The sequence below is a fragment of the Rhinatrema bivittatum genome, chromosome 8 (genome assembly GCF_901001135.1).
Source record: "Rhinatrema bivittatum chromosome 8, aRhiBiv1.1, whole genome shotgun sequence".
Taxonomy (NCBI): Eukaryota; Metazoa; Chordata; class Amphibia; order Gymnophiona; family Rhinatrematidae; genus Rhinatrema; species Rhinatrema bivittatum.
The window spans coordinates 262,607,647-262,678,906 of NC_042622.1; the positions used below are offsets into that span (position 1 = coordinate 262,607,647).

The 71,260-nt window shown below is 47.2% G+C and overlaps 4 protein-coding genes across 4 annotated transcripts; all 4 read right to left on the reverse strand.

Moving 5' to 3' along the window:
* Window positions 1-14,837: 14,837 nt before the first annotated feature.
* SVBP (small vasohibin binding protein) lies at window positions 14,838-15,636 on the reverse strand. The gene has a single exon (XM_029614808.1). The coding sequence runs from the start codon at window positions 15,509-15,511 to the stop codon at window positions 15,311-15,313; it is 201 nt and encodes a 66-aa protein (XP_029470668.1). The 5' UTR covers window positions 15,512-15,636; the 3' UTR covers window positions 14,838-15,310.
* A 153-nt stretch (window positions 15,637-15,789) lies between these two features.
* On the reverse strand, window positions 15,790-16,784 carry EEF1E1 (eukaryotic translation elongation factor 1 epsilon 1). The gene has a single exon (XM_029614807.1). It carries the CDS (start codon window positions 16,698-16,700, stop codon window positions 16,167-16,169), a length of 534 nt encoding a protein of 177 aa, XP_029470667.1. The 5' UTR covers window positions 16,701-16,784; the 3' UTR covers window positions 15,790-16,166.
* A 13,120-nt stretch (window positions 16,785-29,904) lies between these two features.
* AUH (AU RNA binding methylglutaconyl-CoA hydratase) lies at window positions 29,905-31,548 on the reverse strand. The gene has a single exon (XM_029614813.1). The coding sequence runs from the start codon at window positions 31,313-31,315 to the stop codon at window positions 30,386-30,388; it is 930 nt and encodes a 309-aa protein (XP_029470673.1). The 5' UTR covers window positions 31,316-31,548; the 3' UTR covers window positions 29,905-30,385.
* Window positions 31,549-48,298: 16,750 nt separating this feature from the next.
* Window positions 48,299-50,814, reverse strand: CHST14 (carbohydrate sulfotransferase 14). Its single transcript, XM_029614814.1, has one exon. The coding sequence runs from the start codon at window positions 50,392-50,394 to the stop codon at window positions 49,300-49,302; it is 1,095 nt and encodes a 364-aa protein (XP_029470674.1). The 5' UTR covers window positions 50,395-50,814; the 3' UTR covers window positions 48,299-49,299.
* Between the last annotated feature and the right edge of the window lie 20,446 nt (window positions 50,815-71,260).

The following is a 71,260-nucleotide window of genomic DNA, read 5'->3' on the forward strand; positions in this document are numbered from 1 at the left end:
ACATTTGCTATCCTCCAGTCTTCAGGTATACCATGTATACCATCCGGTCCGGGTGATTTACTACTCTTCAGTTTGTCAATCAGGCCTACCACATCTTCTAGGTTCACCGTGATTTGATTCAGTCCATCTGAATCATTACCCATGAAAACCTTCTCCATTACGGGTACCTCCCCAACATCCTCTTCAGTAAACACCGAAGCAAAGAAATCATTTAATCTTTCCGCGATGGCCTTATCTTCTCTAAGTGCCCCTTTAACCCCTCGATCATCTAACGGTCCAACTGACTCCCTCACAGGCTTTCTGCTTCGGATATATTTTAAAAAGTTTTTACTGTGAGTAAACTGAACAGCCCTAACTTCTTTAGCCTTTCCTCATTGGGCAGCCGTTCCATGCCCCTTACCATTTTGGTCACCCTTCACTGCACTTTCTCCAGTGCAGCTATATCCTTTTGGAGATGCGGTGACCAGAACTGCACACAATATTCAAGGTGCGGGCTCACCATGGAGCAATACAGAGGCATTATGACATCCTCTGTTTTATTTTCCATTCCCTTCCTAATAATTCCTAACATTCTTTTGCTTTTTTGATGACCACAGCACACTGAGCCAACGATTTCAATGTATTATCCACAATGAATCCTAGAACTCTTTCCTGGGTTGTAACTCCTAAGATAGAACCTAATATTGTAAAACTACAGCAAGGGTTATTTTTCCCTACATGCATCACTTTGCAATTGTCCACGTTAAATTTAATCTGCCATTTGGAAGCCCAATCTAACAGTTTCACAAGGTCCTCCTGCAATTCAATACAATCTGCTTGAGCCAAGGCCTATCATTTGGAGAACCAAGGGCTGTCCCTTTTGCCTTCAGCTGTCTAGAATTAAAATGGAGCTGATCCATCTAAGGGAACAATTGGCCAGGATTCAATTAACCTCCCCTTCCTTGAAACATCCGTCTGTCACCCATCTCCCACAGCAGTTACGGAATCACAGGAAAAAATGTTTTACAGTGGGCTCAGGTAGAACTAGACATGTGACACCACCTTCCCCAAGTTTACAGCAACCTGTACCTCAACCCCCACTCCCATAGAGTTATCAGACATCCAGGATTCAAAAATCTAGAATCAATTGGATAGCAATAGGTTCTGGCAGAATAAGACCGATGACGGACATGTGAAGTGAAAATAACATAATCAGTCAGCTCAAAAAAACAGAAAAGGTTCCTAAGAAGTGCAACATAGCAAGGGAGAAAAACTGGAAAGCTATGACTACAAATGCTCGCAGTTTGGGCAATAAAATCCCAGACCTGCAGGCCTTAATGGTGGAGGCAGACTTGGACATTGTTGCTGTCACGGAGACGTGGTTCACGAATTCTAATGACTGGGATACGGCCATATCAGGCTATAACTTGTTAAGGAATGACAGAAAGGACAAAAAAGGAGGAGAAGTAGCATTTTATGTCAAAAATAATATCCAAGCAACTGAACTGCAAGGAAAGTGGGGTAGAGAAGAAGCAGTATGGGCCATCCTAAACAAAGATGATGGAACATCCATTTTTACTGGAGTGGTGTTCAGGCCTCAGACTCAAACGGAAGAACTAGACAGAGATCTGATCAAAGACTTTATAAAGGAGGGAAAGAAGGGGGAAGTGTTGATTGTTGGTGATTTTAATCTGCCAGATGTGGACTGGAGAATCCCTTCTGCGTAATCTAACAGAAGTAGAGAGATAGTGGATGTCCTGCAAGGGACTCTGTTCAAACAAATGGTAATGGAACCCACGAGGGAGGGAGCTAAACTTGACCTAGTGCTCACTAACGGGGATAATGTCTCTAATGTCCAGGTGGGTGCCCACCTCAGCACCAGTGATCATCAAACAGCCTGGTTTGATATTGCAAATAGGATCTGGAGAAGTGTCACAATGACCCAAGTTTTGAACTTAAAAAAATCAGACTTTGTTGAAATGGGGAAATATCTGGAGGCAGAACTTGAAGACTGGGAGAAAATGGGAGAGGTGTCGAGCAACAGTGGGCCAAAATAAAGGAACAATTAGGAAAGCAACAAATTTGTATGTTAGAAAAGTAAACAAAAATAAGAGAAATAAGAATCCAGTCTGGTTCACTGTTATGAATGAGCGGTGTTTGGGTGGATCCTTGGGTACTGTGGCAGATGACCACACCCATGTGGAGGAGCCACCTGAGGAGCCACAGTACTAGGCTAGACTCAGAACGCACAAACACAGTTAGTTCTGTATTAAACAGCTTTGAAGGGTACCACCAGAGGTGGCAGTAGTGAGGCAGTCTGGTAGTTGCAGTTTCAGGGACCTTGGCAGAGGGAGCCCTTCTCACCTTGTTGGTATTGGGAGGTTCCGAAGCAGGTTTCCCAGCAAGGAAGTAATGTGGATGAGATAGACTGAGAGTGTTTGCTGTAGATAGGCGATTCCACCTGGTTTGTAGAAGTAAGTGCAGGCACCGAGGCAGGGAGAGCAGGCCCTCGAGGAGCGAGTACCTGTTCCCTGTAAGGCACCTGAAATAAAGCAGAGGGCCCCCGAGGAGCGGGTACCCAGGTTAGCAGTTACCCCGAAGGGCAGAGAGAGAGCATCCAGCGGCAGCATGGAAGCGGCAGAGTAGCGTAGACAGGAACGGAACGTATCCGGAATCAAGTCCTTGCTAACTCAACGAGCTAGCAAAATAGTAGATGTTATATACCCGGATGGCGTGATGTCAGTAAGGGGGAATGCCCCCGAGGTTCGTGCCAAAGGTTGTATAAAGATATGGATGGCGCGCGTGCACCCTAGTAGGTACCTGGGAGGAGCATGGCGGGAGGCAGCACCATAGCTGTTCCGGGGACACCGGAGAGGTCGGCTTGTAGACGTGATGGTAGCCATCTTTCCAAGGTAAGCGGGAGCAGCCATGAATAAGGTGAGGCAAACAGGGTGAAGCCGTCTAGCACCGACGGACGCAACATTCACAAAGGAGGAGGCTGATGTAATAAAAGCAAAAAACTCGTTCAAGACCTCTCATGAACTTAAAGACGTCTATCATATCCCCCCTCAGCCGGCTCTTCTCCAAGCTGAACAGCCCTAACCTCTTCAGCCTTTCCTCATAGGGGAGCTGTTCCATCCCCTTTATAAGAACATAAGAAATTGCCATGCTGGGTCAGACCAAGGGTCCATCAAGCCCAGCATTCTGTTTCCAACAGAGGCCAAAACCAGGCCACAAGAACCTGGCAATTACCCAAACACTAAGAAGAACCCATGCTACTGATGCAATTAATAGCAGTGGCTATTCCCTAAGTATAATTGATTAATAGCCATTAATGGACTTCTCCTCCAAGAACTTATCCAAACCTTTTTTGAACCCAGCTACACTAACTGCAATAACCACCTCCTCTGGCAACAAATTCCAGAGCTTTATTGTGCGTTGAGTGAAAAAGAATTTTCTCCGATGAGTCTTAAATGTGTTACTTGCTAACTTCATGGAATGCCCCCTAGTCCTTCTATTATTCAAAAGTGTAAATAACCGAGTCACATCTACTCGTTCAAGACCTCTCATGATCTTAAAGACCTCTATCATATCCCCCCTCAGCCGTCTCTTCTCCAAGCTGAACAGCCCTAACCTCTTCAGCCTTTCCTCATAGGGGAGCTGTTCCATCCCCTTTATCATTTTGGTTGCCCTTCTCTGTACCTTCTCCATCGCAACTATATCTTTTTTGAGATGCGGCGACCAGAATTGTACACAGTATTCAAGGCGCGGTCTCACCATGGAGTGATACAGAGGCATTATGACATTTTCCGTTTTATTCACCATTCCTTTTCTAATAATTCCTAACTTCTGTTTGCTTTTTTGACTGCTGCAGCACACTGAACCAACGATTTCAATGTGTTATCCACTATGATGCCTAGATCTTTTTCCTGGGTGGTAGCTCCTAATATGGAACCTAATATCGTGTAACTACAGCAAGGGTTATTTTTCCCTATATGCAACACCTTGCACTTGTCCACATTAAATTTCATCTGCCATTTGGATGCCCAATCTTCCAGTCTTGCAAGGTCCTCCTGTAATGTATCACAGTCTGCTTGTGATTTAACTACTCTGAATAATTTTGTATCATCCGCAAATTTGATAACCTCACTCATCGTATTCCTTTCCAGATCATTTATATATATATATATCATTTTGGTTGCCCTTCTCTGTATCTTCTCCATTGCAATTATATCTTTTTTGAGATGCAGCGACCAGAATTGTACACAGTATTCAAGGTGTGGTCTCACCATGGAGCGATTTACCCAAGGGGAGTCTTGCCTCACAAATCTCCTACATTTTTTTGAACAGGTGAATAAACATGTGGACAAACATGAACCGGTAGATGTGGTGTATTTGGATTTTCAGAAGGTGTTTGACAAAGTCCCGCATGAGAGGCTTCTAAGAAAACTAAACAGTCATGGGATAGGAGGTGTCCTTTTGTGGATTGCTAGTTGGTTAAAAGACAGGAAACAGAGAGTAGGATTAAATGGTCAGTTTTCACACTGGAAAAAGGTAAAAACAGTGGAGTGCCTCAGGGATCTGTACTTGGACCGGTGCTTTTTAATAATTTTATTAATGATCTGGAAAGGGGTACAATGAGTGAGGAGATCAAATTTGTGGATGACACAAAATTATATAGTAACATAGTAATGATGCAGAAAAAGACCAAAAGACTAGGTCCATCTAGTTTGCCCAGCAAGCTTCCCATAGTAGTAACTGCCGCTCCATGCAGGTTACCCCCCATGTTTCTCTTAAGAGTAGTAACCATAACATTATCAGACCCTCCAAATCCCCAGCTGGTGCAGGATTATTTTTTGTGGGGAAAAAAAAGATGACACCTTACATCTCTGCATCGACTATAGGGGTCTGAATGGAATTACCATCAAGGACTGGTATCCCCTGCCCTTAATTTCCCAACTATTTGATAAGCTCCAGGGAGCCAAGATATTTTCTAAACTGGACCTCAAAGGAGCTTACAACTTGATGCGCATTCGTGAAGGTGACAAATGAAAGACGGCCTTTAACACCCACGATGGACACACTTCGGACCAAGTAACGCACCTGCAGTCTTTCAAAATATGATGAACGACATCTTATGGGACTTACTATATCAAAGTGTAGTAGTATATCTTGATGACATCCTGATCTTCTCCCAGGATCTACAAACAAAGCAAGAGGATGTCAAAAAGGTTTTAAGACGCCTATGGGAGTACCACCTATACGCGAAACTCGAGAATTGTGAGTTCCACAAGGAATCTGTACCCTTCCTGGGATACATTGTTTCAAAAAACGGGGTTCAGATGGACCCCAAGAAATTAGAAAGCATCCGAGATTGGCCCTAACCTACAGGCCTGAAGGCACTGTGCCGTTTCTTGGGCTTCACGAACTATTACCGTATGTTCTGAACAACTGCGACTGCGGGCTCGCAAGTGAACATAAGAACATAAGAACATGCCATACTGGGTCAGACCAAGGGTCCATCAAGCCCAGCATCCTGTTTCCAACAGTGGCCAATCCAGGCCATAAGAACCTGGTAGCTGATCCCGGAACAAAGAGTATTCAACTTGAACCAACTTAAAACTGGGTGTGCATGTAAAATACATGCACACGTCCGTAGTGTTAAGCAGTATGCACTTTCAATGATACTATATTCACTAAAATATGTACAGGATCTGGAATTTATTGCCAGAGGATGTGGTTAGTGCAGTTAGTGTAGCTGGGTTCAAAAAAGGTTTGGATAAGTTCTTGGAGGAGAAGTCCATTAATGGCTATTAATCAAGTTGACTTAGGGAATAGCCACTGCTATTAATTGCATCAGTAGCATGAGATCTTCTTAGTGTTTGGGTAATTGCCAGGTTCTTATGGCCTGGATTGGCCACTCTTGGAAACAGGATGCTGGGCTTGATGGACCCTTGGTCTGACTCAGCATGGCAATTTCTTATGTTCTTACGTTCTTATCTAATTAAGCCTGAAACATATGTTATCTTAAGTGAAACAATTAAAACAAATATGTAGATTATACAATGGCAAAAAACACAGTACTCTAAAAAAAAATGAAAACATCAGCAATCCTATCTATCTTAAATAAGATACTCTTTGTTCCGGGATCAGCTACCCGTCATTTGGGAGCCCGCAGTTGTTCAGAACATACGGGCATTTTCAAACCACGCCCCCTTTCCTTGAATGACGCCAGCTTTGGCGCGTTTTTTAGCCTTTTAAAACAAGACGCCGGCGTTTTAGAGTCCTTGCGTTTCCGACTGAATAGAGACAAAGTTGCCGCTGCGCACACACGATCTTCCAAGCGCATAGAATAGTGAGCACTGATTTGTTGCTTTTAAGTTATTTTATATAAGTTTCCCGGTGCTTTTTTCAATAGCGGCACATCCTGCGGTTGAAGTTGTTACAGTTAAGATGTGAGATCGAACTGTTTTAGGTAGCACTGCCATGACATGTATGTTAACTTATAGTGCTCTTCCTTATGTTTTTTTGATATGGGAGTCACTTTTTTTTGCAAATTATAGACTTTTTGAGTTATTTTAATTATAATTTTATATGAGTTTCCCGGTGCTTTTTTCAATAGCGGCACATCCTGCGGGCGAAGTTGTCACAGTCAAGATGTGAAATCGAACTGTTTTAGGTAGCGCTGCCGTGACATGTATGTTAACTCATAGTGCTCTAAACTAAGCTTTTTTGATTTGCTTGTCAATCTTTTAGTTTTGCAAATCATAGACATTTTTTTTTAAGCTTTTAAAGATGTATTGTGATACCGGTTCATTTAATTCTAATACTCATTATTTAATTAGAGTGAGTCTTAACTTATCTTGATATACTGTGGAATATTTTTTATGAGGTTTCCTATTTTTTAATAGATGTTACAGCTAAGATATTAGATTGCGTTGTTTAAGGTAGCGTTGCCGAGGCATATATGTTATCCTATAGAGCTCTTATTTACATTTTTTTGACATGCCAGTCAATCATAGGTAGTTTTTTAGTTTTTTAAAGATATTTTGTAACACCAGTTTATTTATTGATTTTCAGCAATTGTAATAGGTTTTTGTGCATTTCGGTGGTTTTTTAAATTTGGTGATCATTTATGTGGGACTTGCACAGTTCTATTTATAATTGATATATATATATATCATTTTTTCATTAAGTACAGCATGGGAAAACATTGTTTAATAGTGCGCCACAAGATGCCCTTTTGAATTTGAGGTACATATAAATTTCTAATTTATATGAATAATTTGCATTCATAACATTATTTATTCATTTGATTTTTCTGAAATTACAGACTATTTGTTGTACAGTCTTATTTAAGACCCGGATATTCACTAACCACATCACGATAAAGCTGAGGTAAAGGCAATAAAAATTGTTATTTGTTCTGACAGTTTGCCACATGCATATTTAATATAAGTTAATTACATTTTGTATTTTATGTTACACCACATACATTCATGTTACCAGTTTATATGTGTGTTTTAGTTATGTTTTTATGATTTTTATTATTATTTATGAGTATGTGTTATTTATGGTATGTTGTAGCCCCTGACGTAGCCCCATTGTAAGAGGGCGAAACTCGGCCAGAGTCGGGCTTGTTCACAAATTTGTGTCTCTGCTCAATAAAGGAATCCAGATTGGACACTTGGCTGCTAATTCTGTTCTGTTGCCCTCACGGCTTTGTTAGACAGCCTTCCTTGCTGTTTCTTCGGACTCTGGAGGCCTTCATGACCGGGTCCACCTCTCCCAGACTTGATTCCTCTCGCGGGATCTTTATGCCCAGCTCCTCCAGGACCGCTGGGATTACGGAATCTAGCTCTTCCCTGTGGAGCAACGGAACCACCTTGGGATCATCCCCTTCTAGTGACGGGCTTTTGTTCAGTGCCTTATCCGGATCCTGGTCAGCAAACCCCAGATCTGAGCCAGGCTTGTCCTGTGCCCACAGATCTCCCCCCTCTGAAGCTTCCCGAGGAGGCATCCGCCACTGCAGAAGATGTTGGGGCACCTGGGACTCGCCGAACCCTCGTAGACGCAGGAGCTTGAAAGTTTCTGGCCCTCTTCGCCAACCTTGAGCGTGAAGAAGCACCATGCCCAGCCTTGGCTCTCCTGGCTTTATAAGCCTTATGCGAGAGGAGCACAAAGTCAGAAGAAAAGGAAGAAGATGAATGAGACTCCTCAGACTCCTGGTCTCCCCTGGAGATCCTAACCACAGGGAACAACAGAGGGGGGGGATCCCCCTCCCCGGCGCGCGAGGCAGAGGAGAAAAGATAAAATGGCCGCCGTTCCTGCCCTGAGGCAGAAGGAATCATCTGCAGGGAACCTCCCAGGCTCGTGGCGCCCAGCTGAAGAGGTTTTAAGCTTACCCGAAGCATTCTCTCCCCTGGAGAGACATCAGGAACATTGGCCCTCGAGAGAGAGAGAGACACGCGCATCTCCACAAACAGAGAGGCACAGCTCGCGCAGCACAGTAATCGTGGCGCCGGGCCACACTAAAGATAAAAGATGATTTCCCGAGGATCGCAAAAAAACAAACAAACCCTGAACCGCCCAACCTAGCAATGAGACGCCAAGAAAGCGAGCGGAGCTGCAGTTACTTCAGAGATTCTACCACAAGTATTTATCTTTTTATGTTTTATAAATCTGTACCAAACAGCGCAAGTAAAGAACAAGAAGCACTTCCCTGAAAAAAAGTAGCAGCAGGCTGTTTTCTTCCTTCAGGGTGAGGGAACTGAAACTTCCAGTTTTCCACCCTGTCCCGCCAGAAGGGACTGAACAAAGGGTCCCCAAACCCCTGCTCGTCCACCTCAGAAACCAGGGGGGGGTGGCCCACCTCCACCATCTGCTGGAGACAAAGAAATACTGGGGGGAGACATGGGCGCCTGGGTTTTGGGTTGGGGTTTTTTAGCAAAATACGCGCAGTGATGTAATCCGGCTTCCCCCACTTCCCTCCCAGTCTGCTCCAATTGAGAGGACTGGAGGGGAACTTTCCTATCCCTAACCCTACCCTTCCTACCTCTTCCCCTCTCCTCCCCAACTCCTAAGCTAACCCTGCCTATCCCTAATTTTTTTTATTTTAATACTTACTGCTCCCCAGGAACATAAGTAATCTCTGCGCGCTGGCTGCCTGCCGGCGCGCGCTTGCTTGCTGGGACAGCGGCTAATGTCCGGACCCATCCCTTTTGCAGGGCCTGGCAATTCAGTGCATAACGGGGGTTACGCATGTGGCCGGGCCCGTTCTAAAATGCCTGCAAGACCCAGCCACGCAAGTAACCCCCGTGTTTTTATGTGCGTGGCCCTTTTAAAATCAGGCTGTAAGGGAAGATAAGGCCATCGCAGAAAGACTAAATGAATTTTTCCTTCAGTTTTTACTGAAAAGGATGATGGGGAGATACCCGTTCCGGAGACGGTTTTCAAGGGTGATGATTCAGATGAACTGAACCAAATCATGATGAACCTGGAAGATGAAATAGGCCAGATTGACAAACTGAAGAGTAGCAAATCACCTGGACTGGATGGTATGCACCCCAGGCTTCTGAAAGAACTAAAAAATGAAATTTCAGACCTATTACAATTAATTTTTAACCTATCATTAAAAATAATCTGTTTACCTGAAGAATGAAAGTGGCCAATGTAAATCCAATTATTTAAAAAGGGCTCCAGGGGTAATTTCGGGAAATTATAGACTGGTGAGCCTGACTTCAATGCCGGGAAAAACTGTTATAAAGAATAAAATCAAAGAACATTTAGATAGACATGGTTTAATGGGTCACAGCCAGCATGGATTTACCCAAGGGAAGTCTTGCCTCACAAATCTCCTACATATTTTTGAAGAGGTGAATAAACACGTGGACAAAGATGAACTAGTAGGTGTGGTGTATTTGGATTTTCAGAAGGTGTTCAACAAAGTCCTGCATGAGAGGCTTCTAAGAAAACTAAATGTTATGGGATAGGAGATTCATTACACTTACCAATTAATATTGTTTACAAACTATGTTACCGATCCTTAATGGCACCTGTGTAACATGATATACTTTAGCATCATTTTTATGTGCCTTAATGTAAACCGTTGTGACGGTATAGAAAAATGTTAAAAAAAAAAAAATTATGACCTTTTGTGGATTACAAACTGGTTAAAAGTTAGGAAACAGAGAGTAGGATTAAATGGTCTGTTTTCACAGTTGAAAAAGGTAAACAGTGGAGTGCCTCAGGGATCTGTACTTGGATTGGTGCTTTTAATATATTTATAAATGATCTAGACAGGGGTACGACGAGTGATGTGATTAAATTTGCAGATGACACAAAATTATGTAGAATAGTTAAATATCAAATAGATTGTGATAAATTACAGAAAGAACTTGTGAGACTGGAAGATTGGGCTTCCAAATGGCAGATGAAATTTAATGTGGACAAGTGCAAGGTGACACATATAGTACTCCTGGGGGAATTCTGCACAAAAAAATTAAAAATTCTGTGCACAAAAACTTAAAATTCTACAAAATTTATATTGGACAAAATAACACAATTTACATGAGTCTTTAAGTAATTACATTTTAAATTAAAACGTTATTACTCAGAGATGAAAAATTTTAAACATTTTGAGCAGAATTTCCCTAGAAATTCACTGTAAGAGTGTCCCTTCCACTCGCTCTCCCTACTCCCCTGACCACTTTGCCCTCCCAGGCCCCAACTCTTCCACCTGCCAGTATCTTTCCCCTCCACCTTTAGGCTCAACTCCTTCCACTCTATTGCCAGTCCCAGAGTTTGACCCCATTCTCAGTACTGCCCCTCACACAGGCTCCCTCTGTCCCTCCCTCTCTCACACACAGGCTCCCTCTCTCTAATACACATACACACACCCTCATACAGGCTCCCTCACTCTCTTGCACACACACATCCCCTCATATAGGCTCCCTCACTCTCTCACACAAACACACATCCTCTCATACAGGCCTTCTTTCTTGCATACCCACCCACACAAGCTCCCTTTCTCTCTCACACACACATCCTCATACAGGCTACCTATGTCTCTCTCTCACACACCCATTCACACAGGCTCTGTCTCACACATACACAATCCCTTCACACAAGTTAGCACCCTCACATACACGAGCTCCCAATCTCTCACACACATACACACTCCTTCACAATCTCCTCATATAGAGACCCGATCGGAAGGCGCCCCCCCCCACCCCCCCCCCCCCCCCCCCCCCCCCGACGTCACTAGAGGCAGCTCCGACCATTGAAAGGCGCCCTGCCACCGGTGCCCTCGAACTGGCAGCCCACCCACCACCTTTGGGCGCCCTGTGGCACTTCTCCATCGCCATGGGAACAGAAGAGAAGAAAAAAATATCACCTGAAACTGAAAAAGGAAAAAAAAAAACAGAACTGCAATGTGAGGGAGAGACCCGATCAGAAGGCCCCCCCCCCCCCCCCCAACGTCACCAGGGGCAGCTCTGACTGTTGAAAGGCGCCCTGCCACCAGCCCCTTAGTGCAACCTGTAGTGCAAATGCCAGTTAATATCTTTGCAATTGAATATCTCTCCTTCGTTTAATATACTTCCTGTTATCCCTTTTTGCTCAATTGTTAAATATCCTGCATTTTGAGCTTTTGTAAACCATTATGATGGCTTTACCGAATGACGGTATATAAAACTCACTAAATAAATAAATACATAAAACATAGTTCCCTCTCTCTGGCACCCACACTCAAGCATCCCCCCCCCCTTCTCTCACACCCATCTCCCTGCTCTCTCACCCTCCCCTCCCTCATACTCCTCTCCCTGCTCTCACCCTCTCCCCTCTCTCATAGCCCTCTCTCTCCTCTCACATACATTCACTCTCACTGGGGCCTTCATTTCGCCGTGAGCAGAGCACACTCTGCTCCCGGCACACGGGGGCCTTCATTTTCGCAACGAATGGCACACCAGGACCTTCATCTTCGCCATGAGCAGAGCACACTCCGTTCACCTCAAACGGGGGCCTTAAACTTCGCTACAAACTGCGCATGTCCCGCGGCCCAAGGGGGCCTTCATTTTTGCCGCGAAGGGCACTCCGGGGCCTTCATCTTCGCAAGCTCCATTTGCAGCACACTGGGGTCTCCTCTGTCATTTTCTGCACAGAATTTGCAATTCTGCACAGGGGGGAATTCTGTGCTCCACAGTAGCACAGAATTCCCCCAGCACTAATATAGGGAACATAACCCTTGCTGTAGTTACACAATGGAGTTACCATCCAGGAAAGAGATCTCGGTGTCATAGTGCATAACACATTGAAATCGTCGGCTCAGTGTGCTGCGGCAGTCAAAAAAGCAAACAGAATGTTGGGAATTATTAGGAGTGAGAGAAGGGGGGGGTGTCTGTGAAAGTGAAGGTAATACCAGGTGTGCGTATGGGATTGAAAGTGCATGCGTGTGTGAGAAAGTGGGAGTGAGCAGGTGTACGTAATTAACGTGTGTAAGAGGACAAAGTTTGAACACAAACCCCCCCTTCTCTGCACCTGCTAATTTACAACAATCTCAGGGAATCTGGAAATTAAAAGCTCCCAGATATGTAAGTTTTTTTTTTTATCATTAGGTTTAATTATTTGGTCTTTGTTGCTGCCTTTCTTAAATATTTTATTGGTGGCTGTAGATTTTTGTATGAAGTTTTAATTATTGGATGTTCTATACATCAACTATTTTGGAATATTTTGCATTAGTCTGGTTTTACTTCTGTTGATTTTATATTCCTTGATTTTTTATGAGGACTGGTGGTGCTTCCATTTTTGCACTGTATGGAGTCTGACTTTTTGCCATGTCGTTTCAGTTTTTGTCTGCACACTTCTATTTATACTTTATGGTCTCTTTATTCTGGTAGGTGAGGGTTTGCCTATGTTTTTTGCATGTGTGTCCGAAGTGAAGTATGCTGCTAACATGTAGGTTGTGGGCAGGTCCTCTAACTGCCTGACTTGTTCTGTTTTGGTAATTGGAAGTATAGTGGTGTTTTAGGGCCTGGTGTAAAATGTGCATGTGCTGTGTTGCCTTTTTATTTGTAGGAGTGAGTGCTAGTGGTATGGGAGGGTTACTATATTGTAATTCCTGTGCATCATTCATATCTTTCAGATATTTAAAGTTTGTATCATATCTCTGCCCTCCTGCAAGATGAAGTGAGGTTCTTCCATCTCATGTGGCTTTTGATGCTGACAGCCTAGAGAAGGAACAAGGGAGCACACCAACAAATCATACATCCTTTCTTTTGATGTTGATCCCACCTCATTGTGATTATTTATTTATTTATTAGTTTTCTGGACTGCTTCCATCCTATATCTTTAATGAGAGTGGTTCTCAACCTTTTTCCACACCGTGACACACCTGGCAGACAATGCTCACATGCATGACACTGCTCATTACAAACCATGGCTAAAATAAAAAAAAACAAAAAAACCCCAAAAACTCCTAAGTATTACTTTTATCTTTCCCTTGTGTCATTCTTAACGAGTACTCTCTCTGAACAGGAAATTACCTACTTTTGTACAAGTGGTTGTAATGTGCCTATGGGTCAGGAAATTCCTGATAACAGGAATGGGTGGGATTAGGCAGAAAACACTGCCAAAAAAACTATTAGGTCTATTGTAACACATGCTGAGTTTGGGCTTAGCCCTCAAAAAGCCATGAATAAATGAAATACAACCAAACCTTTTCCAATGGAAAGAAAGCTGTAGAACTAGGGGTCATGATATGAAACGCCAAGGGCGGAGACTTAAGGCCATGAAGAAATATTCCTTCACACAACTAGTGGTGGATGCATGGAATGCCCTCCTGGACGAGGTGGTGAAGACAAGAATTGTAATGAAAAGAAGAAAAAAAAAAAAAAGGGTGTGGGATAAACAAAGAGGAGCTCCATTGGCTAAACAATAAAAATAAAGAAAATCCCAACATTAACTGGGGTAACCAGCAGGGAGCAGCAGTTACTACCCTTAACGGAAGGCATGAAGATAACCTGCACTGAGTGGCAGTTACCACCCTTTAAAATTTCTCTTTTTATGTCCGTGGAGAAAAAAAAAAAAAAAGTGGTCAGACCACATTGCATCTCCAGAAACAAGGTGCCCAATATTCAAAGCTGGCTGTGTAACGTAACCAGTTAGAACTTCTCCCACTAAGTTATGATGTATAATCAGTGGCACGGCAAAACCGCTGCAAATGCATGTATATATGCACATGACGCTGGATATGTCTACTCTGTTAAGTTTAGACCTGCTCTATGGGGTGTCTAAACTTATGCAGCTAACCCCAAATATTGGTACTTAGGTGTATAAGTTATGTCTAACTTGCTACACCCACTTTTTCTGTGTGTACATTTTAGCCATACAAGGGCTTGTGTGGCTAAGCAGCTGTTGAATACACAGGCATATTCAACAGCTGTTACTTAGCTGGGTAAGTTCTGCTTATCTGGCTAAACAGTGCTGAACCTGCCTTGAATATTGACTTCAAAGTGCTTCACATTCGCCTTTGACCTACCTTTTTTTTGCATTCTTAACATGTGATACTGTTAATGTTATGGTAATTACATAAAATCATTGCCGCCCCCCCCCAATCTTAGGTTAAAGCTCTAAAAAGTCTCTGTAAAAGGTCAAAGGTTTCACACACTGAATAGTATTAGGAAAGAATAAGCAGGAGAAACTCAATAAGCCGCTGATATTCTTCAAAGCCATTCTCTCTCTCCCCGTCCTGCTTGCTGTATACATACACATATATGCCCATACACACATATATATATAGCAGTTGGCAAAGCATTAGGACCCTTTGGGCATTGCTTTAGTGAAAGCTACTGAATGGGACATACGCTAAGAATTGCTTTATTAATTTTCTACATCAATCATAGTCTACACTTGAGAATTTCACATTTCATAATATAGCAGGCCATCAGAAAAGGGGGGCGTGGGGGCGGGAAGTGCATCAGTGAGAGCAGCTGCAGGAGGCTGGAAGAGCCGGAGTCGGGCTAGAGAGGCAGAGATCGGATTTTACAGACCGGGATTAGAGCCCCCCGAGAAACTCCCCCCATTCCCACGATGGCATTAGAGTGCCGGGGCCTCTTTCTGTTGGAGCTGGCTGGCCCCCGGAAGGATCAGGGCCTCTCCCGGCACCGGTCCCTGGCACTTTCCTTCTTCGGGCCCGCAGGACGGTCCAGTCCCTGAAACGTTGTGGGCGCGGAGCCCCCGGTAGCCTTTCAAGGTCCCGGCTGTCCTCCTTTATTCCCTCGGAGGCCGAACAGCTCCTCGGGGCCAGAGGCTTCGCCTCGCCGGTCCCCGGTCTCTACTCTCCGCCGCCTTGCATCTGCTTGCAGAAGGCCTCGAACTGCTGCTGCTCCAGCTCCGTCATGACCCGGTTGAGCGCGTAGATCTCCGCCCGCTGCCGCTGCTTCAGCTCCTGCTGCGCCGACTTCTGCTTGGCCTTCTCCTGCCGGTTCGGCGGCTCCTTGGGCCTGGCCTTCTCCTTGCGCCCGGCCGCGTCCATCCTGGCTGGCTCGCTCGCCGCGCGACCACAGGAAACGGCTGCCGGCGTCGCGCGCCCCTTTCCCGGGCGGCCGGGCTCGCGGACACGCCCTATCTCCTCCGCTCTAAACCCGCCCCCTTCCCTTTACCCAGATAAACCCCCGAGGCCTTAACCCGCCGCGCCGCCCCGGACTCGCTTTAGCCTTAAGCAGTGGCCTAGGTGGGCTCTGGGGCTTTGCATGCGGTTGTACAGCGCTGTGTACGTCCAGTAGTGCGCACAAATAAACGTTCCCAGCCAAGTTGCAGATGAGACTTTATTTTATTTTTTATTATTGGCTTTTAACGCACTCGTGACTGCCTTGCCACAGCTCCGCCGCTCCCTTCATCCGGTTCATGCCGGAGGCGCTCCGGTTCTCTCTCCGTTACGTTGGGTGCTGCAGACGTGCAGGGCCGGTGTGCTCACGGCCCCAGTACACACACACACACACACGCCGGTTCTGCTTTACAGCTTTACCGGCACCGATCGTTCAGCACCCTGAAACCTTCCGGAAGCAGGCGGCGATCCGGCTCGGGGGAAAACGATAATGCGCTGCTCTTTCGGCTTTGCAGCAATATTAAGTCTCGCGCGGACGCGACCTCTTCTAGCGCGGGCAAGGAGCGCGAGATGCCCGCGGCTGCTAAAGGCCCCGCGCGTACAGAGGGTTCTTCAGAAAGACGATGACGGGCAGGTGCTGCCTGACTTCCGGGTACTGCTGCACGTGGCTGAACCAGCGAGAGACGTTCACGTAGCGCTCCTTCTCCCGCACCGGGAGCTCGGCCATCAGGGGGTGCAGGCCGTAGTAGGCCAGGATGTCGGCCAGGGTGAGGCGATTCCCTGCCAGGTAGACCCTGTCCTCCAGGTAGGCGCTGAGCTCCCGCAGGACGGGGCGGGCCTCCTCCGGGCTCGCCCGCCGGTCGATCCGCGTGACCCGGTACTCCAGCCACTGCTGCACCGCCGCCTTCTCCTCGCTGGAAGCCCCCAGCAGCTGCTCCTTGCCGGCCTGCCGGGCGAGGTACGCAGCGATGGTGGCCAGGCCCACCAGCCGGGGCCCCTCGTTGGTCTGGAGCACGGGCACCGGGCGCTCCCCGCTCAGCGCGCCGAACTTGTGCCCTCGCGGCAGCCCCAGAGTCTTCTCCAATGAGCTCAGCTCGGCCAGCAGCGCCGCCGCCATTCCGGCCGCAGCGTCAGCACGTCAGACGCAGCGACGCCGAGCGTCCCGCCTGCTGCGCTTCCTGTAAGGCTCTTGTGCAGCCCCAAGCCCCCGGAGTAGATAGGGGGGCGGACCGTCCGTTTACGTAATAGAAATAGGGCGGCGCCCGAGAGCCCGCAGCTCCTTCCCCTAGCCTCGGATGGGTGATTAGAGGGCCAATGATGGCCCTTATTGCCCGGGGGGCGGGGCCGGATCCCTGTCAGTTCGCCCACGCCTCCTTGCATGTTGCACTGTTAGCTCCTGAAGGTTTTAACCGTGCAAGGGTTCACGTTCCCAGCCTCTGAGGTTCACACCTCTTGGGGTTCTAAGGGTAGGAAATTAGGGAAGCTAAATAATTTGGCAGTGCAGTAATAATGGGAGATTTCAATTGCCCCAGTATTGACAGGGGTAAATGTAACATCAAGGCATGCTACCCTTCAAACTCTTCCCACTCTGTGAAGAATACCTAAAATTTGTGTAATCTAGTCACTGAATATTTTCATATTCTCTGGCTCTCCCCCCTGATCTTTCACTCCTCAAATCATGTACCCCCACTGATTAACTTTGTATTATTGACCACTACATTATTGCCGTATAACTCCTCCCACCCTTTGATGAACCCCTGAAACTCGTGCAACTTATTCACAGAATTGTCGGGCCGATATAGTAAAGTTCGCGGGAGAGCGGAACATAAGAAGAACATAAGAAAATGCCATACTGGGTCAGACCAAGGGTCCATCAAGCCCAGCATCCTGTTTCCAACAGTGGCCAATCCAGGCCATAAGAACCTGGCAAGTACCCAAAAACGAAGTCTATTCCATGTAACCATTGCTAATGGCAGTGGCTATTCTCTAAGTGAACTTAATAGCAGGTAATGGACTTCTCCTCCAAGAACTTATCCAATCCTTTTTTAAACACAGCTATACTAACTGCACTAACCACATTCTCTGGCAACAAATTCCAGTTTAATTGTGCGTTGAGTAAAAAAGAACTTTCTCCGATTAGTTTTAAATGTGCCCCATGCTAACTTCATGGAGTGCCCCCTCGTCTTTCTACTATCCAAAAGAGTAAATAACCGATTCACATCTACCCGTTCTAGACCTCTCATGATTTTAAACACCTCTATCATATCCCCCCTCAGTCGTCTCTTTTCCAAGCTGAAAAGTCCTAACCTCTTTAGTCTTTCCTCATAGGGGAGTTGTTCCATTCCCCTTATCATTTTGGTAGCCCTTCTCTGTACCTTCTCCATCGCAATTATATCTTTTTTGAGATGCGGCGACCAGAATTGTACATAGTATTCAAGGTGCGGTCTCACCATGGAGCGATACAGAGGCATTATGACATTTTCCGTTTTATTCACCATTCCTTTTCTAATAATTCCCAACATTCTGTTTGCTTTTTTGACTGCCGCAGCACACTGAACAGACGATTTCAATGTGTTATCCACTATGACACCTAGATCTCTTTCTTGGGTTGTAGCACCTAATATGGAACCCAACATTGTGTAATTATAGCATGGGTTATTTTTCCCTATATGCATCACCTTGCACTTATCCACATTAAATTTCATCTGCCATTTGGATGCCCAATTTTCCAGTCTCACAAGGTCTTCCTGCAATTTATCACAATCTGCTTGTGATTTAACTACTCTGAACAATTTTGTGTCATCTGCAAATTTGATTATCTCACTCGTCGTATTTCTTTCCAGATCATTTATAAATATATTGAATATATTTTGTACATATGAATATATTCTGTACATATATTCTGTACATATGTTCCTGATTTATGGTTCCCAGTTACATTTAATTGAGTTTATGAAAGTTCTCTTTAATAGTTTTCCTGTATACTTGTGTTAATGTATTCTGCCTTGAGGCGACTGTTTTAATGTATTTCCGCCCTGGAGGCGACTGTTCAGTTCCTTGTAAACCGGTGCGATATGTTTTCTTTACAAGAACATCAGTATATAAAAATAAAAAACATAAAATAAAATATTGAACAGTAAGGGTCCCAATACAGATCCCTGAGGCACTCCACTGTCCACTCCCTTCCACTGAGAAAATTGCCCATTTAATCCTACTCTCTGTTTCCTGTTCCGGACGAACGCCTGCTCTCCCGGCGCACGCACCGGCCCTCTGGCAACAAATTCCAGTTTAATTGTGCGTTGAGTAAAAAAGAACTTTCTCCGATTAGTTTTAAATGTGCCCCATGCTAACTTCATGGAGTGCCCCCTCGGCGGCTGTCAGCGGGTTTGACAGCCGATGCTCAATTTTGCCGGCGTCGGTTCTTGAGCCCGTTGACAGCCACGGGCTCGGAAACTGGATGCCGGCAAAATTGAGCGTTGAATTCGGCCCGACAGCCGCAGGCCGAATTCAAAAATTTTTTTTTTTTTTTTACTTTTTTTAGCGAATGAGCCTTAAAACCCTCTGGAACTGCTCACCTGTGACATATTTATGCTGAAGCAATAGCATCCTTCAACCACCGGGCAATAGTAGCCTTGGAATCTTTATGCACTTTCCTGGGATCGCTTCACAAGACAGAAAGGTGATCTAACAGGCGAAAATCATTAGTGACCTCCAAGTAACGCATCAGCACCCGCCTGACATCCAAGCGCTTCAATTCACGAGCATATGGAGAATTCTGATCCAAATCAGGGAATGCAGGCAACTGAACGGACTGGTTCACGTGAAAAGCCAATACAACCTTAGGCAGAAAGGACTGCATGGTTCTAAGAGAAACCCCAAAATCAGAAAACCTAAGAAAAGGTTCGCGACAAGATAGGGCCTGAATTTCTGAAATTCTCCGAACTGAGCAGATAGCTACCAAAAACACCATTTTGAGTGTAAGGTCCTTCAGAGTGATGCACCTGAGCGGTTCAAAAGGAGGTTCACTCAACGTCCTAAGGACCAAATTCAAACTTCAGGATGGGCAAACAGCTGGACGTGATGGATGCAAATGCTTAGGACCCCGAAGGAAACGAACTACATCCGGAAGAGCCGCTATGGATGCACCATCCACCTTTCCACATAAACATCCTAATGCCGCCACTTGAACTCTGAGAGAACTGAAAGCTAGCCCTTTTGCCAAACCCTCTTGCAAGAAGGCTAGAATGTGGACTATCAAGGCCCGTCTAGGGGAAACATTCGACCTACTACACCAAGAGTCAAAAACCTTCCAGACTCGGACATATGTAAGAGAGGTGGAAGTTTTGCGAGCCCGTAAAAGAGTGGAAATCACCGAATCCGGATACCCCTTCTTTCCCAACTGCCGCCTCTCATAAGCCAAGCCGCTAGATAAAAGTGATCCACCTGATCGAAAAATACTGGACCCTGCTGCAAGAGATTCGGAAGATAATCCAGACGGAGTGGCCGTCCACTGCAAGGTTGAGGAGATCCATGAACCATGGCCTTTGTGGCCATCCAAAAGCCACCATCACCACTGCTCCCGGATGGGCTTCTATCCTTCTCAAGTCCTTGCCTACCAGAAGCCAAGGAGGGAATACATAGAGCAGAATGTCGCGAGGCCATGGGAGGACAAGAGCGTCCACCCCTTCTGCTCTGTGCTCTCTTCTGCGACTGAAGAAGCGCGGCACCTTGGCATTCCCTCGAGTCACTAGTAGATCCAAATGGGGAATCCCTCAGCGATGAGATATCAATGCGAATATCTCGGACAGCTCCCATTCTCCAGGATCCAATCTCCGACGACTCAGAAAATCCGCCTGTATGTTGTCTACCCCAGCAATGTGTGAAGCCGCTATTCTGAGCAGATGAGTTTCTGCCTAGGCCATGAGCTCGTCTGCCGCTATGGGGCGGCTCTTTGTGCCTCCCTGCTGGTTGTTATATGCTACTGTCGTTGTGTTGTCGGAGAGCACTCTCACCGACCGACGATGAACCAGAGGCAAGAACCTCTGCAGGACCAAGTGGACTGCACTGGTCTCGAGACGATTGATGGACCATTGCGCTTCCTGCTGCATCCTGAGATTGGCAAACTGCCCCCCAGCTGGAAAGACTGGCATCTGTTGTCACAATAGTCCACTGAGGGTCCTCTAGATCCATCCTCTGGGACAAGTATTCATGGGTCAGCCACCAAGCTAGGCTGGACCTGGCCGGTTCCTGGAGGGGTAAGGGAACTTGAAAAGCTTCCGACTTGGGGTCCCAATGTGAGAGTAAAGCGCTTTGCAATGGCCTCATATGAGCGAAAGCCCACAGGACCAACTCCAGAGTAGACGCCATGGAACCAAGAACCTGTAAATAGTCCCTCGCCCTGGGAACTGACAGGGACAAGAGACACCGAACTTGCGACATGAGTTTGTCCATCCGATCCTGCATCAAGAAGACTTTCCCAATCCGAGTATTGAATTTCACCCCCAAAAATCCAGGACCTGGGTGGGGGACAACTGGCTCTTGTCCCCAATGATGATCCAACCCAGAGCACGAAGTGTCTACACCACCCTGGCGACCGCCGCCTCGCATAGTTCCTTTACCTTCGCTCAAATGAGCCATTTGTCCAAGAAGGGATGGACCAGGATCCCCTGGCAACGGAGAGCCACCGCCACGACCACCATAACCTTGGTAAATGTGTGTGGAGCGGTCACCAGCTCAAACGGAAGTGCCTGAAATTGGTAATGCTTGCCGAGGACCATAAACTAGAGATACCGCTGATGGTCCTTGCAAATTGCAATGTGTAGGTATGCTTCCGTCAAATCGAGGGACGCTAAAAACTCCCCTGCTCTGACGGAGGCGATTACAGAACATTTATTTTTATTTTAACATGTTTTGTATACCGTATATTCGGTTTTGCCATCGTAACTGTTTACATTAGGAGAATAACATGAGAGTTAAGAATATTAGAACATAAGAAAATGCCATACTGGGTCAGACCAAGGGTCCATCAAGCCCAGCATCCTGTTTCCAACAGTGGCCAATCCAGGCCATAAGAACCTGGCAAGTACCCAAACACTAAGTCTATTCCATGTTACCATTGCTAATGGCAGTGGCTATTCTCTAAGGGGTAGATTTTCAAATAGCGCGCATAGGCGTACTTTTGTTGTCGCTCCAGGCGCCAACAAAAGTACGCTGGATTTTAGTAGATACGCGCGGAGCCGCGCATATCCGCTAAAATCCGGGATCGGCGCGCGCAAGGCTATCGATTTTGTATAGCCGGTGCGCACCGAGCCGCGCAGCCTACCCCCGTTCCCTCGGAGGCCGCTCCGAAATCGGAGCGGCCTCGGAGGGAGTCCTCTAACGCCCTCCCCTCACCTTCCCCTCCCTTCCTCTACCTAACCCACCCACCCGGCCCTGTCTAAGCCCCCCCTTACCTTTGTCGGGGGATTTACGCCTCCCTCCGGGAGGCGTAAATCCCCGCACGCCAGCGGGCCTCTTGCGCGCCGGGACGCGACCTGGGGGCGGGTACGGAGGGCGCGGCCACGCCCCCGGACCGCCCTGGGCCGTAGCCACGCCCCATACCCGCCCCCAAAATGCTGCCGACACGCCCCCTAAACGCTGCGATGACCGGGCCCGCCCCCCGACACGCCCCCTCGGAGAACCCCGGGACTTACGCGAGTCCCGGGGCTCTGCGCGCGCCGGTAGGCCTATGTAAAATAGGCTCACCGGCGCGCAGGGCCCTGCTCGCCTAAATCCGCCCGGTTTTGGGCGGATTTAGGCGAGCAGGGCTCTGAAAATCCGCCCCTAAGTGAACTTAATAGCAGGTAATGGACTTCTCCTCCAAGAACTTATCCAATCCTTTTTTAAACACAGCTACACTAACTGCATAACTGCATAGGGGAGCTGTTTCCTCATAGGGGAGCTGTTCCATCCCCTTTATCATTTTGGTCGCCTTTCTCTGTACCTTCTCCATTGCAACTATATCTTTTTTGAGATGCGGCGACCAGAATTGTACACAGTATTCAAGGTGCAGTCTCACCATGGAGCGATACAGAGGCATTATGACATTTTCCGTTTTATTCACCATTCCCTTTCTAATAATTCCCAACATTCTGTTTGCTTTTTTGACTGCCGCAGCACACTGAGCCGACGATTTCAATGTGTTATCCACTATGACACCTAGATCTCTTTCTCGGGTAGTAGCACCTAATATGAAACCTTTTGTGTAACTATAGCATGGGTTATTTTCCCCTATATGCATAATCTTGCACTTGTCCACATTAAATTTCATCTGCCATTTTGATGCCCAATTTTCCAGCCTCACCAGGTCTTCCTGCAATTTATCACAATCTGCTTGTGGTTTAACTACTCTGAACAATTTAGTATCATCTGCAAATTTGATTACCTCACTTGTCGTATTTCCAGATCATTTATAAATATATTGAAAAGTAAGGGTCCCAATACAGATCCCTGAGGCACTCCACTGCCCACACCCTTCCACTGAGGAAATTGTCCATTTAATCCTACTCTCTGTTTCCTGTCTTTTAGCCAGTTTATAATCCACGAAAGGACATCGCCACCTATCCCATGACTTTTTACTTTTCCTAGAAGCCTCTCATGAGGAACTTTGTCAAACGCCTTTGAAAATCCAAGTATACTATATCTACCGGTTCACCTTTATCCACATGTTTATTAACTCCTTCAAAAATGTGAAGCAGATTTGTGAGGCAAGACTTGCCCTGGGTAAAGCCATGCTGACTTTGTTCCATTAAACCATGTCTTTCTATATGTTCTGTGATTTTAATGTTTAGAATACTTTCCACTATTTTTCCTGGCACTGAAGTCAGGCTAACCGGTCTGTAGTTTCCCGGATCGCCCCTGGAGCCCTTTTTAAATATTGGGGTTACATTTGCTATCCTCCAGTCTTCAGGTACAATGGATGATTTTAATGACAGGTTATAAATTTTTACTAATAGGTCTGAAATTTCATTTTTTAGTCCCTTTAGTACTCTGGGGTGTATACCATCCGGTCCAGGTGATTTACTACTCTTCAGTTTGTCATTCAGGTCTACCACATCTTCTAGGTTCACCGTGATTTGGTTCAGTCCATCTGAATCATTACCCATCAAAACCTTCTCCAGTACAGGTACCTCCCCAACATCCTCTTCAGTAAACACCGAAGAAAAGAAATAATTTAATCTTTCCGGGATGGCCTTATCTTCTCTAAGTGCCCCTTTAACCCCTCGATCATCTAACGGTCCAACTGACTCCCTCACAGGCTTTCTGCTTCGGATATATTTAAAAAAGTTTTTACTGTGAGTTTTTGCCTCTACAGCCAACTTCTTTTCAAATTCTCTCTTAGCCTGTCTTATCAAAGTCTTACATTTAACTTGCCAACGTTTATGCATTATCCTATTTTCTTCTGTTGGATCCTTCTTCCAATTTTTGAATGAAGGTCTTTTGGCTAAAATAGCTTCTTTCACCTCCCCTTTTAAACATGCCAGTAATTGTTTTGCCTTCTTTCCACCTTTCTTAATGTATGGAATACATCTGGACTGTGCTTCCAATGACCACGCCTCTTGCACACTTTTTACTTTTGTAGCTGCTCCTTTCAGTTTTTTTCTAACAATTTTTCTCATTTTATCAAAGTTTCCCTTTTGAAAGTTTAGCACGAGAGCAGTGGATTTGCTTACTGTCCCCCTTCCAGTCATTAAATCAAATTTGATCATATTATGATCACTATTGCCAAGCAACCCCACCACCGTTACCTCTCTCACCAAATCTTGTTCTCCACTGAGAATTAGATCTAAAATTGCTCCCTCTCTCGTCGGTTCCTGAACCAATTGCTCCATAAAGCTATCATTTATTCCATCCAGGAACTTTATCTCTCTAGTGTGTCCCGATGATACATTTATCCAGTCAATATTGGGGTAATTGAAGTCTCCCATTACCGCACTACCAATTTGCAGGTCAATACAGTAAAGTGCGGCTGCGGTTACCCTGCTCCTAACCCGCTTTCTACCCACTTTTTGGCCGTGTTAGTCCAACCCGCGATACACTATCCCCTTTAACCTACTCTTACTGCGTCCTTAAATCACCGGGTAACCCCTTCCGCCTGCGGCATGTATATTACATGTAAACGATCGAATTACCTATTCCCTCCCATACAGTAAAGCGCGCCCCGACTATAGCTTTTTTACCCTGCCGTTTTGCCTCGCGTTTAACCTGCTAACTTACCGCCTACCCTTACCCCTTTGTTAGAGGCAGGGGTAAGGGTAGGAGGCAAACTTTCCCACAGCCCCCGCTCACCTGCCCTGGCCGCGTCCATGGGTGCTGGTCTCCAGGGCAGCCCCAGTCCTCTCCCCTCCTCCCGAAGCAACGAAAGCGGAAAAAATCGAAAAAGCGAAAAAAAAAAAAAAGAAAAAAGAGAAAGAAAAAAAGTTGCAGGGGAGAGAGGACTGGCAGTGTAAAGCAACGAAGCAACTTACTTTTTTTGCAGCCCCCCTCCGGAGACGGACATCGGCGAAAATGACCGCGGCTCCCCTGCCTCCAACTGCCCGCGAAGATGGACGCCTGCACGGATGAAAGCGGCCCCTGTGCGTGCAATTGGGCCGCTCAAGGCATGACGTCACGACGTTTGGCGTCACGGCATGTGACGTCACGTCTTGAGTGGCCCAATTGCACGCACAGGGGCCGCTTTCGCCTGTTCGATGCGTCCATCTTCGTGGGCAGCTGGAGGCAGGGGAGCCGCGGTCGTCTTCGCTGATGTCCGTCTACAGAGGGGGGCTGCAAAAAAAGTAAGTCGCTTCGTTGCTTTACACTGCCAGTCCTCTCTCCCCTCCTCCCGAAGCAAGGCTGCTTTTCGCGCCTTGCTTCGGGAGGAGGGGAGAGAGGACTGGCAATCCCGAGCGTAGGATTGCCCGTCCTCTCTCCCCTGCAACTTTTTTTTTTCTCTTTTTCTCTTTTTTTTTTTTTTTTTCTCTTTTTCGCTTTTTTCCGCTTTCATTTTAAATGACAGACACCAGCGTGTCCGTGAAGCGTTAGGCCAGCGCACCCAGGATACTGTATAGCGCTCTATACAGTAAAATGGGTTGTGCGGGCCTAACGCTTCATGGGCGCTTCTTAGACGCAGCTTGCATTTGCAAGCTATTTACATACAGTATTGAGCGGTAGGTGAGCTGCACTGTGCGTGCGGCAACCGTGGGTGCGCCCGGCACTAACACAGCTCTTCCTACCACTACTTACTGTATCGGCCTGTTGGTTAGCTTCCCTAATTTCTCTTAGCATTTCACTGTCAGTCTCACCATCTTGACCAGGAGGACGGTAGTATACCCCTATCACTATAGTCTTCCCCGCACTCAAGGGATTTCTACCCATAAAGATTCAATTGTGCATTTAGTCTCGTGCAGGATGTTTATCCCATTGGACTCTATGCCATCCCGGACATAAAGCGCCACACCGCCTCCCGGGTGCTCCTCTCTGTCATTGCGATATAATTTGTACCCTGGTATAGCACTGTCCCATTAGTTATCCTCCTTCCACCATGTCTCTGTCATCATTTACTGCTATACATTCTAATTCTCCCATCTTACTTCTTAGACTTCTGGCATTAGCATACAAACATTTCAAAGTTTGTTTTTTGTTTGCATTTTCATTCTGCTTTTTATTTGATAGGGATAAGTTAGAATTTTTTAGCTCAGGTGAGTTTTTAGTTACAGGCACTTGGACTACTTTTCTTATTATTGTAACTTCACTGTCAGGATGCCCTAATTCTAATGCATCATTAGTATCCTTTGAAGATACCTCTCTCCGAACTATGTGCTGCTGAGCGACTGTCGGCTTTCCCCTTTGTTCTAGTTTAAAAGCTGCTCTATCTCCTTTTTAAAGGTTAGCGCCAGCAGTCTGGTTCCACCCTTGTTAAGGTGGAGCCCATCCCTTCGGAAGAGACTCCCCCTTCCCCAAAAGGGTCCCCAGAGCCTAACAAAACTGAATCCCTCCTCCTTGCACCATCGTCTCATCCACGCATTGTTGAGTAGTTTGGTGGGAGGTTTATGTGGGTGGGTATTCTGTTGGGTTCTTTTGGTGGATAACGTCCAACATCTTTTCTGCTTTGTTGCTCCCCCAGGTAGATAGGACCTGTGGACTTTGCACCTGCTTTTTCTGCAGGCAGATTTTTGCAATAGCGTGCATAGATTTGAAAATCCTATCCTCATCCTAAACATGTCCCCAAGAATGCCTCCCCTTAATCTGGCTAAATGCACACGTGCTATGGAAGCTCTCGCACACTTTTAGCTGGATCAAGGGAGGATACGTTTCAAGCAGCCAGTTTACCCAGGGCTTTAAGAAAGGATATGGTTACTTACATAAAAAAAGAAAAAAGATACAATAATGTGAGGGTAGCCTAACTACCAAAAATCCCCATTTTTTAAAATTACTGCACATGCACGACAGTGGTGTTAACCAAAACAATTACTGTTGGCACCACATGGTCAGTAGGAGGGCTCAGGTTTAGAAGCAGAATTCAGTGGAGCTAGAGGATTGGCAGGACCAAATAGCACCACAAGTGATTGTAGGTGGGGTGAGGGAGAGGCAACTCTCCCCTGAGATGGCAGCTTACTTTTGTCACCCTTCCCTCTATTTTGCTCATTCATTCCTGCAGAGAGATGCTGTGAGCTTGCACGAGGAAGATGGAGATTGCAGGATTGGGGCCCATGCATCAGTTGTTCTTATGTAGGGTGGAAGGGACGTAGAGGCAAGAGTGGACGTGTATTGGGCCAGTGGAAGACAGTGCATTTGCCTGGGAAGCAGGCGAGACGTGTCGGCACAGGCTACCATTCTCAGGATACAAGGGGATGTGAGGAATACAATGCATTGCCCTGCCATTGGGGATGGGGGATGATGGCATGGGACAGGACAGCTCAGCAGGAAGGAGGGGAGCCGTGGAGACAGACTGATGGACTTCACCAGGCACCAGTTGACATCCCTCTACTACGGCTGAAGTCGTTGAGCACCATCAGCTGACCTTCAGTGTTCTGGCATTTCCGCTCTGTGAGATGGACTTTGCAGCTCCACTGACATTAGTGAAATCAAATGAAATAAATAAAATGTAAAAGAAAGTGTTCTGTCTTGTCCGGTCAGTGTACCCCAGTTGGATCGTTGGTGGTGGCATTTGGTGGGAACTTAAGCTTGCTACTGAGTTCAGCTCTCCATCCTGCTCAGGTGCACGTGGGGCCTGCAGTTAAAACAGGAAGGGGCACTGGCAGGGCTCAAGTCCCACTCTGTACGGGAGCAGCACAGGCACAGCTTCATCACAGCAGAGCTCCCTTCACCGCATGATGCAGCTGCACCACCAGTACCTCAAAGGTATAAATAACAGGGAGCAAAGAGTTTTCAGAGGAAAGGAGGTTCTAGAACAGGAGGTGATGCTGTGAGGTTCAGACGGGCTAGATTCAGGGAGGCAAAAACAACAGGATTCAAGCAAGGATAGGATAAAGCCAGGGCTTCCCCAAATGGGGTCACACAATCTCTAGCTGGGGTCACAAGTGCCTCAAAGGGCAGCGCTCTTCAGGCACCAGCAGCCGCGTTAGTAGTGGAAATCAGTGAGGGATCTGCGAGTCAGGTTGTGCTCACAGGCCCTGCCCCTGCATGAGTTTCTGAAACCCTGCGTGAGGAGGGGCTGGGACTGTTCAGGGCCTGTAAACTTTGCACTGGCTCAAAGGCTCCACACGGACTTTCAGCACTAACGCCACTGCTGCTTGGAAATCGCCGTCAGGCTTTGGACCATCCACGAGAGGACGGGAAGGCTGACTGTGCACAGGACAGTGATGTGACCACTGCTCTTCTCTCCTAACACTAAACTTACCCAAGAGAAAAACATTGCCCCTGTTATCAGACTGCTCGCCATTTCCACCAGTTGTCATCCCACTGTGACCTGAGGCCCACAGGAAAACGTTGCTGTTGACCTTGGCCAGGGAGGAAGTTTGGAGGAGGAGGAGGAGCTGCTCGAAGGGAGGGATCAGATGCAGAACAGGTTTGAGGGCTGGTTCAGCTAGAGAGGGACCGGCGTTGGGGGGGAGAATGACAGATCAACTGGAGGATGTAAGAATTGGGTTATAAAAATGGCTTGGAACGAGAGAGGATGCGAAAAGGGCTGGAAGGGATGACAGAGAGAGGGGGGATGGCTGCGAAGGTGAGAGCTGAGGGATATAGGAGGGGATCAGCTGGAGGGGGTGGAGGTTGAGAGAGAAAAGCTTTCACTGAAGAGGGCAGAGGTTGAGAGAGGAGATCAGCTAGTATGCGAGGAGGATAAGGCTGATGTGATGGTTGGAGGAAAACCACAGCCCCGTAATCAGTTTTGCTCCTCCTCTGCGGTCATGTGAATTTTCAAGTGCTAAAGTGGGGTTACATTGGCTAAAGGTTTGGGAAGCCCTGGGATAAGCACACAGCAGCCCTAGCTATGAAGAACTGAGGGATGAACCAAGGATCAGCTGGCACTGTAACAGGAAGTAACTTGGGCCCTATTGTCCTGATCTGTCATCAAATTCTCTATTTTTATGCCCTCTCTGGTTTTTCTTGTAGTCTCTGGCTTTTTTTTTTTTAGCATCTGGGAATCTGTCCAGTGTATCTGAGCCTCCAGTACGATCCCTAGAAAAAAAAACCCGTGGAGCATCCCCAGAATATAAAGCATCCATTTGGTAAAAGCTGTACCAAATACTACCAGATTTAAAAAGCTGACCTTCCTCTGCCTCTCCCCCTCCCCGTGCCCTAACACACAGAAACCTGAAGGGGGAGACAGAGAGGAACCTGGGAATGGGCCGATAGAAGGAAGGAGGAGATGGGGAGGAACCTGGGATGATGGGAAAGGAGGAAAGAGATAAAAAGGAATCCAAAGGCAGGGGGAGATGATGCTGCTGGTGGGAAAGGAGGTGGTAGAAAGGAGAAGCTGGAGATAGAAAGGAAGTGCTGGAGAAAATGTGAGATAGAGAAGAATCTCAGGTGGGAGATAAGACTTGGGAGGGAGTAGGTGGGGAGGGAGGAACCTGTGGGGAAAGAGGGTGGATTATTTAATTTAGCCTATTTGTGTCATGGATGAAATCAATTCAAATTACTTTCCTTGTATGGCTAGACTGAAAAACAGGACAATTGTTGTGTCCTGTTCTTGTTTAAAGCAGGACACAGGCCAATTTCTTACAGTGATCCATGTGTGCTGGGTAAACCATGAGCTAGAAAACTACTTCAAAAACTCAATCCACACCTCTGAAAAAAAGGAGAGGAAGTGGATATGAAACAGCCTGACCACTCCATTCTCACTTCATCCATAATCTTTATTTGGAGGAAGACAGGGTTATTTTTTTTTTTTAACAATTCAAATCCAGGCATCTTTTTTGACAGCAAGGTGTAGAAGGGTTAAGGAGCTGGCTCAGGTTGTGGCAGACTGCGAGGAGGGGAGGCAAATGCAGAGAGATCTGTGTAAAAGGCAGCTCTGGGGCAGAAGCATTAAAGTCCCCCTGTTCCTATGAAATCACTATGGTCCTAGAATGTCCTTTTGTTGGCATCTGATATTGGGAGCAGACGTCTGCTCAGCCTTCTTCTGACAGGTTTGTGGTGGCTCCCACTCCTCCTTGCTTCTCTAAGAGTGGTTCACTTTTTCCAAAGATGGATTTTTATTTTTTTTTATTTAAACTTTGGTGGCTATGACTTGTCACGTGGTGAGGCAAAAGTGTAGCTAAGGGGTACCTCATAGCAGCATACTTTCCACTCTGTTTGTCCATGCATCTTTGCTTCCTATTCTCCCTTGTAGCGGGGAGGCCTCTTTTCTTTAAAGGCGAGTAGGCCTTCAAGCCTGTCTTTTGTTGGAATTGTTTGAGCATAACAAGCCTCTTCTATGGCGAGGCCTGTTGCTAAATCGACCTCCATCCCTTGGTTGATTGCCAGCTTTGCCATCCTCACCGCCACTGGGCCCTGAGGAAGGAACTCTCTGGCGAGGGCCAAGGCCTTCCTGAACGCGGCATCCCCCTCTTCGTTCTGTTCGACAACGTGGCTGACCAGGCCCATGGCCTTCGCCTCTTCTCCGTCCACCGTCCGCGCAGAAAAGATGAGCTCCTTGGCCAAGGCTACACCCACGGCGCGGGGCAGCCGCTGAGTGCCTCCCGCCCCGGGGATGATGGCCAGCTTCGTCTCTACCAGCCCCATCTTGGCGGATGATGCCGCCACGATGATATCACAGGACAGCGCCATCTCCAACCCTCCACCCAGCGCGATGCCATCCAGCGCGGCGATGGTTGGCATGGGCAAGTTGGCCATCTCGTTCATCAGTGCCCTGGCCTTGGAGACGAAGGGTGCCACTTCGCTGGGATGCATTTTGGCTCTTTCCTTCAGGTCTGCTCCGGCGCAGAATATCCCAGGGACTTCACTTCGGAGGATTACAGTCCGCGCCTTCTTGTCCACCTTCAGCGCTTCCAGAGCTTTGGCCATCATTTTCGTAAGGTTTTTACTGATGGCATTTCTAGCGTGGGCTCGGTTCAGCCCCAGCACCACCACCCCCTGCTCTTCCCCGTGCAGGTACCGCACGCGCAGCTCCTGCTCGTCGTCTCCTCTGGGCTCCGAGCTGCGGCGCCTCTGGGCTTGGGCAGCCGCGGGGAAGGGGGCGCAGGGCCGCGCGCGCAGCCAGCTCAGGGGCGCGCGGGCCGCAGCGCGCGCCGCGAGCACCGCCATCCTCGGTGCCGAGGCTGCAACCCCGGGCCAGGCCTGCAAGGATCGGCGGCCCCTTTCGCTGCCTAGCGCAGAGCTCGGACCGCGGAGGGCAGTACCCCGGTCCCCCCGTCCCCCCCTGCCTGTAATCAGACTTCACGCTGCTCTTCGCCCCCGGGGCATTACCCGCTTTTCCCCCCAACCATTACGCCACCGTTCTATTTGCCTTCTTGCTCGTCAATCGACTTCTGGTCTTCCTCCTGACGCAGGGCTTCGGATTCCCCAGAATTAGCATGAACCCGCCCACTTCTCTCTGCACTGCAGCTCTTGGAGACTTTAACCCTCTCGTGCCCCGTCTGCTCTCTTTAGATTTATCCAAGCTGCAGGAGGAGGAGGAGAAATCAGTTATAATAAGAGGATGGCTGAAATTTTGTGTATGCAGATGAGCAATTTTTAACCTTCTTTTTTTTTTAATATTTAAGAGCCAGGTTTCACAAGCCCGGCCTCTGAGCGCAATTTATTCCATCCCCCCCCCCCCCCCCCAGTCATGCCACTGCTGCCAAAATCCTCCCCAGCCTCTGAGAAAACGAGATCTCCGCACACCTCGACGACACACTGGTGCCAGGATTTCTGAGCGCAGCAAGATCTGTAGCAGCAGCAGCAGCAGCAGCAGCTCACTAATGCCAGAATTCACAGTCCAGGGGGCATCGTCAACCCACCAAGGTAGATGTTTGGAGGGCACGGAAAGCTTTTCTTAGGAGCTGCACCTTCAATTTAGTCCACACACACCCTAGTCCCATATTGATCTGCTGCTCTTGGACATTAATTTAATGGCGGGGGGGGGGGGGGGGCGGTAGATGTTGGTACTGAATGTTTAGTCTGGTCAGGCCACTATCCTGTATTGGTAAAACTTCAAGAGCTGCGGCCACTAGAACAAATAGATTCTGGAGATTAAATGATACTTCCCCCCCCCCTAAGGGCTGAGTCTATCAGATACAGATATTACCATAAAGTAATATTTTTCGTTAAATGATAACTGGGGATGTTAGTCCTCATATATTGTGGAATGGGATGAAAGCGGTGATTAAGGGTCGGTTTATTCTGTGGGCCTCTAAGAGGAAAAGAGAGAGAGAGAGGAGACGAATTCCCTGCAACAGCAGGTTGGGGATTTGAGTGTGAACACAGATGGTCTGGTTCTAGTGTGACTTTGCCAAGTTGGATAAAATCAGAGGGGAATTAAAGCTATTGCTGGTGAACTTGATTATCAACTCCGACTTAGCAAACAGCGATTTTATGAGCAAGGTAACAAGGGCGCTAGGCTTTTGGCCCATAAATTCAAGCAGAGGGTTTCTCAATCTCAGATTAGGGATCAGGAGTCTATTATATATAAGAACATAAGAACATGCCCTACTGGGTCAGACCAAGGGTCCATCAAGCCCAGCATCCTGTTTCCAACAGTGGCCAATCCAGGCCATAAGAACCTGGCAAGTACCCAAAAACTAAGTCTATGAGCCACATCTTATTGAGGACAAAAACTAAGTCTATGAGCCACATCTTATTGAGGACAGCTTGGACACTAATACAGAGGAGGAGATGGACTCCTATCTTGTTGGTGACCTTGCCTAATATCTTCAAGATCCAGAGAGAATTTTTTAATAAGGAGATTGTAGCTATTAAGGCCTTGAGGCCAGACAAGGCGCCCGGTTTAGATGGCTTCACAGCTCATTTTTATAAACTCTTTGGTCTTGGTGCCTCATTTACAGAAAGCTTTTACTTCACAGCTTGTGGATGGAGATCTCCACCTTTGATGAGAGTGGCGGGGATAACCATACTTTTGAAGGAAGCGAGAGACAAGAACTTTTGTGGCTCTTATTATTGCCTTCTCTATTAAATATAGATGCTAAGCTTCTGGCCAAGATATTAGCTGACAGGTTGGGCAAAGGACTCTGAAGTACCTGGTGGTTGGGATCTTGAGTGATCAGGGAAAGATGAGTATGGTGAACTATGGATATCTGCTCCAGGGTACGGAGAAGGACCTATTACTATAGGTCAATTCTACTCTGCAGTTATTCAAATGGATATATAACCTAGACTACTTTAACTATTCCAAGCTTTACCAACTGAGGTCTGTTACACTAAATTCAGAAAAAAACAAAGTGTTACTTTTTGTATGGCAAAGAGGCCACTGAGGGTTGTCAAGAGTATTCTCAGCAGGCCTCAATATTCAGAGGTTCTTGGACTTCCTATTTTGTTGAGATATTATAAGGTGGCACAATTATGGGCACTGGTTGATTGATTTGCCTCTGTTGCGCTTGGAGGTGGACCCTTGTTCTGGAGCAGTGTAGGGAGGCTCCCTGGTCGGGCCCAGGAAGCACCAGCCTCCAAGTGGCGGAGCACAGGAGGAGACAGAGGCTAGCTGGAGCTTCACCACTGGAAGCCCGCGGTCCCCCCCGGGTGGAGCCCTTGGGGACCCGGGCCGCTTGGACTTAGGTGGGCCTCGCAGGGTCTCTCAGATAGGAAGTATAGAGGTGTGCCCACCAGGATCAAGGGTGCGTGGTCGATGTCTTGACTAGAGGCCTGAGGGATCAAGGAAGGCCAGTACAGTGTCTGCGATGACAAGGCTAGGAGCAGGGCCAGAATCCAGGAGGCGTGGTCAGTAGTAGCAGAAGTCAAGTTCCAAAGATCAGTCTGAGAGTAGTCAGCCAAAGCAGGGGTCAGGTTCCAGAGGTCAAACGTGGTCAAGGAGCAGGCAGAGGTGAGTACCAGAGAGTTAGTCCAAGAGGTACTACCTGGGGAACACAGGAACAGATGGACGCTGGAACAGGAGGACACTGGAACAAGACTGGAACAGGCGATGAGACACGGAGGCAAACTAGTATACACGCGGTGTCGACCCGATTGCCAAGGCAAGGAAGTGCAGGCAGGCACTTCCTCTTGTATTGCATTCAATCAGGGCACACCGCGGAGCTAGGACCCTATAAGGGACCGGGCGGTCCACATGTGCGTGCCTAGGGGCAGGGCCAATGCCATGGAGGACGCCGAGCCCCGCCGTGAGGCCTGGCGCGCAGAGGAAGGCCCGGCGGCCGAGGCCTGGAGGAGCTTGCGGCTGCTGCTGGAGAGGCCGACCTGGGGCCTGCAGAGGAGTTGGAGAGGTGAGCAGGCCCGTGCGCAGGCCAAGCGCAGACAGGGCACGCAACAGCCTCTGACAAACTAAACCTTGGGTTAGGATAGAGCAGCATTATGTAGGGCGATTTGTTAAGTGCCACGCCATTTTTTTATGACGCTTATATATCCAGGGATACAAGAACGCTTAGAATTTTTTTTATAAAGTATAATTTTTTATTGAACAATATAAGTATTCTTGGGAGGTGCTGATGCCATGTCTCTGTCAAACAGACCACCAGCATCTCTTTGTATACAGGAAGTGATTCTTCTTTTATAGATAACATACAATATTCATGGAAGATTCTAGAGTGCGTGACTACCTCGAGGATAATTTGCATAGGCTGTCATGTCAACAGCATGATAAGATCATCCCTAGCTACCCCTGAGTATTTCTCCAAGGTGGGGCCCATTTACCATCACTCTCTAGATAGTCCATTGTTCTGTTAGAATCTTGCTGGTCAGGGTAATTAACACATCTGTGGCTGTGTTTATAGAAATCCCTGAGAAAGGAGTGCTCCATTGTGACAGTATAGCCTAAAGCTCCCTCCACTGGCTTCTGCTTTGTGTGATCTTGGGATATTAGGGGAGATCAGGGAGGTTCTGGAGGGACCCTTGAAAGGACCAGTTCAATAGATCATTGGCAATGGATGTGGGCAGATGTTCCTCTTCATTAACGTGATAACAGAGAAAAGGTTGAAATCTTGCAGGGTGGTTAACCTTACCTTAGTGGTGTTAAATTAAATGGAGACTCTACCAAGGAAAAGTGGTTTGTAGGATCTGAGACAATGTTAGGGTTAGCATAATGCTGGGTGGACATGAACATTAGCAACTTAGTCAATTAGCCATGCTATTAATTGCATCAGTAGCATGGGATCTTCTTAGTGTTTGGGTACTTGCCAGGTCTTGCGGCCTGGTTTGGCCTCTGTTGGAAACAGGATGCTGGGCTTGATGGACCCTTGGTCTGACCCAGCATGGCAATTTCTTATGTTCTTATGTTCTTATCCTATGATTAGGCATCACAGTGGAGCCAGCTTCGACTGCCTGTCCAGAAGTTCTGGGAATTCTGCAAGTCATGCTCAATAAGTCACTTAGAGTTCCTACAGCCAGGACAGGCTAAGCAGAGGATTCTGGGGCATTTGCCTTTCTCCGTGTTGGTTTTCTGTTCAGGCACACTCCTCAGATTCTCCCTTTGTTCTTGGCCGTGAGACTCTTTTAGGGTGGGGGTACAATTATCCAGAGAACATAAATCAAATAAATAAATCCTTTTATTCATTGGCAGCTGTGACTTTGGAGGAGGGTGAGAGAGGGTTTACTTTTTGGGGAGGTCAGATTTCTCTATTGATGACCATCCAATAGTGGGTATGTTCCTCCTAGCAGTACCTTGCCCATATTTAAATATTGGGCTGCTCAGGATATAGTCTTTCTAGGGCAGCTGGGTGAATAGGGTGGGGGTCTTTGCAGTAGAAATATCATTGCGGGATATTGAGATTCATGGTTATTTCGAGGCATTTTTCGGAGAAGCCTGAGGTAAACAGATATGTAGGAGGAGATCCTTTCTTGAGGAACTGCTTGGTAAATGTTACGCTTGCCAGCCGCGGCTTTGCTTACCCGACGCCACGCCACCGCAGCTGGAACAGACCCAGCCTCCCTCATAGTGGTGCAGAGCCGCCGCCAACACTGCTCTTCATCTTTTCGGCCCCGAGTGCTGCCGTCTCCATCAAGCCACTGCTGCTTCCATGCAGCTCTGGATGCTGCCGACGCCACCGCTACTGTTCTTCGCGGCTAGGAACGCTGCCGATGTCCTGCTCCTGCGCCCGACCTCCTAGGCATGAACACACGTCTCTCTGCTGAATTTAAAGGGCCCGTGGAAGGAAAAGCCTCGTGGCCCTCCTTGATGACATCATCGCCCATGGACTATATAAGGCTGGTCCATGCCTTCAACCTTTGCCTTGGCAATAGATCTTCTCTCTCCAGAGCAGTGGCTTGCCATTCCTGAGTTCCTTCCATGTTCCTTGCCTTTCTCTTTCATGCCTTCAGAAAGGACATTGACCTTCGCTTCCTACCTCGACCTTTGCCTGGACCTTGACCTCGAGCTTCATGGCCTGTTCCTGACCTCGGCCTAGTACTGGCTTCATTTCTACACCAGGACTTCCATAGCTGCAGAGGACCCACCTAAGTCCAGCCGGCCCCGGCACCCGAAAAGTTCTACCTAAGGGGAACATGGGCTGGTAGTGGTGAAACTCCAGCTAGGCCTCTGTTTTCCATCAGCCTCGCCTACCGACGGTGGGAACCTGTGGGGTTCCTCCCCACAGGTAGCATCAATTCTTCCTTGGTCTAAGGGTCCACCAGCATAACAGTAAACTGGTCTGTGTGGGAGGTGCTGTATTCAAGCTGTATCTGTTTAAACCCTCTGGCTGAGGGGACATGTAGACATGAATTGGACTGGGAGAGAGATTGTACTTTGGATGTGGATCAATGAGAAGAGAGATTCATGAAAGAGCAGTTAGATCATCTATTTCAGCTAATTTCGCTGAAAAAACTTACAAATTTTATTAATCAGTAGTATCTTACCCCTCAGAGGTTTAAGAAAACGTATAAATCAATTTATCTCATGTGTGCTGGCAAGGGTATAAGGCCCTAGGGCAGTGGTTCTAAACTGGGGTGTCACCAACCTTCCCAGTCCCCCGCTGGCTCACCTGCTCCCCCTGCCCCAGCGAGATGAGAACTCTTCCTCTTCCCAGGGTTGACATGCTGATAGACCGGCGGAATGTGGCAGGAGAGCTGGGAGAAGCACTCGGCGATATTAGCAGCATGCTCTCTTCTTCCTGCCCCCCCCCCCCCCGGCCCGGAAGAGGAAGTGATGTGCAGCGGCCACACGCATGGGAAAAGAAGAGACCATGCTAAGGTACAAGAGCATGCAGCATTTGCCCAAAGAAGAGCAGCTTGACCCAGAGCAACGTCAACCCCCGTGACCAATGGGATTCCTTTCTCAAGGCCATGAAGGTTGTAAGAGGAGGCTGCTGCTGCCGCTAGTTGCTCTTTGATGGGGGGGGGGGAGAGTGAGAAAATTTGAGACCCTGTATGAGTGTGATTGAGAGCCTATATGTGTGTGTGATTGAGTGTGTGTGTGATTGAGAACCTGTTTGAGTGAGAGAGCATGTATTTGTGTGATTGAGATCTTTTGTGTGCGAGACAGCATGTATGTGTGTGTGAGCCTGTGTGTGTGAGCCTGTGTGTGTGATTGAGAGTGTGTGTGTGATTGAGAACCTGTTTGTGTAAGAGAATATGTATGTGTGATTGACAGCCAGTGTGTGATTGAGATCTTTTGTGTGCGAGACAGCATGTATGTGTGTGTGAGCCTGTGTGTGTGATTGACAGCCAGTGTGTGATTGAGATCTTTTGTGTGTGTGAGCCTGTGTGTGTGATTGAGAGTGTGTGTGTGATTGAGAACCTGTTTGTGTAAGAGAATATGTATGTGTGATCGACAGCCAGTGTGTGATTGAGATCTTTTGTGTGAGAGACAGCATGTATGTGTGTGTGAGCCTGTGTGTGTGATGAGAGCCTGTGTGTGTGATTGAGAGCCAGTGTGTGATTGAGATCTTTTGTGTGTGAGACAGCATGTATGTGTGTGTGAGCCTGTGTGTATGTGAGATAAAGCGTGTGTATATGTGTGTGATTGAGAGCCTGTGTGTGTGATTGAGAGTGTGTGTGTGATTGAGAACCTGTTTGAGTGAGAGAGCATGTATTTGTGTGATTGACAGCCAGTGTGTGATTGAGATCTTTTGTGTGCGAGATAGCATGTATGTGTGTGTGAGCCTGTGTGTATAAGTGAGTTAAAGCGTGTGTATATGTGTGTGATTGAGAGTGTGTGTGTGATTGAGAACCTGTTTGTGTAAGAGAGCATGTATGTGTGATTGACAGCCAGTGTGTGATTGAGATCTTTTGTGTGCGAGACAGCATGTATGTGTGTGTGAGCCTGTGTGTATAAGTGAGATAAAGCATGTGTATATGTTTGCGATTGAGAGCTTATGTAAGAAACCTTGTGTGTGACTGAGAGAGGAGAAAGTTTCTAGCAACCCTCCCACCCCTGCTAATTCACAACAATCTCAGGGCACCTGCAAATCCAATGTTCCCAGGCATGGAGAGTAGAGCATTTTTTTTTTATCCTTATTATTTTTAAGTATTGGGTCTTTATGTCTGCATTTTTTAAATATCTTTTTGGTGTCTATAAATTTTTTATATAAGTTTTAAATTATTGGGTATTCTATTCATCAGCTGTTCTGAAATAATCTGTTCTTTTTATTAGTTTGGTTTTACTGCTATTGATTTTATATTTCTTGTTTTATTTTATGAGGACTGGTGATTTCTCTCTTTCCTTTGCTGTACTACATTATAGAGATTCTGGCTTGTTGCGGTTTCCAGTTCAGTTTTGGCCTGCATGTGTCTATTTATGCTTTATGGTCTCTTTATTCTTTGTTAGGTGAGGGTCAGCCCATGTGACTGAGGTGAGGTATTCTGCTGGCGTGTAGTTTCCGTGTAGGGCCCTATAGCAGCCTGGTTTGGTCTGTTTTCCTAATAGGCGGTGTATTGGTGTTTTAAGGCCTAGTGTAATATTTTCAGTGTTGCCTTTTCTTAGGTAAGGTGGTTACTGTTTGAGTGCTGGAAATTGGTGCTGTTCTGGTATGGGAAGTTGACTATGTAATTTCTGTTCAGAGTACTCTTATCTTTCCCTTGTGCCATTCTTAATAATAAAATTAATATGGGGCCTTTTCTTTTTTTTTTTTTAATTTCTGCCACGAATTGTAGTGAGCAGTGTATCACACGTGAGCGTTGTCAGTCAGGTGTGTCACGGTGAGAAAAAGGTTGAGAACCACTGCCCTAGGGCATGGTTGAGTTGCCCTATGTCACTTCCATTTTGAAAATGTTTTCAGAGGCTTATCTCTAACATCACGGGAATACATGTGAAATTAGATTCTATGGTATATTTACTTAATACCTCCATTGAGGAAGTCTTCCCAAAGACGGTCAAATTAATCAACCACATTCTGGTGGCAGCGAGATGTGAGGTGGCTGCTCACCGGAAGACGACAGCAGCAGCAGCGACTGAAGCACATCTGTATAAGCAATTGTGGACTGTCTATCAACTGGAAACACGGACAGCTATCCGGTGGCATAGATACCGGATATTTCTGGGTACTTGAAAGTCCGCTGAAAAATGGAACGCTGGGGGAGGCAAGGATGTTTTATGTGTCTTTTATATTTTGGGCTTGACAATGTCATATTTTCTCTGTTTGGATCTGTTTGTTAAGCCTCCAAAGATGTTAATATTGTTTGCTTGCTATGAAAACTGGAAATTAACATATAATTAAAAAAATGGTATAGGGTAGTGGTAGCAACAGGGTTGAAGGATTGAGTAAATGGCATTGGAGGGCATGGGGGAGCTGGTGTTGGTATTGGTTTAAACATGGGAATTCATATAATAACTACACAAAGCGATAGAAAACGGAGGAGACAGAATCTAGCCTGATCAGGCTGGATGGAACAATTATGTGGTCCATATTCACAGGGCCAAACTTAACATCGGGGGGGGGGGGGGGGGAGGTTCTGTTCTCCTGTCTCAAGATTATCAGAGCCAGAGAGGCAGAACACCCACCACCCAGCTAGATCCTTACCTCTCCTGGTGTCTCATCCTATCGTCAGCAATGCAGGCTGCAACCCCTCAGCACTAACACCAACAAAATTAAGGGCTGGGCCTGCGAGCCCTTGTGCTTGTACAGGCCTTGTGATGGCCCCACCCCTAGAATGGGTTTCCATGTAAGGGGAAGCCTGTGTGAAAGCAATGCAGTACCTTCCAGCATGGGAGGGTTTGCAGGCCCAGCACTGAATTTTGCCAGCCTAGCTGCCGCTGTGGGGAATCAGCGCCAGGGAGGCGATGGGCCCGGTTGACAGCATGGTAACATTGGCTCTCCAGCACATATGAAATTTTGGCACTGGAGGTAGTTGGCTCTGTTGACTATGTCTAAATTTCAGCCTGCAATAGGAAGAGGGGTGTGTTTTATGGTAACAGCTTATTTATCGCAAAGTGCACTATCTTAGCACTTCACATAGGTATTACCACAGAGTGCGATAACTTTTCACACTTTGCGGTAGGTGCCACAATTGCTGTAATCCCTACCTATAACTACTGAGGGGGAGGGGGGGGGGGGGGGGAGAGAGAGAGATAGAGACTGCCTAGCTATAAGGCCCGTCTAGTAGTTAGATATTTATACCTCTATATGAGGCCCACCTAGTTACTTGAGGTGAGGTTTAGGTATTGGTGTAGGGGTTAGGGGCCACTTTGACATTCAAAGTGAGACGTACGAACAGAACAGTGCTCTCTTGATGACCTTAGGAGTGAGGAAACTCACCCAAAGATGAGATTTGTGCAATGTTCTCTCAACCTAGCTTGATGGACTCTCTACCTGGGAAACAGCAAGCTAGGTTGAGAGAACATTGCACAAATCTCATCTTTGGGTGAGTTTCCTCACTCCGAAGGATATCAAATCATCACAAGAGAGCACTGTTCTGTTCGTATGTCTCACTTTGAATGTCAAAGTGGCCCCTAACCCCTAAACTAATACCTAAGAACATAAGAACATAAGAACATAAGAAAATGCCATACTGGGTCAGACCAAGGGTCCATCAAGCCCAGCATCCTGTTTCCAACAGTGGCCAATCCAGGCCATAAGAACCTGGCAAGTACCCAAAAACTAAGTCTATTCCATGTAACCATTGCTAATGGCAGTGGCTATTCTCTAAGTGAACCTAATAGCAGGTAATGGACTTCTCCTCCAAGAACTTATCCAATCCTTTTTTAAACACAGCTATACTACCTGCACGAACCACATTCTCTGGCAACAAATTCCAGAGTTTAATTGTGCGTTGAGTAAAAAAGAACTTTCTCCGATTAGTTTTAAATGTGCCCCATGCTAACTTCATGGAGTGTCCCCTAGTCCTTCTACTATCTGAAAGAGTAAATAACCGATTCACATCTACCCGTTCTAGACCTCTCATGATTTTAAACACCTCTATCATATCCCCCCTCAGTCGTCTCTTCTCCAAGCTGAAAAGTCCTAATCTCTTTAGTCTTTCCTCATAGGGGAGTTGTTCCATTCCCCTTATCATTTTGGTAGCCCTTCTCTGTACCTTCTCCATCGCAATTATATCTTTTTTGAGATGCGGCGACCAGAATTGTACACAGTATTCAAGGTGCGGTCTCACCATGGAGCGATACAGAGGCATTATGACATTTTCCGTTTTATTCATCATTCCTTTTCTAATAATTCCCAACATTCTGTTTGCTTTTTTGACTGCCGCAGCACACTGAACCGACGATTTCAATGTGTTATCCACTATGACACCTAGATCTCTTTCTTGGGTTGTAGCACCTAATATGGAACCCAACATCGTGTAATTATAGCATGGGTTATTTTTCCCTATATGCATCACCTTGCACTTTTCCACATTAAATTTCATCTGCCATTTGGATGCCCAATTTTCCAGTCTCACAAGGTCTTCCTGCAATTTATCACAATCTGCTTGTGATTTAACTACTCTGCACAATTTTGTGTCATCTGCAAATTTGATTATCTCACTCGTCGTATTTCTTTCCAGATCATTTATAAATATATTGAACAGTAAGGGTCCCAATACAGATCCCTGAGGCACTCCACTGTCCACTCCCTTCCACTGAGAAAATTGCCCATTTAATCCTACTCTCTGTTTCCTGTCTTTTAGCCAGTTTGCAATCCACGAAAGGACATCGCCACCTATCCCATGACTTTTTACTTTTCCTAGAAGCCTCTCATGAGGAACTTTGTCAAACGCCTTCTGAAAATCCAAGTATACTATATCTACCGGTTCACCTTTATCCACATGTTTATTAACTCCTTCAAAAAAGTGAAGCAGATTTGTGAGGCAAGACTTGCCCTGGGTAAAGCCATGCTGACTTTGTTCCATTAAACCATGTCTTTCTATATGTTCTGTGATTTTGATGTTTAGAACACTTTCCACTATTTTTCCTGGCACTGAAGTCAGGCTAACCGGTCTGTAGTTTCCCGGATCGCCCCTGGAGCCCTTTTTAAATATTGGGGTTACATTTGCTATCCTCCAGTCTTCAGGTACAATGGATGATTTTAATGATAAGTTACAAATTTTTACTAATAGGTCTGAAATTTCATTTTTTAGTTCCTTCAGAACTCTGGGGTGTATACCATCCGGTCCAGGTGATTTACTACTCTTCAGTTTGTCAATCAGGCCTACCACATCTTCTAGGTTCACCGTGATTTGATTCAGTCCATCTGAATCATTACCCATGAAAACCTTCTCCATTACGGGTACCTCCCCAACATCCTCTTCAGTAAACACCGAAGCAAAGAAATCATTTAATCTTTCCGCGATGGCCTTATCTTCTCTAAGTGCCCCTTTAACCCCTCGATCATCTAAAGGTCCAACTGACTCCCTCACAGGCTTTCTGCTTCGGATATATTTAAAAAAGTTTTTACTGTGAGTTTTTGCCTCTACAGCCAACTTCTTTTCAAATTCTCTCTTAGCCTGTCTTATCAATGTCTTACATTTAACTTGCCAATGTTTATGCTTTATCCTATTTTCTTCTGTTGGATCCTTCTTCCAATTTTTGAATGAAGATCTTTTGGCTAAAATAGCTTCTTTCACCTCCCCTTTTAACCATGCCGGTAATCGTTTTGCCTTCTTTCCACCTTTCTTAATGTGTGGAATACATCTGGACTGTGCTTCTAGAATGGTATTTTTTAACAATGACCACGCCTCTTGGACATTTTTTACTTTTGTAGCTGCTCCTTTCAGTTTTTTTTCTAACAATTTTTCTCATTTTATCAAAGTTTCCCTTTTGAAAGTTTAGCACGAGAGCTTTGGATTTGCACACTGTTCCTTTTCCAGTCATTAAATCAAATCTGATCATATTATGATCACTATTGCCAAGCGGCCCCACCACCGTTACCTCTCTCACCAAGTCCTGTGCTCCACTGAGAATTAGATCTAAAATTGCTCCCTCTCTCGTCGGTTCCTGAACCATTTGCTCCATAAAGCTATCATTTATTCCATCCAGGAACGTTATCTCTCTAGCGTGACCCGATGATACATTTACCCAGTCTATATTGGGGTAATTGAAGTCTCCCATTATTACTGCACTACCAATTTGGTTGGCTTCCCTAATTTCTCTTAGCATTTCACTGTCCATCTCACCATCTTGACCAGGTGGACGGTAGTATACCCCTATCACTGTAGTCTTCCCTGATACACAAGGGATTTCTACCCATAAAGATTCAATTTTGTATTTAGTCTCATGCAGGATGTTTATCCTGTTGGACTCTATGCCATCCCGGACATAAAGCGCCACACCTCCTCCCGACTGCTCCTCTCTGTCATTGCGATATAATTTGTACCCCGGTATAGCACTGTCCCATTGGTTATCCTCTTTCCACCATGTCTCTGAGATGCCAATTAAGTCTATGTCATCATTTACTGCTATACATTCTAATTCTCCCATCTTACTTCTTAGACTTCTGGCATTAGCATACAAACATTTCAAAGTTTGTTTTTTGATTGTATTTTTATTCTGCTTTTTAATTGATAGGGATAAGTTAGAATTTTTTAGCTCAGGTGAGTTTTTAGTTACAGGCATTTGGACTACTTTTCTAATTATTGGAACCTCACTGTCGGGATGCCCTAATTCTAGTGCATCATTAGTATCCTTTAAAGATACATCTCTCCGAACCATGCGCTGCTGAGCGACTGTCGGCTTTCCCCTTTGTTCTAGTTTAAAAGCTGCTCTATCTCCTTTTTAAGGGTTAGCGCCAGCAGTCTGGTTCCATCCTGGTTAAGGTGGAGCCCATCCCTTCGGAAGAGACTCCCCCTTCCCCAAAAGGTTCCCCAGTTCCTAACAAAACTGAATCCCTCTTCCTTGCACCATCGTCTCATCCACGCATTGAGACTCCGGAGCTCTGCCTGCCTCTGGTGACCTGCGCGTGGAACAGGGAGCATTTCAGAGAATGCTACCCTGGAGGTTCTGGATTTAATCTTTCTACCTAAGAGCCTAAATTTGGCTTCCAGAACCTCCCTCCCACATTTTCCTATGTCGTTGGTGCCCACGTGTACCACGACAGCCGGCTCCTCCCCAGCACTGTCTAAAATCCTATCTAGGTGACGCGTGAGGTCCGGCACCTTCGCACCAGGTAGGCATGTTACCAGGCGATCCTCACGCCCACCAGCCACCCAGCTATCTACATTCCTAATAATCGAATCACCAACTATGACGGCCGACCTAACCCTTCCCTCCTGGGCAGTAGGCCTTGGGGAGATATCCTCAGTGCGAAAGGACAATGCATCACCTAGAGAGCAGGTCCTTGCTACAGGATCCTTTCCTGCTACATCTGGTTGGTGCTCTCCCATTATGAGACCTTCTTCCTCCAAGGCAGCACCAGGGCTGCCAGTCTGAAGTTGGGACTGGACTACTATGTCCCTGAAGGTCTCATCTATATACCTCTCTGTCTCCCTCAGCTCCTCCAGGTCTGCCACTCTAGCCTCCAGAGATCGGACTCGTTCTCTGAGAGCCAGGAGCTCTTTGCATCGCGTGCACATGTACAACTTCTCACCGGTGGGTAAAAAATCATACATGTGACACTCGATGCAAAAGACTGGGAAGCCCCCCTCTTGCTGCTGGACTGCTGCCTTCATCTCAATTTTGATCAGTTCCTAGTTAAGTTTTAGGTTGCTATGGGATTAGGAATGTGTCTAAGTTCCTTTAAATGTATTAGTGAATTCACTATATGTCTGGTAGTGGCCTACTGGGGTCTGATCGAATTCTCAATAAAGTTTTTGTTGATGGGGTTTTTTTTTTTTTTTTTTTTTTTTTTTTGGGTATTTTTTTGTGCAAGTGGCACCTGCCTATAAATTAAGGGATGAGCTTGGGGTGGGTGGGCAAGGGGTGGGAGGGTTGGGAATTACAAACAGTCTAACTTTAGTTAGTCAGCCTGAGTGACTCACAGCTCCCTTGATTAACAAATGTTGTTCCCTATTCAAACCTAATCACACTACCTCAACACCTTTCCAAGGTGAGTAACTGAGCTGAAATATTCAACTTTTTTACTTTGGTATATACTGCTCCTAGCTGATTTCTAGCTTCTGGCTACTTTTTTGTTGGGTTTTTTTTTTTTTTTTTTGTGGATTTTTTTTGTTTTTCAATACAATGCACTCAGTTATTTATTAAATAAAACACTTAGCTCTTTAAAAGTCTGGAGGACACTTTAATAGTCAGGCAGACTTTTTAAAAAATAAACACACTACCTACTGCTACCTTATTGACTGACTATTTAAAAATGCAAACAGTCTAACTTGTTTTATTTACTGACTGACTATTAAAGGCACAAACACACAAACACACTAAATAATATTCCCAAATAGTTAACTTTGCCCCAATACTTTTAAAAAAGTCAATGTCAATGTCCCAAGCAAAAACTTACTGATTCCTTTCAGCCACCAGCAAGGTGATCCTCTCCTCTCAGTGTTTCCACTGGAATGTGGGTTACTGAGCTCTTTCCTTCTAATTTATAATGTGCTTCTAAAGTAAATTAGTGCAAAATAATCCCTTAGGAGATGTACACTTCAGTTAGATTTCCTGAGTGACCTTTCAGTTAGATTTCCTGCGTGACCTTTCAGTTAGATTTCCTGAGTGACTCACTGCTGTGCTGATTAACAAAGAATAGCACCTATTCACAAATACACAATAGTACCTATTAACAAAACACACAATCTTCACACTTAGTTAGTCAGCCTGAGTGACTCACAGCTCCCTTGATTAACAAATGTTGTTCCCTATTCAAACCTAATCACACTACCTCAACACCTTTCCAAGGTGAGTAACTGAGCTGAAATATTCAACTTTTTTACTTTGGTATATACTGCTCCTAGCTGATTTCTAGCTTCTGGCTACTTTTTTGTTGGGTTTTTTGTTTTTTTTTTTGTGGATTTTTTTTGTTTTTCAATACAATGCACTCAGTTATTTATTAAATAAAACACTTAGCTCTTTAAAAGTCTGGAGGACACTTTAATAGTCAGGCAGACTTTTTAAAAAATAAACACACTACCTACTGCTACCTTATTGACTGACTATTTAAAAATGCAAACAGTCTAACTTGTTTTATTTACTGACTGACTATTAAAGGCACAAACACACAAACACACTAAATAATATTCCCAAATAGTTAACTTTGCCCCAATACTTTTAAAAAAGTCAATGTCAATGTCCCAAGCAAAAACTTACTGATTCCTTTCAGCCACCAGCAAGGTGATCCTCTCCTCTCAGTGTTTCCACCTCAAGTAACTAGGTGGGCCTCATATAGAGGTATAAATATCTAACTACTAGACGAGCCTTATAGCTAGGTTCTCTCTCTCTCTCTCCCCCCCCCCCTCCCCCCCAATGGTGGCAAGTAGCTTAAAAGACTAACAATGCTATGAGCGAAAACATCGCAAAGTGCTATAAAGCCGTATCGCACAGCTTTACGCAAATGAAAGGTGTAGTTATTAGCCACTTTAAAACTGTGTAATATGGGTTTGCAACTTGCGAAGCCAGTCCACTTGGCCAGAAATCCCACCCTAAACTCCATCCCTTTTCTAAATTACCAACGCACCATGCGTTATGGTTCTTTTCGCACGCGAAAAACGTCTTAATGCACGTGAAAAGCCCATAACGTAGCTTGGAAATAACCCCCTAAGTTAGCTAGTGAGCCAGCTCTACTCCACAACACTCCCATCATTACCCCAGAGCTAACCAGATAACTTTTTATCTAGATAAACAATTATCCAGCTATCTTGAGGCTGGTCAGTGAGGTGGAATTTTCAAACTCCGCCATTTGTCCAACTAAATCCAAATTTAGCTGGACAAACGTCACTGAGAATGGTCCTCAATTTATTTGTTTAACTCATTTGTAAACTGCCTCTCCAGCCCAACAAAGTTGCCTACAGCAGAGCACATTATATAAAACTTTTGTAACATGGTCTCCATAATAAAACAAACACACGCTATCTATCTGTGAACTAACTTCCATCATTTCCTATGTTATAATGATCTGTGCACGCTTGATCGGGAGATGTTTCCTTTACCTCTTCATGTGAAGTTAGGTTGCTTTTAGTTTTACAATACACTTTAAGATGTGATGGACCTTATGATTTACAGGTCATTGTCTTGTACTTTGAAAGGTAATATTATTATTCTGTTCCTTTAGGACAGGCGTGGCCAGTCCAAGAGCCACAAGCAAGCCAGCTTTTCAGCTGCACTGAATATGCATGAGATAGATGTGCATTTAATGGGGGCCAGCACATGGCAAATCTATCTCCCGAATATTCATTGCAGATATCCTGAAAACCAGGCCTGCTTGGGGCTCAAGGACTTTGCCTACCCCCCTGCTTTAGAGGGTGATTTCCAGTCACAAAGGATAAGGGGCTATTTTAGCCCCTGCTCTCTATACTGCACCAGTTCTCAAAGGGAAAGAACCCGAGCTGTTTCCCCCTTGAACATGAGCAGGTGCCAGGTCCCTCAAAGCATCCATGCATTTGGCATCTGCGTACAAGGCAAAATAATGCACGGACATTTGGAAATCCCATGTCCACATGCTCTTTTCTTCCCCCAGGAATGCCTCTGTTTATGTGACAAAGTACATGGCATTGAGGCAGCCCCACTGGCTCTTAAGCCAGGACAATTTCTCTGCTCGCTGTCCAGCTTTCTTTCAAAGCTCGGTGTTCAAATGGGATCCGACACTGACCAGAACAGCCTTTTCTCCACAGTATTTATTTAAAATGTTATATTTCATATCAAAAGACATCATCAAAGAGAGACCATTTCCAAAACATTTTGTTTTTAGGGGCACTTTAAAAGATGTCAAATTGCATCATGGATAAAGAGCCCTTTAACTTTGGCATGGAGTTAGAAAAACTAGTGGGATGGCCGGAGTAATTCTCATGTTAAAGTTGACCCATCCTCCCACCCGTTTCAGGCCTGATCTCTGCGTAACCTGTGGCCAAGCCTGACAGGGGCTAGGCAGCCACTGTGTCCTCTTGGAGAATGAGATGGTTCCTCGCAGAGCTGGAAGCCTGTGATGCTGCATCGGCTCCGACAGCTGGCCTGAAGCGATGCCCGCATGCGCTTCTGTCTGCCCACATTGCTTGAGTGATGTGTCGGCATGGGACAAGGTCTTTGAACCCTGGCTTAGGGCCTTAAGCAAGTTCTGAGTGAAAAGGACAGCTCCTCAAAAGTGCCAATACCTGCAGAGATCCCTTGTATGCATAAGTACCTTCGTGGCTAGGCCACTCTGTGGAAGCTATGCTTCGTGTTCATTATTCACTGGCCTCCAACATGTTTTGCAAGCCCGTAGGCAGGGCACAGATTTTGTAACATTCTTCATCCAGATCAGTTTGTACATAACATCCTACTAGGGTTGACACACGATTCGATGTCATAAGAAACAGGCTCTTCCAGTCCTAGATTTACCCTATTCGTGCATACACTGGAAGTCCAGCTTTCTTAAGGCCATGCAGGCAGTAGAGCAAACCCAGAACTGGATGAGTTCCTTATGACCTAGAAGAGCCAAGTGGCAACCTTGAAGTAATACACTACATAAACTCACTTACAAAAGTTTCTGTCAAGGGAACGTCCAGTGGAGCTGCTCAGGAAAAAAGGTTTTAAGTATAAAACTATACAAATTGTATCAAAATATTAAGGAAAACACAACTCATAAATCCATCCTCCCAACCTCCACAAAAAAAAAAAAATCTTACTGCCGGCAAAATGCAGTAGTAATATTAGGGAGAGAGTAGGCAAATAAAGAGAAATCCAGGATGTATTTGGGCATCAGCTCTTTGACAAGTCCTGGTGGTGTTTTACAAAGAAAATACTGCTGCATCTCCTTTGTGACCGGTTTGTACCAGGCTTGTCTCTCTGGGAACTGGAGAAAGGCTGGCGCCTTGACCTGGTCCAGGACATGATCTGCATCCTCCTTAAGCCTTTCGTAGGATCCGATGAAATCATAAGTGATGGCACATGGCTGACACAGGTTATACACTGGCATCCAGTGTTCATTCATCCTCTCCACGTCCTCATCCAACAGATAACGTAGGAATTCCGAGAACGTTACGTCATCTCCCTTTGTCCTGCCTGGGTTTTTCCGATAGCGTTTAACGATTTCGACCCCATACTTCTGCTGGTATTCTTTCACTTCTCCAAACTTGTTCCTGTAGGCAGACAGAAGTCTATCCATGGGGTTCCGGACAAACAGGAACTTGAAATAATGCTCAAGGCGGTATCTGATCTCGTCTGGCTGGAGGTCTGCAAGAAAAACCAGGCCCTTTTTGTGATCCATCTTGATGTTGACATCCACGTTCTCTAGCTCACCGGTCAGAACTTTGAGAACCCGTTTCCAGTTGGAGCATGCGACCTTTGGGACATAGCAGTAGAGAAATTGGTACTTGTCGTTGACTAGGATATGTTTGAGGACAGTTTTCCTCTGGACCGCCGAGAGGTCCCAGATGCTGTGGGGCATGGACTTTTTCCCACAGATAGCACGCTGGGTCAAATTTTGAATGTTCCGCATAACCTGCCAGTCCACATCGGTGCCCTTGCCCACTTTTGACCTGCTCCGGGGGCTTGCCCTCCAGGCCAGGTCTCCTGGAGGTGGTGGGGTCTTCACTTCTGCCAGGATGCCCTTCTCAATCATCATCAGCAGGGCGCTGGAGGCCACGATCACGCCGAACATCAGCATCAGGGGCAGGATGGCGGTGTGGCGGGGCGCAGCCGCCCCTGCCTGGCGAATGGGGACGATGGCAGAAGGCCCCTTGCTGGCATTTTTGCCGGGTGGGGAGGACAAAAACATCACGTTGCGTCCACGTAGCACCAGACGGTGACCCGGAACAGTCCCGGCGCCCCTAGAGATGCTTGCCTGCCCTGGAAGATCGTGCGAGCAGGAGCCTGCAGGGCCGCTGGACACGTTGCATGCCCACACCAGTCATGGGGATGCCTGCCTTCGGCCACCTTTCGTCCGGGTGACAGATGTGGGCACGCGCCGGGATCGCCCCCAGCCGGCAGCGCGGCAAAGCCCCTTCTAAGCTCCTCCAGCCGTGGCGAGTCGGTCCCGCTTCAGCCTCATCTCTCTACGTAGCGGGGGAAGGAAAAAAAAAAAAACAAAACTTTCCGTCCCTCTGTCGCCAGGAACTTTTCTCTTCCAAGTCGCGGGCGAGGAAGAAAGCAGCAGCAGCAGCAGCAGCGCAAGGCGATCGCCCCGCCCCCTCCGCCAACTGGGTGACCGCTCCCCCCTCCTCGCCAGCCCCGGCGTCGAGGCTGCTGGGAATTAATTAGCATTCAGCACGCGCCCCCCCCCCCCCCCCCCCCCCCCTCTGCGCTGAGCCTGCAGGAAGTGTTAGGCGAGGCCTGACATTCACCTAACTTTATTGGCAAGACAATCTTAACAGGGGTTGCCTAATACAACAGAATGACTGAAATAAAAAGGGGGGGGAGGTAAGATAAATTCAGTCCGAGGGCCTCTCTTAGGTTTATAACCTTGTACAGGGGCTGTCATTTTTTTTGTCGGGTACAGGTTCGAAGTCTGAATGCAAATGGAGTTAAACTGGGTTTTTTTTTTCCCCCCTTTCCTTGATATTTTCAGAGATCTTCTTTTAGTTACATATTTACAAGGAGCCATGACGTACATTTTCCAGCCCTGGAGGGGTGGCAGGCGTCACATACCTGCGATCTCCCACTCCCAGCCCTGGAGGGCGGGCAGGCAGCAGGATCCTTAAAAGACACCTGAGCCAGTGTTCACGTGGCAAAGTCTCTTGAGTATAACAGGATCCGGCTATCTTATCTGGCCGAGTCAGTACAACATGTGGGAGCGCCCACACTCACGACTTCACCTCTCCTGGGCACGCGATTCTCTATTTAAAATCAGGTGTCGCGCTAATAAGGAGGTGCTAGGGACAATAGCGCCTCCTGATTAGCGGAAGCGGGGGCTGTCCGAGGGTCCGACAGCCGACGCTTCATTTTATCGGCGTCGGTTCTCGAACCCGCTGACAGCCACGGGTTCGGAAAACGGACGCTGGCAATATTGGGCGTCCGTTTCCGAACCCGTCAACCGGCGGGCAGATTTTTATTTTTGGTGCCTTTTCTGCTTTTCTGTACACTTTCCCGGAGCTTCCTAAGGTTAACGCCTGCCCTTACAGTACAAGCGGTAATAATAGCGCGTCTAAAATGCACGGCCTAAATGGTGCGCTCAGCCGAGCGCAGTGTTCTGTATCAGCCTGCCATACTGGGTCAGACCAAGGGTCCATCAAGCCCAGCATCCTGTTTCCAACAGTGGCCAATCCAGGCCATAAGAACCTGGCAAGTACCCAAAAACTAAGTCTGTTCCATGTTACCATTGCTAGTGCCCTCATGCCAAGACTGGCATAGTAAGTCTCTTGAGTATTGCATGATCTCTATATATAGATATATATAGATAGATAGATATATAACAAATTTACATTATACACCCCCTGATGAAGCCTCGTTTGGCGAAACAAAAGGCCTTTGTCAGGGTCTTCTTTGAACATCTGCATTTCTGTATATATATAGATATATATATATTCCACATTTCTTATCTTTCACACATGCGTTCTACACACTGCTGAGCAAGCATATCCCGGCTGAGGGGCTACTGACCCCCCTCCTCTCCAGTCTGGAACTTTCGTGAAGCTTCTCCTGTGTTCTGCAGGAGAGGCTGCCGGACTTGCAGTTCTGGAAAGGGAATTTGTGAGTCTTTAGCAATACTGCTCTACTCATATAATACATTCATTGTTCTAATCTAGGTTACAGACTTGGCAGGCAAGCAGTGAAAGCTTATCAGACAATAAGAACAGCGAATGCCAAAAATAAAAACGTAAACGTGCTGACAGAGAGTTTCTCAATAAGAACATAAGAAATTGCCATGCTGGGACAGACCAAGGGTCCATCAAAGCCCAAGCATCCTGTTTCCAACAGAGGCCAAAAACCAGGCCACAAGAACCTGGCAATTACCCAAACACTAAGAAGAACCCATGCTACTGATGCAATTAATAGCCGGGGCTATTCCCTAAGTATAATTCAATTAATAGCCATTAATGGACTTCTGCTCCAAGAACTTATCCAACCTTTTTGAACCCAGCTACACTAACTGCACTAACTACCTTCTCCGGCAACAAATTCCAGAGCTTATTGTGCGTTGAGTGAAAAAGAATTTTCTCCGATTAGTCTTAAATGTGCTACTTGCTATACGTTCATGGATGCTCCCTAGTCATTCTATTATTCGAAAGTGTAAATAACCGAGTCACAATCTACTCTTTTAATAGTTTTCCTGTATACTTGTGTTAATGTATTCTGCCTTGAGGCGACTGTTTTTTAATGTATTTCCGCCCTGAGGCGACTGTTCAGTTCCTTGTAAACCGGTGCGATATGTATTCTTTACAGGAACATCGGTATATAAAAATTAAAAATAAATAAATAAATAAATAAATAAATACTCGTTCAATGTCCTAACTATAGCTTTATTGCAGGGGAGTAGACCCTTTAATGAAGCGGTGGTTCTGGTACTTGAAGTCCAGTTTGGTGGGAGTTTCAGGTTGTCCTCTGTCAGGGTGAAGTCTCCGCCCACTACATTAAACAAGCCTTTACAGGACCATAAGCACTTTTTTCCCCTACAACCAGCAAGAGTTCCTCATCATATCATTCTCCAGGATCTACTTGACTCTGTATCCATTCTCTTGCTGCAGGTCTCACATGACATCTACTGTTTTGCTTTTATGTTTTTGTTTTTATTTATACTGCTCTATGAGATTTGTTAGCCAATTTGTTTACATTACAATGTTTATTTTGATCTAGTTTACCCTTTTCCAAGTTCCACAACCTTGTTCTATGTAATGCCTATTGGCAAAATTATGTTCAGTTTCAATGTAAACCGATGTGATTGTATTTCATACAGGAACACCGGTGTATAAAAATCTAAAAATAAATAAATAAATACATTACCATCTAGAACACAGACAGGCCGATACAGTACAGTGCGCTCCAGTGGAGCAATTGGACGCGCGTTTTCGACGCGCTAGCGTTACCCCTTATTCAGTAAGGGGTCGAAAACGCGTGTCCAACCCCCCCCCCCCCGAACCTAATAGCATCCGCAACATGCAAATGCATGTTGATGGCCCTATTAGGTATTCCTGCGCGATTCAGAAAGGAAAATGTGCAGCCAAGCCGCACATTTTACTTTCAGAAATTAGCGCCTACCCAAAGGCTGGCGCTAATTTCTCCGGGCAACGGGAAAGTGCACAGAAAAGCAGTAAAAACTGCTTTTCTGTGCACTATCATGGCGATATTAAGTCGGAGGTCCCGAAAGTTACAAAAAGTTAAAAAAAAAAATTTGAAGTTGGCCCGAGGCTTGAAAACCGGATGCTCAATTTTGCCGGCATTCGGTTTCCGAACCCGTGGCTGTCAGCGGGCTCCAGAACCAACACTGGCAAAATTGAGCGTCGGCTGTCAAACCCACTGACAGCTGCTGCTCCTGTCCAAAAAGAGGCGCTAGGGATGCGCTAGTGTCCCTAGCATCTCTTTTTACCTCTTTTTACCGCCGGGCCTAATTTGAATACTGAATCGCGCGCACAGGCGAGTGGCCTGTGCGCGCGCCGGGAGAGCGGTCGTTCGCCCGCTCTCCTGTGGACTTTACTGTATCGGCCCGAATATCACTGAAATTTCTAGATTTGTAATATTTTGTCTCCTTCACAGTTTTCATTTATTAGCTGTTAAGATGTAAATTATGATATTTTTGATATTGTCATTTAAGTCAAATTGCCTGCCGTCGTATTTTGCGATTGTAATGTTTGGAAAAATGTTTTTGATTATTTGTGGTTCTTTTTGATATTTCTTTGAATGATCCTCATTCTCACATTAATGCTATTTATGTTGTTTTTTGTATAAAGAGGTTTTATTATTTTGTTCAAAATAAATATTACTTTTAGTGTTTGGATATAAAATAGTTCATTAGTGTTCTTTTTTTGTAATTAGGTATTTGTTTACTTGTAGAACACTTATTTTTTTTGTTTTTGCCTTCTTTTTTTTTCACTAGTGTGTATGTATTTCTCTCTCTAAATATATATATTCACACACTGGTGCCCTCATGCCAGGATTCACATGGTAAGTCTCTACAGTTGTGTTGTGCTTTGAATGTTTTAAATCTGATGTTACATGAAGCTCATTGAAACAAACACAGTGCAGTTCAGTCTTTATACACACCCTAGCAGCTCAGCCCATTCACGCCAGGATTCACATACCGCAGTTTTGGAGTTTATTGTGATCCCTGTGCATCAAGAGAGGATCCTTGCACACGCTCTTCAGCACTCTCGTTACAGGGATGCACATGCCCACCCTCAGAAAGCAATGGGATCCGTGCATAACACATGCGAGCATCTTTTGTGCCAAGATTCATAGATTACGTCTTAGATCCCGGCAATCTAGTTCTAGGATTCACTCATCCAGCCTCTGAGTGCAGTGTAACCCTTGCACCCACTCCAGCACACCGATGCCAGGATTCACACTTCTCTTTGTCAGCTTAGTTGTTAGTACATGTAATTATAGTTTTAAACCAGGAAATAGGGAGTAAAGACCATCTTGCCATGACAAGTCAGCAATGTTCAGAGTTTATGGTTCCATAGTGCAGATTTTTATCCACTGCTTCTTGCTGAGAAGTCACTTTACATCCCTCCCCTCCCCATTGCTGCACTGGGGAATGCCAGATGTGATCCCTGGATCATGGAGACAGGGAGTGGCATCCTGGGTCAACTCAGCGAGTTGGGGGGGGGGGGGGAGTTAAGATTCCCATCTGACTTGTCCCCTCTGCTGCTCTCACTGCCAGTTACAGGGGGCAACATAAGCGCTGAGCCTGTAATCCCAGGATAAAAATGTGCAGCCTGAGAGCTCTCAAAGAATCCGGGGACGGGGAGGCAGGCTCTCTGACAACAGGTTGAGTGAGGGATATCTAGCAACACCGGGCAAGGGACAGGCATCTCTTGGCAGCACATTGAGGGGCTGATACAATTAAGATGTGTGGTATAAAAGCATCCATTTTCCTAACATGTGCACCGCCACCTCTCCTGGTGCCCGATGCTATATTGAAATGAGCTGCTGCGTTAAAAAGGACACGTTAGGGAAAAATTGTGCGTCCCTAGCGCTGAATGCATGGGACGCCCAGGAGACGTGGCTGTGCACCCACAACTGCTTCAGGCGTCCATAATCGCAACGAGCACCGATATGAGCATCTGTTTCTGATGCTTAGATCCAGACCAGTCAACCAGTGGCTGACCAAAGTTCCCCAAGGTCTGACCCAATAGCCCAAGCGGTCTGGGTCAGACCCCGGAGGCCCTCTACCTGAAATGGTGCGTTTGGAGAGTCCATGTCTTAAAACACAATTTGCCAGATCCCAAATCCCCCCTCGGCAGTAAGTGTAGGAGTGAAAAAATTAATATTAAATGTCTAACTGTGCATTGGGTGAGGGACAGGGGACCGCTGAGGGATGAAGGGATATCTAGCAGCGCACTGTGTGATGGTTGGAGATCTCTGGCCGCACACTGAGTGAGATATCTAGCAGTGATTGGGCAAGGCATAGGGGATATCTCACAGTACATTGAGTGAGGTAGCAGCTTAGGGACAGCCAGAGGGAAACAGGAAGGCAGACTCTGGCTGTCCTTAAGTGCAGTTTATTTACAGTGAAAACAAAGGAAAGTGCAGTGCACAGCCAAACAAAAAAGTTTAGGAAGCTCACCTTGGCTTTAGGTATCTCCCAAATAACATAGGCTAGTGCAAAGCAAAACAGTCACTGGTTGGCAGCTCACTTTGACTTCAGGCAAGTCCCAAACTTAAAGCTAGCAGGTCTTAACAATTGTCATTCTTACACCTTAACCATGGCAGATCTTCTCTTACAGTGAGACTCTCTCTTCCCTAGGGTCCCCTTAACCCTGCTAGGCCCTGAGGTCTTATACACTGGTGAAGGGCTCCTCCCTTCACCCAAGATTCCCTGTGGGTCTCAGTCTTAAGGAAGACCAGGTAGGACAACTGTGCCAGGACCTTTAAAGTAGTCTGAGGGAGTTTTCTGTACATTCGCTCACAGAGGGATAGAAGGATATCTAGCAGATGGTTGGGCAAGGATGGGGGTTCTCTAGTAGTATATTGAGTGAGGGATCAAGGGATACACATTGGGCAAGGGATGGGGGATCGCTGGCCTCTCAATCCCTGGGGGAGGATCCTTTTGATGGGGTGAGCTCTCGCTTGTGGCCCAGAGGATCCTATGCTGCTCCCAGTGTGTGTGCATATTGTAGGTGCTTCTTATGAGGTGATAGATTGTAATAAAATAGACAGGACCAAGCTCTGGGTGTTAAGTAGAAGTTTACTGATTGGTCATCATAAATGAAAGTCCATCGACCAGAGGTGTGAATTTACATCCGACTGACGATATACGACTGATTTTCCTCTGTAGGCAGGAGTCCTTTATTCAGACCTCTGGTTGGGCTCATGATGGTATTTAATGCGCAAACTCCCCCAGCAGCTGTCTGGGAATCGTAAGTAGATTGGTCCTCAACTTTACTGCAGAAATCCTACCTTAGTTCATCTTCTTCCTCGGACACCAGCCCGTCCTGGTCCCGTGGTGTGTGGAGGTCCGGCTGGGGTCTCCCGGTCTGGTTCTTCCTCCTTTGTTTATCGATATTTCTGGGGGGACGTCTCTTGGGGAGAAAGTCAGCGAGATCAGGCCTAGTTCTCAGCGCTGCAGTCCCAGTGGGGAAGGGGCTCCAAAAGCCTCCCCACTCTATTCAAGTCCAACAATGACTTCAAAAGTTCAACTGGGAAACATCTCCTGCCCTCATTGTCCCTCGCAGCAGGATCCATGAATTTGTTAGCTGGAGCGGCCCCTGAAGATATAAATTAGTTGTGTGCCCTGAAAGGAGTAATTACTTCCAGAAAAAGGGTTACCCGTCCATGAAGAGGCAGTTACAGAACTCCTACCCTCTGACTATTGCGCTCCCCGGCCGTGGAAGGCCCACAGCTGGGCTCACTCATCCTCGACGCCAGGTCCCCGGAGCTGGCCCAGCCTACTTGGCAGCGGCGGGCAGTCGCCTACCACCCATGCTCCCTCCGTGTTCCGGGATCCTCCGGTGCCGCAGCGGCCTCCTTGGGGACCTCCCCACGTGCGCCATGGGTAGAGCACCGTCACGTCCTCTTCCCTGGACCGTCGGCCTTAGGCGCACGCGTGCGCGTCTCTCTGGGCTTAAAGGGGCCGCGGCGGGAAAGCCTCCCAATGGCCCCAGATGATGACATCAACCAGCTCCACTACATAAGGCAGGCTCAGACATTCAGAGCCTGCCTTGTCAACAGGTCTCACGCTTCCCTGTGTGTGCTTGTGGTGCTACTCCAGTTCCAGTACCTGCTCCAGCTCACCTTCTGACGGACCTCCTTGGTTTTGACCTTTGCTCGGACTTGACCTCGCCTCTTGCCGCCTGCCTTCGACCCTTTGCTTGGACCTGACCTTGCCTCTAGCCGCCAGCCTCGAACCTGCGCCTGGACCTGACTCCGTTTCTCGCGTCCTCCTTCCAGAACCCTTCTCCTCCGCTGCCACCCTGCCTCTGGACATCTTCTCCGGGATCATCCACGCGGAGGCCTGCCTAAGTCCAGCCGGCCCCGGTACCCAAGGGCTCAACTTGTGGGGAACGAGGGCTGGTATTAGTGAGGTTCCTGTCGGCCTCCGCTTCCCACTTGGCCTCGCCTCCTGACGGTGGGGACCCTTGGGGGCTTCCCCCCACGGGTGACGCCAACACCACCTCGGGCCAGGGGGTCCTGAGAGGGATCCTGTGTGTGTGTGTGCCCTGAGAGAGAGGGAGCACGTGTATATGTGTGCTTGACAGAGAGGAAGCCAGCATGTCTGTATGTCTGAGAGGGATCCTGTGTGTGTGTGCCTGAGAGAGAGGGAGCACGTGTATATGTGTGCTTGACAGAGAGGAAGCCAGCATGTCTGTATGTCTGAGAGGGATCCTGTGTGTATGTGCCTGAGAGAGAGGGAGCACGTGTATATGTGTGCTTGACAGAGAGGAAGCCAGCATGTCTGTATGTCTGAGAGGGATCCTGTGTGTGTGTGCCTGAGAGAGAGGGAGCACGTGTTATATGTGTGCTTGACAGAGAGGAAGCCAGCATGTCTGTATGTCTGAGAGGGATCCTGTGTTGTGTGTGCCTGAGAGAGAGGGGAGCACGTGTATATGTGTGCTTGACAGAGAGGAAGCCAGCATGTCTGTATGTCTGAGAGGGATCCTGTGTGTATGTGCTTGAGAGAGAGGGAGCACGTGTATATGTGTGCTTGACAGAGAGGAAGCCAGCATGTCTGTATGTCTGAGAGGGATCCTGTGTGTGTGTGCCTGAGAGAGAGGGAGCACGTGTATATGTGTGCTTGACAGAGAGGAAGCCAGCATGTCTGTATGTCTGAGAGGGATCCTGTGTGTGTGCCTGAGAGAGAGGGAGCACGTGTATATGTGTGCTTGACAGAGAGGAAGCCAGCATGTATGTATGTCTGAGAGGGATCCTGTGTGTGTGTGCCTGAGAGAGAGGGAGCACGTGTATATGTGTGCTTGACAGAGAGGAAGCCAGCATGTCTGTGTGTCTGAGAGGGATCCTGTGTGTGTGTGCCTGAGAGAGAGGGAGCACGTGTATATGTGTGCTTGACAGAGAGGAAGCCAGCATGTCTGTGTGTCTGAGAGGGATCCTGTGTGTGTGTGCCTGAGAGAGAGGGAGCACGTGTATATGTGTGCTTGACAGAGAGGAAGCCAGCATGTCTGTGTGTCCTGAGAGGGATCCTGTGTGTGTGTGCCTGAGAGAAAGGGCGCCAGCATGTATGTGTGTGTGAGCATGTGTGAGTTTTGAAAGAGCATTTGTGTATATCTGTGTGAGCATGAGGATGAACATGTGTGTATATGAGAAAGGAGAAATTTTGTGCACTTCCCTTCCCCTCCCACTAATCCACAGCAATAGAAATGATTCTGTTTTTCCCTTGGTGCACCAAATACATAATCTAGATTGTTGTGGTTTCTAGTTCAGTTTTTGTCCGCTTTTTTTCCATTACAGTCACTTTATTTTGTATTTGGTGAGGGTCTGTCTTTGTTCTGCATGTGTGACTGAGGTTAAATATTCTGCTAAGGTGTCATTTCTATGTAGGGATCTCTAGCAGCTTGGCTTGTTCTGTTTTTCTAATTAAAGGTGCACTGGTGTTTTAGAGCCTGGCGTTATGTTTGCAGATAGCGCCGTTTTGGAATGGGAGGTTCATTATTTATTTATTTATAACTTTTATATACCGAGGTTCAATTAACAGAATTAATTATCACTTCGGTTTACATTACAACCAGCAAACAACAACATTGACATAGTCTTGTCTTACATTTGAAACAAGGTGGAGAAACCTGGATAAACAAAAACTTGGGAGCAAGCAGTAATAACAGTGTGGAGAAAACTTGTCGAAGTGTAAGCGTGGTGAGATGAAACTAGGAGGGTGAGAAAACTGGTGTGGAGGGGTTGGTTAAAGGGAGAAGTTTAATTTTATTTTATTTTATAAAATTGAAATTTTAATTTGCTCATAGCTTTCTGCTGATCAAGCCCACGCCTAATGTGTTAAAATATTCCTAAAACCATATGTGCTCCAAGGGTCTTTTTAGCTTTTATTGCAGGGTTTTCTGGACCACAGCAATGCATGTAAATATAATATACACATTGTTGTGATACTTTTACTTCAAAAGACTGTAATTTTTGTGTCTCATGTTTCATGTCAAATCTTTTATTATAAATGTTATTGGAAATTGGTGTGAGGAGGGGGCCTTGGTGGGGAGCAAAGCTGAAAGAGGATTTCAATAAAAAGTATAAAACAAAGTATACAAATTAATACAAACAAAATAATAAAAATATCATGGTTAAAAACCGCTCCCCCCAATCCATGACGATCTCAGGGGGGACTGAAAAATCAAAAGTTCCCAGGTATGGAGAAGGGGAAATTTTTATCCTTATTAGTTTTATTGTATTGAAATATTTTTATTGAATTTTGCGGTAATGTTTAAAGGTTTTTTTTATTCTTGTTTGTCCTTATTAGATGCTTCTATTTGTTACCTGCTATGAAATACTGTTTTTGATTAGTATGGATTATTATTACAATTGATTTATATTTCTTGATTGGTTTTATGAGCAATGGTGATGTTTCTGTTTTTGCATTATTGCACTGCAGATAAGTCTGGCTGGGAGGTCTCAGGGGAGAAGGGGCTAGGGAGCAAGCTTGCGGGGGCCTGGGAGGGTAGGAGGCTGACTGCTATTGCTTTGGTTTCTCCGAGATGGGAATTAGGAGAATTGGATTTTTCTCTGTGTCATTTTCGGGAAATGTGCATCTGAATATTTCCATATTTGTTTAAAGTACTGAGAAAAATGCAATTTTTATTTATTTCACTGGTGTTTTACTGCAGGCAGAGTCTGGCTTTTTTGGGGGTTTTTCCAGATATGCTTTTGTCTCCATGTTTCTAATTTGATTCACTTCTTCTGTATTTGGTGAGGGGACCAGCAGTGTGCTGTAATGACACTGCAGTGACATGCGCAGATCCGGAAAAAAGGAACAGATTTTGGGGATGTGTTGTTTTGTTTTTTTTCGTTTTTTTTGCCTGAGGGTCGGAAGTGGAAAAAGTGGAAATATTAGAAGAATTTAGAAATGTAACATCACAGTCCTAGACTCTTGGTCTCATTCTTTATCAGTACCACAGAGGGAAAGGGGCAAAGGAAACTGTTGGCGTCTTGTCTGCAGGCAGGGAAGCTTTTGCCTCATTGGCAGCTCACAGTAGTAGTCTGTCAGTTCATTTTCTTTTCTGGGGTTTGTATTGTGAGACTTTCTGTGACCTCACGCATTTCTACAAGGAGGAGGATTGTTGGAGGGGGGAGGGGCATAGGGGAGGCATCACAAATGCATTGGCCCCCAGGTGCCGGAGACCCTCGGTCCACCTCTGACCCTACATTCAAGGAAACAGACGTTGCCTGTCAGCCTCCCGGGCAGAGGGCTTGAGGGAGGAGAACTCCTGGCATCCTCCTTCCCCTCCCGGCCAGAAAGCCTGCTGGGCCATGGGCAGGTAGCTAAGGCCATGACTACCTGGGAGGACCAGGGGTTTGGCGGCCTCTTAAGCTTTCAGGGAGAGATTGGGGAAGTGGTCTCTGCCCCCTAGGAGGGGAACATCCCAACTGCTCTTAACCCTTAGGAAGGAAGCAGCGTAGCCCACCCCTAACTCCCTGGAAGAAACATCTCCAGCTGTTCCTGATTCTCTAGGCAGGGATATTTCTGTATACTTAATCCCCTAGGAGGGTACAGCCTTGGCTGACCCCTGACCCCCGGTGGAGGGGTACCCTGGCTGGTTCCCAGCTGGTTGGCCCATTTTGTTTCCAATCCTCAGGGAGGGGATGGCGTGGTGACCTCTGATCCTTTGAAGTGGATGCCATCCTGGCTGCCTTGACCATTGGGGAGGGAAATGTTCTGCCCTCTGCAGAGGGGTTTTCCCCTCATTACAGAAGGGTCCTCTAGGAGGAGGTGATTGAGATGCAGGCCCTGGGGGCTGGCTAGGAGCTAAGACCCAGCCCCGCGATTACACACAGCTTCTGATACTTCACTTTCAATGTATAGCCAGCATTGCTCTCTGCTTCAACGGCAGGGGGGAATGAAGAAAGGTGGATCTATATTCAGGCAACAACCAACAAGGACTGAATTACATAGTCTGGATAAACAGATAAGCATGGGTGTAGCTTGCTTATTGCGGTGGTTAATACCCCTAACTAATTAAGCTATTTCACTTAGATGCAGTTCCAACACTGCTCTCTACATTAATGGTGGGGGTGGAAGGGAAATAGAATAAAAAAAGGTTACTAAGAGCCAAGAGAAACAGATAAGTATGACAGAAAAAAAAAACTACGAAAGCTTGCTTGGCAGACTGGATGGGCCCGTTTGGTCTTCTTCTGCCATTATTTCTATGTTTCTGTGATAACTTAGATCCCCGAGGGTAGTCCATAGAGGAGACTGGGGGAAATTAGTGGAGGGCATGCAAAGCCAAATGAATATCTGATGGTTCTGGAAACCCACCCCTTCCTCCTTATAGTGAGACTGTATTGGTGCTTGATGGCACCTCCTGCCTGCCAAAGAAGATGACCCACCCAATTAGGTGGTTAAAAGGGGATTATACTAATGGTAACGGAGCCCCCCACAGTAATATCTGGCTCCTCACCTAAAACACCAACCCCCATCCAACTGTCCAGCAGGTACCTGGCCTCTGATGAGGTTTTCCCCCTTTGGCACAGGCCTGAAGGCCATAGACCTCTGAGGTGCTGACCTGGGGGGAGAAGGGGACACATTGGACAGCTCCACCTTATGCCGGCCACATGCCAACAGGTTGGGTGGGGCACAGGGGATAAAGACAGGACCCCCACCAACAAGGAGGGGTAGGGAGGAGAGGGAAGGAAGGCAACAAGAAACAGAAGCACCAGGCTGATGGAGGCCAGGCATTAAACCAAGGCTGGCCAGTTTCCCTCACTGAACAGAGGCTGAACCCAGCATATAGTATCACACCGTAAGCTGTCAGGCCCAAATGGCCACCAGTACACCTCTACTGTGACTAAAATGATAGGGCCAAAAGCTTGATTGGCAGCCAACTGGCAAACAGGGAGGCAGTTTTTCTTGTATCCTCCGTGGGTTGCAGTGGAAAAGGCCCTGGGGGAGGACATTGTGAGTGGAGGGCCCGACCCAGCATATAGAAACCCCTGAAAGAGCCAGGGACAAGGGCGTGTCAGCCCTGTGGCTGACACGCCTGACCTCCCTCCCCCTGCCTCTAGGGCTGCCAAGCCCCAGAAGGGTGCTGGGAGCAGGAGTGCCCTGCGTCACACATCTCCTCCTGGCAGGAGGAAGGATTTCGCGGTGGGCTGGGCCTGCAGCCAGGAATGCCCCAGAGAGTCGTCTGTGGGGGGGGGGGGGGGGGAACACCTCCCAGATTGCTTCATGTTCCCCCCCCCCCCTCCCCCTCTCTCTCGACAAGGGCAGAGACAATCAGTCATTTAACATCACAGCCTGATTGCACACAGGCACAGAAGTGTACACAGTGTACGTGCATGTGTCTGGGTGCAAGGTAAACATGTTTGTGCAAGGTTGTGTCAGTATGTAAATGTACCTATCTTCTTTTTTTTTTTCTTGTAGTGATGTTTTTTTTTTTCCCCTCCCCACTGCCCTGTACCAAGAGGACAGCGGGTGGTGGGGGAGGGGGTGTGTAGCAGGTGCGCTCTTATCTTAAGTTATTATTCAAGGCACTGGAGTGGAGAGAGCGGGAGTTTTTTCCCCCTTTCGGGTAATGGAAGCCCCCACCCTGGAGGATAAGACTGTTTATTCTTCCAAAGGAGAAGCAGGAAAGGAGGTGAGGGGTCTGTGAGAGCTTTCTTTCACCAGGGTCCGTGATTGCTCACCCTGTGGGAGGCAGGGCCTCATTTCTTGCTGCTTTTGCAGCTCCTGGCTGCACACAGGCCTACGCTTGAGGGCTGATTTGTCTTAGGGAGGCTGCTGCTCACCCTTCGCTGCCTCAGGTACAGTTTAGATTGTAAGCCTCTGGGGATGGGGACGTAGCACCCGAATGTAATCTGCTTTGAAGTGCCTAAAAGGTGGAGTACAAATGAAATAGAGAAATCGATGGGTAAACCAGAACCGTGAACACAAGCAGGCAAAGGGTCGAAAACCAGGACTGAATCAGCCTGTTGAGTTGACCTGGGGTGAGCTGGCAAGGCTCCCCTAGGCCCTTCTGGTGTTGACGAGTGAGCTGTGTGTGTGTGTTTCTGATTTAATCCTCCCCTGCTGGGGCTTTGGCTGCTTCAGAATCCGTTTCCAGGAACTGCTGAAACTCTCTGGAACAAACAATCCTGTACTCACAAGATCTCTCCTAGGGGGAAAACAGGAGCGGCCACCCCCTGTGTCCTCTGCTCTGGGGGGGAGCCTGGGCCTGCAAAGAAACCCCTGTACAGCTGGAGGGGGTGGTGGGATAGGGGTATTCCAGCCCCGCAGAAGAGGAGCAGAGATTTAGGAGGAATTCTTCAGCGTGGGTGGGAGGGGAGAACACCTTCTGTACTGATGTTTGTGCTTGGGAAGTCCGCCAGGTTTATCTGATGGGGACAAATTAAATAGATAAATACAAAATTTAAAAAACAACAACACTTTATCCCATTCTTCCTGCCCACTCCCCTCTGCCTCCAGCGTTTGTGCAGGGAGCAGCTGAGTAATGGAGAGCAGGGTGGCAGGTGAGGGGGGATCAGGCCGGCTCCCTGGCCAGCTTTAAGCAGAGCCCAGGACAGGGCCGGGTTGGACCTCTGCTTCCCTTAAGTGAGGGTAAAAGGCAGGTGGGCCTCTGGTGCTCTGAACCTGCTGGAGCCTTGAGGTGGATAGGGGGGGAGTGGTGTTCCCTTAGCTGAGTGAGGTGGGTGTTGGGGGGAGGGGTACAGGACAGGAGGGCCTCGCTAGTTCCTTGGGATCCGTCCTCCTGGACTGTCTAGGCCTCCGTGGTTTGAGCTCTGAGTGACTCTCCCCTCCGCCCTCCCTTAACCCATCAGTGGTTAGACAGGTGGGGGTGGAGGTGAGTGTGCGGTGGTGGTGGGGAGGGTAGACAAGCATTCTGACTTCTGCTGTGTGGGCTTTCTCTTTCTTTCCTGCCCCTTTAATTAATATTCTCTGGTTTTATGTCCTAGCTCATTGTCTGTCTTTTCTCATTCTCTGCCCTTCCCTCGGTGCTTTTTGGAGTTTTCTCTCTTTCTGGTGTCCTCTCTTTTTTTTTGTCGCTTTCCTTAATCTTCCTTCTCTTTTTTCTATTCCCCTCCTCCTCGGTTTCCTTTCCCTGTTCATCCCCTCTTTTCTCCTGTGCTCTCCTCCATTCCTCAATGCTCTCCACCTAGATTATCTTCCTGAATTCTCTCCTCCCTTCCTTTCCCCAATCCATTATCCTTTCTCTCTCTCTCTCTCTCTCTCTCAACCCCCCATCTCCAATCCTCTTCCTTCCCACCCTCTGCAGTCCCTGGTTTCTCTTCCTTCCTCCCCTTTTCTCTCCTTTCTCCCCAATCCTCTCTCTTCTTCTCCTTCAAGATAGCTTCTAGCTTGCTCCCCTTTTCATAACCTGTTTGTTTTTCCTCCCCAACTCACCCTCGCACCCGCCCCTCATCCTCCCCTTCTTCTCTCCTCATTCCCCCATGTCATAGAAATGATGGCAGGAAAGGACCAGTGGTCCATCCAGCCTGCCCAGCAAGCTTCCCGGGGTAATATCTGCCGCGTCGTGCAGGTTACCCCCCCCCCCCCCCCCCCCCCCCCCCCGTCTATCAGTCAGTGCTGCTGGATGTGCTTGGCCGTACAAGCAGTCCTGTGATTTTCCCCTTATTCCTCTTTTCCCCCTGATGTCTAAGTGGGGGAGCAATGTGGCAGTTGCATTAAAAGCATCAAAGCGTTTTGGTTACGGGGGTAGCATTCTCCATGCCTTCTGCTAAGGGTGGTGACCGCCCTACCAGCAAGTTACCCCCCTGCATGTTTATCTCATTTCCGTCCTCTAGCAGCCCTTAGAGATCCACAGTGTTTCTCCCACGCCCCTTTGAATTCCTTGACTGTTTTCTTCTTCACCATTTCCTCTGGAAGGATTTTCCAGGCCTCAAACACCCTCTCTGTGAAGAAATATTTCCTGACGTGGGTTCTGAGTCTTTCTCCCCCCCCCCCCCCCCCCCCTGGAGTTTCATTTTGTGACCCCTAATTCTAGTGTTTTCTTTCCAACGGAAAAGGTTCGTAGTCCACACACATCATTGAAACCTTTCAGGTTACCTGAAGGACTGGGTCACATCCTTCAGCCTCTCCTCATAGGTCTTCCGATACTGACCCCCCCACACTGTTTGGTCGCCTCCATCCCGTCTCTCTCCTTTTTCGAGACGCGGGCTCCAGAACTGAGCGCAGTACTCCGGGTGAGGCCTCACCCCCCCCCCCAGGACCCGTGCAAGGGCATCACCGCCTCCTTTCTCTTGCCGTCGGGCCCCTCCCTCCCGTTGGGCAGGCCGCAGGGATAGCGCTGCTGAGCTGGCTGCCTCCCAGGCTAGGCCCAATCCGCTGCAGGAGGTGGACGTCCCAGCGCCTGCTCCTGTGAAGGAGGAGCGAGAAAGCCGGAAGGATCCTCGGGCTCCGCGATGAGGTTTCTGGACCCGGAGGGTTCTTAGGCATGTGGCTAGGACAGGGCCGGGCCTTTGGTTCCCTTCGTTGTGCTTGGAAGGTGCATTAGGTAGGTCAAGTGTTGGGCTTTGAATACCTTAGGGGGTGGGGGTGGAAAGTTTGGGCTGCGTCTCGCGGTCCTTTAGCTAAGGAGAGTGGAGGAGTGGAGCTGGTCTCTACAAGGCCTGCTTTTCCTTAAGCCGAGAGGTGAGAGAATGGGTAGTACAGGCTCTGATTTCAGGATCCCATAGGAGCCGGGGAGGAGTGGGTATAAACAGATCAGAGCCCGCTCTTGCAGCCGGTGTGGGGGTACGATATGGGTAGGTTCTCTGGATCTCTTACCTGAATAGGTCAGCGCCTGCTCCTCGGGGTACGGCAGTGTAACAAACAGGCCGACATAATAAGCCGTGGTTGGATGCGCGTCCACGACCCCTTATACTATAAGGGGTTTAGCGCGCGACCAAAACACACGTCCAACCCCCTCCCAAAACTAATAGCGCTCTCTGCTTCAACGGCAGGGGAGAAGAAAAAAGGGTTTGTACTCACAAAGCGGGGAGTAGCTTGCTTGTTACGGCGGTTACTACCCCAAACCAAATGTGCCTGATACTTCACTTTCAATGCATATCCAGCATAGCTCTTTGCTTCAACGGCAGGGGAGAAAAAAAACTGATACTTCACGCATATCCAGCATAGCTCTCTGCTTCAACGGCAGGGGAGAAGAAAAACTGATACTTCACGCATATCCAGCATAGCTCTCTGCTTCAACGGCAGGGGAGAAGAAAAACTGATACTTCACGCATATCCAGCATAGCTCTCTACTTCAACGGCAGGGGAGAAGAAAAACTGATACTTCACGCATATCCAGCATAGCTCTCTGCTTCAACGGCAGGGGAGAAGAAAAACTGATACTTCACGCATATCCAGCATAGCTCTCTGCTTCAACGGCAGGGGAGAAGAAAAACTGATACTTCACGCATATCCAGCATAGCTCTCTGCTTCAACGGCAGGGGAGAAGAAAAACTGATACTTCACGCATATCCAGCATAGCTCTCTGCTTCAACGGCAGGGGAGAAGAAAAACTGATACTTCACGCATATCCAGCATAGCTCTCTGCTTCAACGGCAGGGGAGAAGAAAAACTGATACTTCACGCATATCCAGCATAGCTCTCTGCTTCAACGGCAGGGGAGAAGAAAAACTGATACTACACGCATATCCAGCATAGCTCCCTGCTTCAACGGCAGGGGAGAAGAAAAACTGATACTTCACGCATATCCAGCATAGCTCTCTGCTTCAACGGCAGGGGAGAAGAAAAACTGATACTTCACGCATATCCAGCATAGCTCTCTGCTTCAACGGCAGGGGAGAAGAAAAACTGATACTTCACGCATATCCAGCATAGCTCTCTGCTTCAACGGCAGGGGAGAAGAAAAACTGATACTTCACGCATATCCAGCATAGCTCTCTGCTTCAACGGCAGGGGAGAAGAAAAACTGATACTTCACGCATATCCAGCATAGCTCTCTGCCTCAACGGCAGGGGAGAAGAAAAACTGATACTACACGCATATCCAGCATAGCTCTCTGCTTCAACGGCAGGGGAGAAGAAAAACTGATACTTCACGCATATCCAGCATAGCTCTCTGCTTCAACGGCAGGGGAGAAGAAAAACTGATACTTCACGCATATCCAGCATAGCTCTCTGCTTCAACGGCAGGGGAGAAGAAAAACTGATACTTCACGCATATCCAGCATAGCTCTCTGCTTCAACGGCAGGGGAGAAGAAAAACTGATAACTTCACGCATATCCAGCATAGCTCTCTGCTTCAACGGCAGGGGAGAAGAAAAACTGATACTTCACGCATATCCAGCATAGCTCCCTGCTTCAACGGCAGGGGAGAAGAAAAACTGATAACTTCACGCATATCCAGCATAGCTCCCTGCTTCAACGGCAGGGGAGAAGAAAAACTGATACTTCACGCATATCCAGCATAGCTCTCTGCTTCAACGGCAGGGGAGAAGAAAAACTGATAACTTCACGCATATCCAGCATAGCTCCCTGCTTCAACGGCAGGGGAGAAGAAAAACAACCAATAAGGGCTGAATAACATAGTCTGGGTAAAACAAATAAGCATGGGTGTAGCTTGCTTATTGCGGCGGTTACTACCCTTACTACCCCTAACTAATCAAGCTAGATATTTCACTTGGATGCAGCTCCATCACTGCTCTCTGCATTAATGGTGGGGGTGGAAGGGGAATAGAACAAAGAGCTAAGAGAAACAGATAAGTATGAGAGAAAAAATGTGTGCTGGGCAGACTGGATGGGCCATTTGGTCTTCTTCTGCCGTCATTTCTATGTTTCTATGTTTCTATAAATGCGTGCTGATAAGGCTCTGAGCTGCTCGCCCCAGATACAAAAAAAAAAATGTGCGCCCGATCCGCCCATTTTAACGCTCGGAAATTAACGCCAGCCTAGAGCGGGCATTCACTTCTGTCCACTTCTTTGGGCTGCTGGGAAAAGCAGAAAACACTGGCGATGTTAAGCCAGAGGAACCAAAAGGTTAAAATTAAAAAAAAAAAAGTTGAACGTCCATTTTCCTAACCCGTTGACAGCCACCTCTCCTGGGCGTCCGCTGCCCAGGAGGCGCTAGGGGCACACGGTCGTCCCTAGCTCCTCCTTTCTGGCGTGACCCCCTCCCCCCCCCATCGTTTAAATATTGTATCGCACGCCCAGGAGAGGTGGGCTGGGCGCACGTTAGGAAAGCCCCACACTGAGCGCCCATTTCCTGCCCATCTTTATTGTATCGGCCCGTTTGTGCCTTCTGCAGGGCTCACCGTTTAACCCACAGTGATGTGCACAATTTTTTTTAATGTGCAAACCTCACTGCTGATGCAACCAGGAGCTATGTGCACAACACTGACGTGTACAGGCCAGAGCCCTCTCATACAAATCCCATGCTATTGATGGCACTGGCTATTATTACCCCAGTTCAGAGCAGTAAGCTCTGTTTTCTTGGCACTGGAAACGTAACTCCTAGTTAGGGTGAAGGAAAGGTTCCAGGGCTAATGTTAGTCTACGGGAAGCCAGGGGCCCTGTCAGGATTTATGCGCATAAGACGTGATTTGTTTACGTCTTTTGCACAATTGTTTTCACACCTCCTCAATTCGGATATCTTTCCTCAACTTTCACCCTGCCTTCCTGCCTGGCTTTGCACTTCAGGCCAGGGGCCCTGAAAATATCCTTCTTTATGACTGCTGCTAATACCCCTTCCCCCCCCCCCCCCAGCAGGATGCCCTGAGGCTTTTCCTCTGCCCTGTTGTTTCCTTTCCCGCAGCACTGGATCTTACTCCTTCCCCTCCAAGTTAAAGCTGCACTTTTTCTATGCAGAGAGCCTAGTGCACATTTTAACTTGGGGTTGCATGTTTGTTTTTTTTTAAACTCCCAATGTATTAGCATACCTTAATGCATCAAAAGTGTGCGCTGAATATCAGGGCACGGCTTAACTGTGCAGTTTATTCCATCCAGCCCTCGATTCTTTAGCTGAGGAAGGGGGTGGGCAGTAAATAGGTCAGAGCTTGCTCTCTGGATCCCGTAGCTGGAGTTGGGGGTGGGGGGAGGGGAGAGGCTGGATAGGTCAGAGCCTGCTCCCTTAGCTGAGCAGGCGGGAGGAGGTCTGGATAAGTCACAGCGTAAGCAGGGGGAAGGGCATATAGCAGTATAGTGCGACCTGGCTCCAGATCTGTGGACACTGCTCGGTTTCTGAGAGAACCATTTAGTGAATAATGGCAGATAAAGACCAAAATGACCCATCTGGCCTGCCCATTTGACTGTCGTGCACGTGAATAGACACATGCAACCCAACACTAACTCCCCACAACGTTTAACTGACCCCCCTGCACCCTATTCGCACCACTCCATATCCTCCCAAACAGTGATGGCTGCTACCATCGCCCCTAATAATCCACTTCCAAAATAAAATCCACCACCCCATGCCCGCTGAGGTCTGAGTTAACCCATGGCCCCTCCATGCAGATTCCCCAGCCTTTCCGGAGGCCCAACGAGTTGTACTGCACTGCTGTGTGCGCATTGGGTCCAGCGCTCTCTGCAGGCTGCCCCAGTGTTTCATTTCCATCATCTTGCTAGTTTGGATCCTCTGTACGTGTCCCCACACTTCTCAGAATTCACAATTTTAGTCTCTGCAGCTTCCTCTGTGACCTTTTGGAGCTTCCTAACATGACCCCTGGTTCTATAACTTCATTGCATTGAAAAAGGGTTTGCCTTCTGTGTATTAATACATTTCAGATATGTAAATGTCTGCATCATGTCCCCCCCCACCCCTACCCTCTCGTCTGGTACCTTTTCTCAGATTTCACCGTGGCTTCCTGCCTGGCTGGGCCTTTCAGAGCGGGCTCCCTGAACACATCCTTGTTTACAAACTG

Bases quoted from the DNA above. Each gene is read 5' to 3' on its own strand.
- CHST14 (XM_029614814.1), bottom strand. From the start codon at position 50,394: ATGTTTTTGTCCTCCCCACCCGGCAAAAATGCCAGCAAGGGGCCTTCT.
- SVBP (XM_029614808.1), bottom strand. From the start codon at position 15,511: ATGGACGCGGCCGGGCGCAAGGAGAAGGCCAGGCCCAAGGAGCCGCCG.
- AUH (XM_029614813.1), bottom strand. From the start codon at position 31,315: ATGGCGGTGCTCGCGGCGCGCGCTGCGGCCCGCGCGCCCCTGAGCTGG.
- EEF1E1 (XM_029614807.1), bottom strand. From the start codon at position 16,700: ATGGCGGCGGCGCTGCTGGCCGAGCTGAGCTCATTGGAGAAGACTCTG.